Source organism: Cetorhinus maximus, chromosome 28 (assembly GCF_964194155.1).
Source record: "Cetorhinus maximus chromosome 28, sCetMax3.hap1.1, whole genome shotgun sequence".
Classification (NCBI taxonomy): Eukaryota; Metazoa; Chordata; class Chondrichthyes; order Lamniformes; family Cetorhinidae; genus Cetorhinus; species Cetorhinus maximus.
Window position 1 is genome coordinate 22,918,139 of NC_135906.1, and position 72,089 is coordinate 22,990,227.

At 42.9% G+C, this 72,089-nt stretch overlaps 1 protein-coding gene across 1 annotated transcript; it reads right to left on the reverse strand.

Annotated features, from left to right (window-relative positions):
- Positions 1-520: 520 nt before the first annotated feature.
- On the reverse strand, positions 521-22,853 carry LOC144668770 (tetraspanin-1-like). The gene is made up of 6 exons (XM_078531100.1): positions 22,797-22,853; positions 17,334-17,540; positions 12,408-12,482; positions 9,480-9,587; positions 6,904-7,038; positions 521-631 (listed from the first exon to the last, which is right to left on the reverse strand). Exons 1-6 carry the CDS (start codon positions 22,851-22,853, stop codon positions 521-523), a joined length of 693 nt encoding a protein of 230 aa, XP_078387226.1.
- Between the last annotated feature and the right edge of the window lie 49,236 nt (positions 22,854-72,089).

Below are 72,089 nucleotides of genomic sequence, written 5' to 3' on the forward strand. Positions count from 1 at the left end.
TTCCCAGACTAATCTCCACTAAGGCAACAGCAACCCAGAGACTTTGAGCAGACACCAGGCAAAGCATTTTCATCTTACATTTTCAAAATGAAGTTCCTTTCATTTTAGTTCCCTTGCAAACACAGTGGTAGGATTACAGGCTTTGATTTTACATTGCCTCTGCCCTGCACATACAAAACTGCTGTCTGTTATACCTAGCACAGCTCATTGAATATAAATTCTCATTGTATCTCCAGCCCCTTTGAACTCCACCTCTTCTAACTATAAAACCCCTTTCATAGTATCAATTTTATTAGTAATATAAATATATTGCTTGGTCTCTGCTAGCTAGGTGCCAGATTTCACCCCCTTCTTGAATACTCTATTTAACAAAATGCAAATGTACATCCACCTCTCTTTACATCTCAAAACTAGTATACATCAAAGCATCCAGACTAGCTGGCTTTGATCCAATTAAGACACACCCAAAGACTAAACCTCTATTTTAAAAGAAAAATAATTTCCAATAATATTAATAGTTTCATGACAATCCTATGTAATACATTACCTCTAGTATAGCAATTCCCAAAGCTACAATACCAAGAATCTTGGTGTTTCTCTTCAGAAAGATGGAAAGTGTCAAGGAGCAACCCTGAAAACAATGAAGAAAATTATATTCAATCCTTTGTCTTCATTTTCTTTCTGTTTTTTTGCCTTTCTCCTCTCTTAGAAATATGAGCACAGAAATCCTGCAGAAACATTACAGCTCATGCAGGTAAATTTGTTCCAAGTCCCAGGATCATTTAAATAATTGGGGTTGGCCTGTGGCGCTTATAGAAGCACCAGGCCCATCAAGGCAGCAGAAACTCAGAGCTACTGGGAGCCAACTGTTGGAATTTGCAATGTTGCCCCTTTCAGTTGGCCAGAACAGGACCTACTTCTGCTCTTTAGAGAAGTAGGTTATGCTGAATTTTCTAGGAGCGCATTTGGCAAGTTTTCTGGAATAGCTGAACATTTTCAGGTATTTCCCCAAACTGCTGCCGACACTTTTTTTTTTGGAGGTGGGGGGGAGCAGATGGTCATGTGTGGGTGTGTGGGACAGGCAGCAGAAGCCTCCCTACCATTAGGGTTTCTTGGGTAGTTAAAGTAGAACAGAAATTAAGCAGACCCTGGTTCCATCCCAAATAGTGACTCACCACCACAGCTTTGCCACAGTTCCCGCACCCTTATGAGTAGAATTTCTAGGCATGTGGCTCTTGTTGAGTTTTGAGTTTGATTCCATGGGTGTCAGTCATGGTTCTTTACCTCACTCAACTAACTATTTATCATGTGTAAAGACTGACAGTGAGCAGAACCGTCCCAAAATTGCACTAAGTGTGGTAGCAGATGTGAAAAAATAATTTTACCCAGTGGCTGCAATGGCAGGTTTTCATGTCTATTGTCCGCTTCTCAATGCATCCCATCTCATTAATAATACATTCATGTGAAACGGCCCAGATCGCTGGCCCCACTGTCACCTCAGGCTTTCAGTAATCTGGGCACTATATTTAAAGGGTGCCCCTGCAAAGAGCTAGCTCTCTCTAAGGGACCGAAAGCTACTGGAAAGTTATGACTGCCAAAGGAAGGAAACACACTGCCCCCAAATTTAGCGATACCTCCCTCAAGCGCCTACTGATGGAGTGGAGGCCGGCGGTGAAGTCCTCTACCCCTACTCTGGGCGAAGACCACCAAACAAGGTGGCAAATCCAGCATGGGAGGCGATGGCAGTCGTGGTCAGCACCAACACCTTGCAAAAGAGGATAGCCACCCAGTGCCGAAAGAGGATGAATGATCTCCTCCGTTCCACCAGGGTAAGCCACTCTTCTCATCACCCTCAACTCACACACTCACCAGCTCATCATACATCCACAGAGATCTCACTCACTACCAGTTCAAGGGACATCACCATTCACTCTCTTTCACATACCTTCATTTGCCCTGCAGATTGTGTCCTCATCCCGTCCATGGCACACCCACACATGCCAGGCACACTTCTCATCTGGCCTGACATCTTGCTTACACTCTCTCCATCTGTATTCATGCAGGACAAGCTGGCACACAACAAAAGGGAGAGGTCACAGACTGGTGGAGGAATGCCTGACATCAAGGTCCTCACAGACTTTGAAAATAGAGTCATCCAGCTGGCCAGCGACGATCTGGACTGTTCCTGTGCCAGCAGTGAGGGTGGTGGTGCCATCCACACAGGTGACTCTGGGAATATCCAGCCAATCCAAATCCCCTCTTTCTGTGACCCCTGCAGCTTCAGCTCAACAGGCTGAGGAGGCCGCAGCTGGCCCACAGTAAGCTACCCAAAGCAGGCTGGGGCCCTCCAGGTCTCAGTCCTTCAGAGGACGCCTGCCAAGGTCATCACAAACAGGGTGTAGTAGTCAGAGGCTGTCTCCACCTTCGCTGTGGGTGTCGGAGAAGCACCAAGATGTAACAGCAGGGTTAGGAAGGCTAAGAAGATGTAGTTACACAGCCTGGACATGGGTGTTAATCACTTGCACATAATGTTCACTATTGTAAATAAACTCCCAAGAATGTCTCCTTGTCTATGGCTCCTTGTTATGATGAGCAGTGTTCATGTCACGTGAAACCTTGGTTCCTGCACAAAATGAAGGCAGGTGTCTCAGTCCAGGGCCTCTTCCCTGTGCAGTGTGTAACCTTCAGAGCAAGGTATTGGTCCGGCTTCACATACACTGGACACATTAGTGATGCCTGCACCTCGATGGTGCTTGACATTGCTCCCAGAATGTTGTGGGCAGGCATCACAGAGTTCTGTCATTCTCTCTGTGTGCTCCCAGCACCACTGAGGCGGGGCTGCCCCCCCGCCATCTCTTCAACATTTGTGACCGGTGACAGTGTGCTCCTGAAGGGGTCAGGTGCTGGAGGCTGACAAAAGGATCAGATGCATTTAAAGTTTCACATCTGCGTCTCCATGATATGACATAGTGCAAGCGAGCTGCCCTCAGCCAGACAGGAGTCAGACTTTAACAGAGGCTATGTGAAGATCTATGGAGTGTTGTCACTGCATGTCATTATCATCCTCCTGGAATCTAATGACTATTAGGGCCTCTGCCATGTTTCCATGACATGAGTCTGAGCACTGGGCTGCCATCAGCCACACAGGAGTCAAACGTTCACAGATTCAAGGTGAGGATGTCAGGACCATCCTCAGTGCATTTCCTCATCATCCTTCACGAATCTTGAAGCTAAGAGGACCTCTCGAGCCTGCCTGCCTCATCTGGCCAGTGCGATGGCCTCATTGCCAGCATCCTTGCCTTCGAGAGCCTCATCACCTCCACCCCCTTCGAAGTCCTCCTCATCAGAGAAGGTGTGCAGCTCTTCCATCTCTTCCTCAGCCAGGTCCTCCCCCCATTGCAGCCCCAGGTTGTGTAGCGCGCAGCAAGCCACAATGATGTGCAACGCCATCAGTGGACTGTTTTGCAGTGCTCCACCAGACCTGTCGAGTAACCAGAACCTCATTTTTAAAATGCCTATCGTTGCTTCACCAAAGTTTGGGCCGCAGCATGAGCCTCGTTATACCATCACTCTGCTGCATGGGCATCATCAGCCACGTCCTCTGTGGGTAGGCCTTGTCTCCGAGGAGCCAACCCTGCAGCCTTTCTGAACCCTGAAAGATGTCAGGGATCTGAGACCTGCTGAGGACATAGGAGTTGTGGATGCTCCCTAAGAATCGTGCGCAGATCTGTAGGATGTGTTTATGGTGGTTGCAGACCAGCTGAACATGCAGCGAGTGGAAGCCTCTTGCGATTGACATAGTTGATTGCTTGTTGCCACAGAGATCTAAGCACCATGTGAGTGCAGTCAATGGCACCCTGCAGCTGTGGAAAATCAGAGATCTGCACAAATCCCAGCGCTCACGCTTTCTGGTTTTCCTGATCCTGGTCGATATGCACAAGATGGTTCCCATGACCTCCTGGATACACTTGTGCGTGGAAGCTTGCAAGATCTTGCACAGGTCATCTGTGGAGCCCTGGAAGGAGCTACTGGCGTAAAAATTGAGTGTTGCAGTCACTTTCAAGGCCACGGGCAGTGGATGCCCTCCATGTCCCCATGGCACCAAATCCTGCAGCAGGTGGAATATGCGACCCTCTTCATGCACAGTCTTCGGTGACACTGGTTCTCAGTCATCTGCAGGAAAGACAGGCGCCGTCTATAGACCCTGGGTCTAGCGAAGTGCCTATGAGCAACGACAAACTGTGGGTCTTCAGCTGCATGCGCAGCAGGCCCTGCCACCCCTTTATCTTGAGGGAGATGCTCCTCCCTTTGCCGAGCAAGGTGCCTCCGCCGCACTCTTTTTCTTTTTCTTTGCTCCCTGTAAGCCATGAGGCAAACTGCTAAATCATCAGGCTCCATGATCCTGATGTTCTCCTCCTGCAGAATCAAAGAGAGAGACGCATGGGTGAGCATATGTGTCCTAAGAACTTGTCTTGGCTAAGCTTGAAGGCCCTTCACACATGCCAGAGAGTGCTGGATATCACTTGGATGGGCAGCGTGTAGTGCGCTTCATGGCTGTCCGAAACCCCACCCACCTCCAGCCAGCTCCACTTGACCGATTGGCAGCAGCTTCGGCCAATGGACTGCATGCTGTGCTCTCATCTCAGGCGCAGGTATTCTCCTAACCCACACTGCAAGGCTGTGCTGCTAGCTTGAACCATGAGGGATACTGGTCCAAACCTTAATAAAGACATTGCAAGGGCTGTGAGCGCCTCCACCAGTGACTGTGCCATGGACACCTTTCGCAAGGGGATTCTACAACTTGCCCAGCTTGCCAATTGTTCTGCTGCCCCCTAAAACGCACATTAATTTGGTCTGTACCCGAGGGGTGATAAATTCTGAAGCATTTTGTGGCATTTTCATGCTTTTGCTTTGCTTGAGTGGGCAGAAAAGTTTCAGAGGCCCGACTCCTAGCATATCAAGAGGCTGCAGCTGAACAGTCTCAGCTGCAGAAGAATGCTCGCTTTTGATAAATCTTTCCAAGTACGTGACCTCAAACCAATCCCCCACCCCCAGCATGTGTTTGTGTACTTCCTTCAGTCTGTGCTGCCTTGCACCCTATCCCCCTGACCTCACCCACACTGGAGCCCTTGCCCCATCACTGCAATGAAAGCCAGCTGGGAAAAAGCGACTTGCCTGTGCCTCCTGCAAATGCACAATACCTCTTCCTTGATGTCCTACAGGCAATTCTCACTAGCACAGTGCAAGTTTGTGTGCACTCACCTCTGAGTTCCCCTCAAAGTTCAGGTCACCAGGTGCACACCTTTTAAGGGCAGTCATGAAACATGCCGTTCTGAAGTCAAGCCGACATGGGGAGTAAATTTGACGTGAAAGTTGGTATTTTAGAGACTATCACAGTTGAGCTCAATTCTTCTCCCAATATCCAAAAAAAAGCACATTTCCCATGAGGCTCATTGGATAGTAATCAGCAGTGACAATATTAGCCAGTTGCTCCCTCCCTAACGCTAAACATTACCTTATTGTAGCACGTCTTCTAGCCTCTCAGAGATAGCACTCTCTCCTCTGAGTCAGATACAGGTTCTAGCCTCATCACAGGACTTGAGTGCGTGACCTGTAAGGTGAGACTTCAGTGCAGTATTCAGGGGCTGCTGCACTGTCATAGGTGACATCTTTTGGACAAGACCTGCCCTGTCTGCCTGTCCAGATAGATGTAAAAGGTCCCATTGCACTGTTTGAGCAGGGAAGGTCATGCGGTGTCCTGGCTAACAGTTTTCCTTTGCCAGCACCAAAGCAAAGTTAACTGATCTGTATTTCATTGGAGTTTGTGGGAACTTGCTGTGTGCAAACTGTGTGTTGTTTCTCTACTTACTAACAGTGACTACATCTCAATTATTAATTCATTGGCTGTGAAGCACTTTGCAACAGCATTTAACCGTGAAAGGGCCTATGAAAGGATCCATGCCTATTTCTTTCTGTCTTTCCATTACTATGGTTGAACTCAGCTGATTTAGCAAATAGTGGAACCAAACCTAAAACTTTGAAGATTGAGTTACATTCTGCTGAACCTAGAACCTTCCTGGCTCTGCTTGATTTTTTCATTCATTTATGGGATGTGGGCGTTGCTGGCTAGGCCAGTATTTATTGCCTATCCCTAATTACCCTTGAGAAGGTGGTGGTGAGCTGCCTTCTTGAACCACTGCAGTCCATGTGGTGTAGGTACACCCACAGTGCTGTTAGGGAGGGAGTTCCAGGATTTTGACCCAGTGACATTGAAGGAACGGCGATATATTTCCAAGTCAGGATGGTGAGTGGTTTCAAAGGGAACTTCCACGTAGTGGTGTTCCCATGCGTCTGCTGCCCTTGTCCTTCTAGATGGTAGTGGTTGTGGGTTTGGAAGGGCCAAGGAGTCTTGGTGAGTTGCTCCAGTGCACCTTATAGATGGTACGCATTGCTGCTACTGTGAGTTGTTGGTGGAGGGAGTTTGTGGATGGGGTGCCAATCAAGCGGGCTGCTTTGTCCTGGATGGCGTCGAGCTTCTTGAGCATTGTGGGAGCTGCACTCATCCAGGCAAGTGGGGAGTATTCCATCACACTCCCGACTTGTGCCTTGTAGATGGTGGACACATTTCACGGAGTCAGAAGGTGAGTTACTCGCTGCAGGATTCCTAGCCTCTGACCTGCTCTTGTAGTCACAGTATTTATATGGCTATTCCAGTTCAGTTTCTGTTAAATGGTAACCCCCAGGATGTTGATAGTGGGGGATTCAGTGATGGTAATGCCATTGAATGTCATATTCTCTACTTTAGTTAGCTGAGTCTTTAGAAAGCTGTAGCTGATTATATACAGGTATAATATCTAAAAAATGAGATGTTGATGTAAAAGTGTTTATCAATGCATACATTACCGGTTTAGACTTGTTAACACCACTAAGTGGGCAAGCATGTGGAGTGGTGCAGCATTCCTTAGGATACTTTGATGTTAAGTGATGGGAAGAAGAGTTTGTAAAATCGTCGTAGCTTTTGAACCCACAACACTTGAACTGGAAAAGAAAAAAAGCAAGAAGAGATCCATTAAAAGATGATCATGGTTTCAGAATTTTCTCTTTCCTAATATCCAAGATTGCTAAAGAAACACCAAAATGCTGATGAGAAATTTGAATGGGTTTCTGTGTCTTTAACTTAAAAATTATATAGCATATTTGGATTTCTTTGTATTGTTATCTGGACATCCTGGCTGTTAACTACAGTTGTGCGTCCAGTGTGCATCTGTATAACTATGCCTTTCAAAACCATATAGATGTAACACCTCAGGGCACTAAGTCCCCATAGGTTTCACTTCCAGACTGCAAAGAAAAAAGTGATAGGCTAAAAGAAGCATTTATCTGTTAAAAGTTCACAATTTCAAGTCCCATTCCAGTGGCGGAATTTTCCATAGCTGCCCGATCTTCCGGTCCAGCCGCAAGTCAATGGACTTCTGGCTGGGACGCTGCCTCGCCCGCAGCGGGTCCCACCCACGACAGGGTCGGAAAATCCCGGCCTAGGGCTTGAACACAAAATCAAGGCTGACACTTCAGTGCAGTACTGAGGGAGTGCTGCACTGTCAGAGATGCCATCTTTTGGATGAGACATTAAACTGAGGCCCCATCTGCCTGCTTGGGTGGATCCCATGACACTATTCTGTAGAAGAGTAGGGGATTTATCCCTGGTGTCCTGAACAATATTTATCCCTCGACCAACATCACAAAAACAGATGATCTGGTCATTATCGTATTGTTGTTTTTGGGAGCTTGCTGTGTACAGATTGGTTGCTGTATTTCCTACATTACAACAATGAATACACTTCGAAAATACTTCTTTGGCTGTAATGTGCTTTGATATGTCTGGTGATCGTGAAGAGGGCTATATAAATGCAAGACTTTCTTTCTTTTAAATTCTTAATCAATCCATTTTACCAAATAGGAACAAATCACAAAATAACCAACAGAAAACAGGCCAACAAAATCCATCAGCCTTTTCAAAGGTGCAAGCCACTGATGTAAATCAATCAAGTTCCTCAAATAATCTCTTCATGCTGTTTTCCTTTCACATGAAGCTGCTGTTCTTCGTGCAACCTTGGTCAGGTTTGAAATTTCACTTGGTCATAAGTGTTGGGAATTTCCGGTAGCCAGTAACAAATGCTGCCCCTATCTCTTCTGCCCTATCTCTGTTGCTCACCCATGCCTTTATTACTTCTGGACTCGACTATTCCAGCACTTCCTGGCTGGTCTCCCACAATCTACACCCCGCAAATTTGAAGTCATTCAAAACTCTGCTGCCTGTGTCATATCATCCCTGGGCTCACTGACCTACACTGGCTCCCTGTCATGCAACATCTTGATTTTAAAATTCTCATCCTAGTTTCCAAATCCCTCCAATGCCTTGTCTCCTCCAGCCCCACAATTCTGTCAGATATCTGCGCTCCTTTAATTCTAGCCTCTTATGCATCCCTGATTTTAATTGCTTCGCCATTGGTGGCTGTGCCTTCAGTTGCCTAGGCCCCAAGCTCTGGGATTCCCTTCCTACATCTCTCCACCTCTCTAACTCTCTTTCCTGCATTAAGACACTCCTTAAAATCCACCTCTTTGACCAAGTTTTTGATTATTTGTCCTAATACAGTATCTCCATATGTCGCTCGGTATAGTACTTTGTTTTATAATGTTCCTGTGAAACACCCTGTAATGTTTTATTATGTTAAAGGTGCAGTATAAATATAAATTGTATTGAATATGTGTATGAGAGAAAAGTTTTGTGGGTGTAGCTTTTCAACTGCTCATGGAAGTACAGTGCCAGAATTTCACCATAACAACCTGAACTATGTGACAATGGGTTAAAAAAAAAGTATAAGTCCCTGCTGAAAACTTCTGCAAGGAGCAATTATTCGTGGATTGCAACTTTTAGCTTGCTTTTGTGGAACAATGATACCTAGAGTGTATTGTGATAAACCAGGCAAAACATTAACATAACAACTGGGAGGTGTGAATAGTGGAAAGTTGAAAGAAGGGCACCATTTTACACAGCTTGACCCATCAAATAAAATCTTGACCTAACAAGCTTATTTGAGAGAAAGAGGTGATTGACAGTAACTCCAACTGGCAGGAACAGGACAGAATGAGGAAGATTCATATGGACCCCAAAACGTTAACTCTGTCTTTCTCTCCACAGATGCTGTCAGACCTGCTGAGTTTTTCCAGCATTTTTTGTTTTTGTTTCAGATTTCCAGCATCCGCAGTATTTTGCCTTTATACCTTTGCATTACTATTGTGTGATGCACTTGTTCATTATCCTGTGTTATTGTAGATAGGACAATGAATAGATCGTTTCTCAAAAGTCGCCTTAAACAAAATAAATTTTTAATTAAAAAATTCAATCTAAATGAGTCTTAACTCTATATTAGATTCCACACTTATCAATTTTAAGCATTTATATCTTATACATTGATTACCTCTTTCATTGCTGAATCCCATATTGTGGTTATGTCTGATATTTTGCCATAATCGTTTTTGATTGAATTCACTGCCCAAACTTGAATGTAACCAATAAAAATGTTAGCCTGGAAAAAAAGCAAAAATATTTGTTTAAGAAATAATTTTGAAATAAAGAGTCATAGCTGTTTCCATACACAATGTTGTAATGTCTAAAGTATTAAAATAGACTATCTAAGCTATCTTTATTATGCTGATTTTAGAGGCTGGAGTTAACTACAGCATTCAGCTTAGTAAGCATTCAGTTGGAGCATATTCCTTTAGTTGATATGGGCTGTTCAATCTGCAATATCTACTTTTGCACCTAATTTACTGATTATACTTATTTTTGTACAAACTAAACAACTACTTATATTTATATAGCGCCTTTAACGTAATAAAACATTTAAAGGACAAAAGAATCCCAGTTAATTGTGCTATATTTTAGTCCCCGTCATCGTCTGAACTATCTTACAAAGCATCCTAACAAATCAAATTTGAGGTGATCCAAAACTTTGCTGCTTGTGTCTTAACACGCAGCAAATTTTGTTCCACTATCACTCCTGTGTTCACTGATTTACATTGGCTGCTGGACTTCATTATAAAACAAAGTATGACACTGAATCACATAAGAAGATATTGGCCTGAATCTTCTGGTTGGCGTGCGGGGGTGGGCCCCGCTCACCGACGTTTAAAGTGACACACGGTGACGTCGGGCATGCGTCCCGACGTCACCGCATGTCATTCCAATCTTCAGTTCGGCAGGCATGCACCGGAGTCAGCTGCGCGCCCGCCAAACTGTCAAAGGCCTATTAAGGCCATTTAAAAACTAATTAAAAGAATTAATGGAGCTGCCCATCCAACCTTAAGGTTGGCGGGCAGGCAAAGAGCCTAGGCAGCCTTTGCATTTTTCATGAAACCTCATCCGCGGGTAGGATGAGGTTTCATGAAGGATTTATAAATCAAATACATTTTTTAATTAAAATTCATTGATAGGTCCCAGCTCATGTGATACTGTCACATGTGGGGACATGTATGAAAATTTTTTTCTTCATTTAAATTTTTCATAATGAAATTAAACTTCCTAAGGCAGCTCCGTGCCTCAGGAAGATTTCTGCGCTCTTTCGCGTGCATGTACGAAAGAGCGCAGGCTCCAACTCAGCTTCCTTCCCCCGCCCACACAGGGAGCACTCAGTGCTTCCAGGTGCGCATCACGCTGGGCGGGCCTTAGCTGGCCCACCCAAGTAAAATGCCCGCCCACGCCCACTCCGCCCCCCCCCCCCCAAACGGGGAGAAAATTCTCCCCATCAGGTCAGATGACCAAAAACTTGGTCAAAGAGGTAAGTTTTAAGGAGTGTCTTAAAGGAGGAAAATGAGTAGAGAGAGATGTAGAGGTGTAGGGAGGGAGTTCCAGAGCTTAGGTCCTAGGTAACTGAAGGCACGGCCACCAATGGTGCAGCAATTATAGTTGGAAATTCTCAAGAGGCCAGCTGTGGGGCTGGAGGAGATTACAGAGATAGGGAGGGGCAAGGCCATGGAGGGATTTGAAAATAAAGGATGAAAATTTTAAAATCAAGATATTATTTGACCGGGAGCCAATGTAGGTCAGCGAGCACAGGGCTGAATGGGGAATGGGGACTTGGTGTGAGTTAAGACAAGGGCAGCAGATTTTTGGATGACTTCAAGTTTGATTTGTTAGGATACTTTGTAAGGCAATTTGATGATGACAGATACAAAAATATGGCATATTTAACTGGAATTCTCTTGTCCTTCTAGTTGTCTTGTTTCTATCCAGTTCTAGAAATGTACTTTAATGGGTCCACAAATTCTAAATATTCATACTAAATCATGAAAAATACTCACTATTCCAGAAAATTATTGTAGCTGAAGACAAATTAAAACTGAGAAATAACTTGAACATGTAACACATTCTAGATTGCTACTAGAGTGTATAAATCAAATATTAAAAATATGTGGAGATGGCAATAAAGATTTTTTTTATCTCCTTCCTTCCTCTTCCAAAAGCATTTATTTCTGCAAGATTGTAGTCTCTAGGCATCTCCAATTCCAATGCCCAATTGGTCATTCTCCACACGAGTCTTGACAGTCACTATTGCCAGACTAGTCCATCACAGAGGTAATTATAGGTAATCTTGTCCTCAGCCACCATCTATGGAAGTGCACTTTCCAGCTCATTTCATAAGACGAAACCCTGACTGATTGACCATCCCACACCCGGGGTACTGAGGGCAATTTTAGCGGCTCAACAATCCTGGGTAAGATTGGCTAATGCAGAAGATTTATGAAGATGTTGCCAGGATAGGAGATTTTAGCTATGAGAATAAGCTGGGTTTGTATTGCTAGGAACAGAGAGGTTGAGGTGAGATTTAATTGAGGTGTATCAAATTATGGGGGGCCTTCAGAGGATGGAGAAGGCCTATTTTCTCAGCAGAGAGGTCAATAACCAACGGGATTTAAAGTAATTGGTTGAAGGATTAGAGGGGAGTTGGGAATTTTTTTCACCCAGAGGGTGGTGGTGGTCTGGAATTCATTGTTTGAATGGCAGGCAGAAACCCTGATCACATTTAAAAAAAAAAACACTTGAATCTGTAGTTGAAATGCTATGATGTTCAGGGCTATGGGCCAAGATTTGGGAAGTGGGATTAAGCTGGATATCTCATTTTTTGACCGACACAAATACGATGGGCCAAATGGCCTCTTTCTGTGCCGTAAATTCGTATGACTCTATGATCTGATCAATATGCTTCGTTAAATGCGGCCTTCAGCTCCTGAGCTATATTTCTTGCTGCCTTATTGTGCAATCTATACGTGCATCTCCTAAATGTTTTTTCTTCCCTGGATGACTTTGCTCTAATATCATTGAACCATTTTATTTCAAAGATACTTACCAAGCTAGAAAATGCAAGGATAATCACAGCACCCACAACCTGAGCGACGAAGATCAGCAGTATTATGATGAAAAACTAAAAGGAGAAATAGCAAAAATCAACACTTCTGCCTTTTAATTTACTGGTACCTTGGGAAATCAAGGTACTTTAAAAACATTCTTGTTTGTACATTTGGCAAGATAACAACAGATGAGAGCAGTGGGCCGATGCATTAACCCTACTTGTCACCATGCACACAGAAAAACCTAAGGGAGCTTGCCAGAAGACTGGGCCAGAAGTTCTCTATTGTTGAATTTGTGATCCAAAGTTCAACAAGTAAAGGTTAATTTTTTTCTTTATTCGTTCATGGGATGTGGGTGTTGGCTAGGCCAGCATTTATTGCCCATCCCTAATTACCCTTGAACTGAGTGGCTTGCTAGGTATTTCAGAGGGCAGTTAAGAGTCAACCGCATTGCTGTGGGTCTGGAGTCACTTGTAGGCCAGAACAGTTAAGGACAGCAGATTTCATCCCCTAAATAAAGATGGCAGGTTTCCTTCCCTAAAGGATATTGATGAACCAGGTGGTTTTTTACGACAATCAATGATGGTTTCGCAGTCACCATAATTGAGACTAGCGGCAGAATTTTCTGGTTGGCATGTGGGGACAGGCCTGACACGCCGACGCATAAAATGATGCGCGATGACATCAAGCATGCGTCCCGACATCATCACGCGCCATCGCGATATTTCGTTTGGCGGGCGTGTGCCGGAGTCAGCTGCGCGCCTGATGAAATGTAAACGGCCTATTAAGGCCATTAAGAAATTAATTGAACCACTTGTGAACGCTGCCCGTCCAACCTTAAGGTTGGCGGGCAGGCGAAAAGCCCAAGTGGCCTTCACGTTTTTCAGGAAACCTCATCCACGAGCAGAATGAGGTTTCCTGAAGCTTTTATTAAATAAATAAATAAATGTTCAAAAATATAAAAACATGTCCCCACGGGCGACATGTTTAATAATTTTTAAAATCATTTCTTTAATTATTTTAATAATGCCTCAGGGAGATTGCTGCACTCTTTCACATGCATGCGCGAAAGAGCGCTGGCCCTGACTCTCTCTCCTCCCCCCACCCGCACAGGTAGTGCTGAGCGCTACTGGTCACGTATTATGCTGGGCGGGCCTTTATTGGCCCGCCTGTGTAAAATGGCAGCGCGGAGCTGATCGCGGGCAGTGAGCGGCTCCATGCTCGCCCCTGCCCAGCCCGCCCACCAAGGGAAAGATCCTTCCCCAGCTTTTTATTCCAGATTTATTAATTTAATTCAAATTCCACCAGCTGCCATAGTGGGATTTGAACCCATGTCTCCAGACCATTAGCCTGGGCCTCTGGATGACAAGGCCAGTGACATTACCACCAGGCCATCATCTCCCCGTTATATTGTGAATTATTATGAATTTGACTAAGTTCCAAGTAATCACTTTGTAGCAAAGAGATTCCACACACACATGAAATGGTATGGATATTAGTCTCTGCTAAAAGGCAATCTTCAATTGTAAACCAGACAATGAGTGTCAGTGCGTTAATTGATTATAAAGACATTGGGCGGGATTTTACGCACCCGCCTGCTGCTGAGATCTTCCGGTCCCGCCGCAAGTCAATGGGCTTCTGGCTGGGGCGCCACCTCGCCCACGGTGGGTCCCACCCACAATGGGGCCAGAAAATCCCGGCCATAAAAACTGAGACTGATTCTTCTCTCATATGACATCCACATTTGCTCATTTGCCAAGCTGTTATCATTGAGATCAGTGCTGACAAGGGATTGAATCTACAACTTTCCTGTCACTACCACACCAACATACATATCTCGTATAGGTAGGAGTATGACTTTTACACCTGCAGAACTTGACTTTTTGTAGATGCAATGTTAATCATAAATTAGTGGTTTAGGTCTTGTTGGGAAGTAAGCACTGTCAGCAGTCACAATTTCAATCTCAAAACATTTCTTGCTCTTGTGATGTTTCCATTCATTGCCTTAGCTGTTCTTGTGTCCTTTCTAATTGAGATTGCCAAATTATAAGTAGGAGTAGGCCATTCAGCCCATTGAGCCTGTTCTGCCATTCAATTAGATCATAGCTGCTCATCTACCTCAACGCCACTTTCCTGCGCTATCTCCATATCCCTTGATGTCATTGGTCTCCAGAAATCTATTGATTTTTGTCTTGAACATGCTCAATGACTGAGCTTCAACAGCTCTCTGGGGTAGAGAATTCCAAAAATTCACCACCCACTGAGTGAAGAAATTCCCCCTCACCTCAGTCTTAAATGGCCTACCTCTTATCCTGAGATTACGTCCCCTGATTTTAGACTTACCAGCAAGGGGAAACATCTTATCTACATCTACATTTGCTACTTTCCAGTCAGCAGGAACTTTTCCAGAATCTATAGAATTTTGAAAGATAACCACCAAAGCATCCATTATCTCTCTAGCCACCTCATTCAACACTCTGGGATGAAGCTCATCTGGATTTATCAACCTTCAATCCAGTTAAAGTAGGAAATATAACCCACTATTTAAGATGGGAGAATGGAGAACTACAGACCTGTTAGTTTGATGTCAGTAGTGGGGAAAACATTAGAATCTATTACAAAGGATGTGATAACTGGACATTTAGAAGACAATGGTAAAATTGGACAGAGGCAACATGGATTTGTGAAAGGGAAATCATATTTGTCAAACTTCTTGGAGGTTTTTGAGGATTAATTGTAGCATTGATAAAGGAGAACCAGTGGATGTGATGTTTTTCAGAAGGCTTTTGATAAGGTCCAGCACAGGAGGTTAATAAATAAAATTTGAGCACATGGGATTGAGGGAAATATGCTAGTATGGATAGAGAATTGGTTAACAGACAGAAAGCAGAGAGAAGGAATAAATGGATCATTCTTAGAATGGCAGGCTGTTACTAGTGGGGTACTGAAAGGATCAATGCTAGGTCCACAGCTGTTCACAATCTATGTAAATGATTTGGATGTTGGGATGAATTGTAATATTTCAAAATTTGCTGATGATACCAAACTGGGCAGGAGCGTAAGCCATGAGGAGGATGCAAGGGAGGCTTTAAGAGAACTTGGACAGCCTAAATGAATGAGCTAGAGCATGGCAGATGGAAGTGAAATGAAGTTATTCACTTTGGTATAAAAAACAGAAAGACAGAATATTTCTTAAATGGTGAGAGGTTGGGATGTGCAGGTGTCCAAAGGGACCTGGGTGTCTGTGTTCATGAGTCACTCAAAGTTAGCATGCAGGTGCAGCAAGCAATTAGGAAGGCAAATGGTATGTTGGCTTTCATCACAAGGAAATTTGAATACAGGAGTAAAGATGTCTTGCTGCAGTTATATAGACTCTTGGTGAGACCTCATTGTGTACAGTTTCGGTCCCCTTATTTATCAATCACAATCCAATTAACTTTTCAGGTACTACTTCTTTATTTATACCAATTTCTTTTGGTTCCTCTGTTTCACAAGTCCTTGGTCACCTAGTATTTCTGGGAGATTTTCTGTATCTTCTTCCATGAAGATAGATGCAAAGTAACTGTTTACTTTCTCTGACATTTCCCTGTTCTCTTGTCCCCACCTGTAATGGGCCCACATTTGTCCTAGTTAATCTTTTCCTTTTCACGCACCTAAAGAAGGTTTTACAGTCCGCATTTATATTCTTCGCTTGTTTGTATTCATATTCTGTTTTCCCTTTCTTAATCAGATTCTTGGTCCTCCTTTGCTGAGTTCTAAATTGCTCCCAATCCTCAGACTTACCACTTTTTCTGGCATCCTTATAAGCCACTTCCTTTGATCTAATGCAATCTTTAACTTATTTTGTTAACCGTTGTTGATTTACCTTTCCTTTTGGGTGTTTATGCCTTAGAGGTATGTACATCTGTTGTAGAATGTGTAGTATTTCTTTAGTATTAGTTATTGCCTGTCTCCCGTCAAATCTTTTAGTGTATTTTTCCAATCCAACATAGCCAACTTGCCTTAGTTAGTTATCATTCTCTGGATCCATGCCCTAGTCAGATCTGCACTAATATCTCCTCTTTGTCAGATTTCCCATGCTTCCCCCCCATTCCATGCAACATTTAACCTCCTCCCAACCCATCTTTTGTTTCTTTGCTTGTCCTGTTGCCACCAACTTTTTGTCTTGCACCATTATCACTTTTGTCATTTAATCACTCCTGCCCTTCACCCCATCACTAAACATTCCCCTTTCTTCTCTAATCTCGACCCCTCTTTTACCTGGTTCTATATTTGCTTAAAACTGTTAAATCTCTAACATGTTCCAGTTTTGATAAAACGTCACCGACTTGAAATATGAACTCTGTTTCTCTCACCATAGACGCTGCTGACTGTTTTCCAGCATTTACTGTTTTTATTTCCCATTTCCAACATTTGCAGTATTTTGGTTTTGATATCGCTTTTTGGCCCTCTCAGCTACAAAGAGAGGTGACTTTCATTCTGATAGGGCTGAATTTGAAACCAGAGATGAAAGGACAGAGTACTAAATCATTCAGTCAGGTCTGAATATTGAATTGGAAATAAATATACTAATAATAACATTTTATTTTATTCAAGAAACACATTTGCAGCCTGAACAGTGTGTTGGAACTTGCAGGGAAAATCTGTTGGAATTACTGGGGTGCAGTCCAGTGGGAAGTCCACTAACCAACAACCAGCTCTCTCTTCTCATGCAGTATAAATTGTTGTTCCCTTTACAATTTGATGTTCTTGTGACAACATGTGTCTTTTTTCAGCAATACACAGAACGTTGACTGAGCCTGAGATTTTACTGATCTGTGGGATTCGGCCACTAGGTTTTATAACCAGCGAAGCCATCAAATGATCCTATTACCTTTGTTCCTTAAAGCAGAACCCTGAGGTAAATGAAATAAGTTTTTACTCACTATCATCAGCATGCACTTGTTTTCCTTCACTGCTCCGCAGCATCCCAGGAACCCAATCACTACTAAGAAGCTCCCTATAGCGATGCAGAGATACCCCACATTCACTATTTGCTTCAGTTGTGGCGCCGCTTTTGACAGGATATCAATGAAAGATCCACCATCCACTTTCACCCAGATTCCAACTCCCAATATAGCAGCACCTCCAAGCTAGAAAAGACAAAAAAAAGTGACATCCTTGTTAGTGAATTGATTTGGAAAGAGTTGGTGCATTGAAGGATCTTAGTTCCAGATCAATCAATGGTAAATATAACTTTTGATTGAATATTTAAATATATATTAAATAATGTACAACATTAAATATGCTATACACTTCAAAAAGACAATCTTTGCATTATGCACAATTTATACCTACTTCATACCAATTATACAGGCAATGATGAGGGACACATCAAGAGTACTGTTTGTAGTTTTGGTCTCCTTACCCAAGGAAGGACGTACTTGCCCGACAGGGAGTGCAACAAAGATTTGCTGAACTGTTTCCTGGGATGAAGAGATTATCCTCGTTGAAGGGATAGACTAGGCCTGCATCCAGGCAGTTTTGAAGAATGAAAGATGATCTAATTGAAACATATGACATTCTTAAGGGGCTTGACAGACTAGATGCTGAGAGGTTATTTCTCTCAGCTGGGGAATCTAGAACACGGGGTCACAGTTTCAGGATAAGGGGTCAGCCATTTAGGGCTGAGATGAGGAAAAATTTCTTCACTCAAAGGGTTGTGAATCTTTGGAATTCTCTACTCTAGAGGGCTGCATAGATTTTTGGGTACGAAAGAAATGAAGGGATATGGGGATAATGCAGAAAGGTGGAGTTGAGATAGAAAATCAGCCAAGATTTTGTTGAATTGCAGAGCAGGCTCAAAGGGCCTAATCACTCCAAGTCCTACTTCTTACATACACACAGCTGATATATAATTATATTTCTTTAATTATACCATAAAATCATCATGATGCAGTCATAGTCTGTACTATACATAAAATAAATGTTATCAATATTTTAAGTACAATGTGCATTATTTTTCCTTCTCCATAAGAAGTGCTGAGATTACCTATGGTTCAATAAATGAGGGCATCACTATGCTTGGTCAAACAAGTTTTACCTCCTCTACACTTAGTATAGGCTTTTGCAGAGAAGGGATGTTTGTTGTTCCAATTAGATAATGGTTTAAGGAGCTTCCCAGAAAATATAATATACTGTAACATCTCCAGTCTGAAATGCTTGGGACCAAGTCATTTCTGGATTCCAGTATTTTCTGGATTATAGAATGATGTTAGAATGCCTAACCACAAGTTTGTGAACCAGAAAACACAATAGGTATACCTAAAGCATAAAACAAATATAAAGCATTATAAAGCAGCAATAAAAATTATTTTACCTATCCAATACTGTACCTTCCATGTTTCCACTTCCAAAGTACTGTACTAAAATGATGTTGTGAGTTGTTTGGGTTTGCTCAAATAATTTCTGGATAACTGGTGTTTCTGAACAATAGATTTCCGGACTGGAGAGGGTACAGTGTAAATAAATTTAACTTATATATTCTGAATTTGTCGTCTATCGTAACTGGTTCCTACAGTCAATTTTAAATTTGATGACCCCATTGTTATTGGGGAGTCACATTTACTTCGAGTTCACTAATGTCCTTTAGAGAAGGAAATCTGCCGACCTTACCTGGTCTGGCCTACATGTGACTCCCGATCCACAACAATGTGGTTGACTCTTAAATTCCCTCTGAAATGGCCTAACAAGCCACTCAGTTGTATCAAACCGCAACAAAGTCACAAATAAGGAATGAAACCAGACGGACCACCCGGCATCAACCTAGGTGCCGGAATCGACAATGGCAATCTCAGCCCTGTCGACCCTGCAAAGTCCTCCTTACTAACATCTGGGGGCTAGTGCCAAAATTGGGAGAGCTGTCTCACAGACTAGTCAAGTAACAGACTGACATAGTCATAAACACAGAATCCTACCTTACAGATCATGTCCCAGACACCACCGTCACCATCCCTGAGTATGCCCTGTCCCCAGCAGGACAGACCCAGCAGAGGTGGTGGCACAGTGGTATACAGTCAGGAGGGAGATGCCCATGGAGTCCTCAACATTGACTTCGGACTGCACGAAGTCTCATGGCATCAGGTCAAGCATGGGCAAGGTAACTTCTTGCTGATTACCATGTACCACCCTCCCTCAGCTGATGAATCAGTGCTCCTCCATGTTGAACACCACTTGGAGGAAGCACTGAGGGTGGTAAAGACACAGAATGTACTCTGGGTGGGGGATGTCAATGTCCATCACCAAGAGTGGCTCAGTAGCACCACTACAGGCTGAGCTGGCTGAGTCCTAAAGGACATAGAGCTGTTGGACTGGGTCTGCGGCAGTTGGTGAGGGAACCAACAGGAGGGGAAAAACGTACTTGACCTCATCCTCACCAACCTGCCTGCCGCAGATGCATCTGTTCCATGACAGTATCAGTAGGAGTGACCACTGCACAGTCATTGTGGAGACAAAGTCCCGCTTTCACATTGAGGACACCCTCCATTGTGCACTGTGGCACTATCACTGTGCTAAATGGGATAGATTTCAAATAGATCCAGCAACTCGAGACTGGGCATCCCTAAGGCGTTGTGGGCCATTAGCAACAGCAGAATTGTACTCGAACACAGTCTGTAACCTCTTGGCCTGGCATATCCCCACTCTCCCAGCACCATCAAGCCAGGGGATCAACCCTGGTTCAGTGAAGAGTGCAGGAGGGCATACCAGGAGCAGCACCAGGCGTACCTAAAAATGAGGTGTCAACCTGGTGAAGCTATAACACAGGACTACTTGTGTGCCAATAAGCAGCAAGTGATAGACAGAGCTAAGTGATCCCACAACCTAATGGCCTAACAAGCCACTCAGTTGTATCAAACCGCAACAAAGTCACAAAAAAGGAATGAAACCAGATGGACCACCCGGCATCAACCTAGGTGCCGGAATTCACAACGGCAATCTCAGCCCTGTCAACCCTGCAAAGTCCTCCTTACTAACATCTGGGGGCTAGTGCCAAAATTCAGAGAGCTGTCTCACAGACTAGTCAAGTAACAGCCTGACAAGTTCATAAACACAGAATCCTACCTTACAGATCATGTCCCAGACACCACCATCACCATCCCTGAGTATGCTACAATGGATCAGATCTAAGCTCTGCAGTCCTGCCACATCCAGTCTTGAATGGTGGTGGACAATTAAACAACTCACTGGAGGAGGAGGCTCCACAAATATCCCCATCCTCAATGATGGAGGAGCCCAGCACATCAGTGCCAAGTGGATTATCAAACTCGGCCTCCTCCGGAGAACCCCAGCATTACAGATGCCAGTCTTCAGCCAATTCGATTCACTCCACTTGATATCAGTAAAAGGCTGAAGGCACTAGATATTGCAAAGGCTATGGGCCCCTGACAATATTCCGGCAATGGTACTGAAGACTTGTGCTCCAGAACTTGCCACGCCCCTAGCCAAGCTGTTCCAGTACAGCTACAACACTAGCATTTATCCGGCTATGTGGAAAATTGCCCAGGTATGTCCCGTACACAAAAAGCAGGACAAGTCCAAACCGGCCAATTACCACCCCATCAGTCTACTCTCGATCATCATCAAAGTCATGGAAGGGGTCATCAACAGTGCTATCAAGTGGCACTTGCTTAGCAATAACCTGCTCACTGACGCCCAGTTTGGGTTCCGCCAGGGCCACTCAGCTCTTGACCTCATTACAGCCTTGGTTCAAACACGGACAAAAGAGCTGAACTCCCGAGGTGAGGTGAGAGTGACTGCTCTTGTCATCAAGGCTGCTTTTGACCAAGTGTGGAATCAGGGAGCCCTAGCAAAACTGGAATCAATGGGAACTGGGGGGAAACTCTCCCCTGGTTGGAGTCATACCTAGCAGAAAGGAAGATGGTTGTGGTTTTTGGAAGTCAGTCATCTCAGCTCCAGGATATCACTGCAGGAGTTCCTCAGGGTAGTATCCTAGGCCCAATTATCTTCAGCTGCTTCATCAATGACCTTCCTTCTGTCATAAAGTCAGAAGTGGGGATGTTTGCTGATGATTGCACAATGTTCAGCACCATTTGTGACTCCTCAGATACTGAAGCAGTCCATGTCCAAATGAAGCAAGACCTGGACAATTTCCATGCTTGGGCTGACGAGTGGCAAGTAACATTCGCACTACGCAAGTGTCAGGCAATGACCATCTCCAACAAGAGAGAATCCAGCCATTGCCCTTTGATGTGTGATGGAATACTCTCCACTTACCTGGATGAATGCAGCTCCCACAACACTCAAGAAGGTGACACCATCCAGGACAAAGCAGCCCGCTTGATTGGCACCACATCCACAAACATTCACTCCCTCCACCACTGACGCACAGTAGCAGCAGTGTGTACCATCTACAAGATGCGCTGTAGGAATTCACCAAGCCTCCTTAAACAGCACATTCCAAACCCATGACCACTACCATCTAGAACGATAAGAGCAGCAGATAGATGGGAACACCACCACCTAGAAATTCCCCTCCAAGTCACTCACCATCCTGACTTGGAAAAATATCTGTTGCTAGGTCAAAATCCTGGAACTCCCTTCCTAACAGCACTGTCGGTGTACCTACACCACATGGACCGCAGCAGTTCGAGAAGGCAGCTCACGCCACCTTCTCAAGGGCAACTAGGGATGGGCAATAAATACTGGCCCAGCCAGCGAAGCCCACATCCTGTGAATGAAATTTTAAAAAAACTTCCAGGAATATTTGGGCCACAGACTTCTGCATCTTTTAAGAATAAAGTGGATAAATGATAGGAGCAGAGGAAGATGCAAGGGCAAGAAAAAGGCACCCAGATTAGTTTTGGATTGCTCTAGCAAGTTCTCAGCACAGACATGACGGGCTGAATGGATTTATTCTATGCTGTAAATATCTATGATTCCTTCCTAACAACAAAACAAATCAGGAAACTGGAGCAAAAAAAGATCTCTGCCTGAATGCAGGCAGATAATGTTTTCTCTCTAGCAAGTTCTCCAGTTCAATTTGGTGACATAGATTTGGGTCAATAAAAGATATGGGAAATTAGGAAAACAAAGCGAAATTTGAAGAAAATTAAGAAGAATAAACTAAATTGTAACAGAACTGAAAAGAAACTATGTTGAATGAAGTATTGAGAGAATGGTCTTTCTATAATACTCGAACTTCTAAGAGTCTTCCCTATAATGTTCTCTCTTGCCTTTGGGAGCCTCTAGGGTCTCCATTTGGTAATGGCACATTTCAGATGGGTCTGGACACCAAACCTGTGTTTGACCCTGTATGATTCTACACATTAGTGTTCCCAACAGTCAGCTGCACCAAAAATTTGCATTGAAATAATCATTAGGCTACTTACAAAGATGATGCCATTGAAGCAGAACATCGTTATCTTTAAAAATTTGAAACAACCCATCTTCTGTTTATCTTCTGTTATCTGGAAATCAAAAAGACCAGTATTTTCCATACTTTTCATAAATATAAGCAACAACGGGTATCGAACAATTCCCTTCAGACATTTCATCTTTAGAATGCCCTTTAGTAGCCTCATACAGCCAGACCCATTGGGCATTTACTAGTTGTGACTAAGTCCCTGTGAGTAATTTCTAATTATCAAATGGCTTATGTGATAACAATTAAACAATTAGCATCAATGATAAACATGTATGATAAACCAAGTAAAGGAAGGACACACAAAGTGGCATCTGAATTTTAATTCATTCAAACCAGATCACAGATACCTCTCTTAATGCTGACAACATTATGTCCCATGTACAAGGTTTGCTATTAATCATATACAGTACAAGAAATAGAACCTGAATCCTCCAGGCACAATTCAGCATCATATAGAAACAAGTGGTAATATTAGGACACCATTCTTGATGGAGGAGGTAAGCTGTGAAGATACAAACTTCTTCACAGGGAAGATGGAGAAAATCAGGGAGAAGCAATGGTCAGCTGAAAAAGCACTGGTCATAGGCCATCTTTCCCAGGCAATCCTTAAGTAGAATTAAATTTCACAATAAATGTAACCCAAAATTGATGAATAGTGATCACGATGTGGTTATAATACCTCGGATAAATAACAAAATGACTGATTCTGAAGTGGTCCACACATCTGTCATCTTCCTTTGCCTCTGAATAAATTAGGCACTGTTTTAGTAGCACTAGTTGTTATTGAAAATACAATTATCTACAATGAAAATAAGCCTCCTGCTGACTTTGTAAAGTGCAACACAATATAATTTGAACGAAAAACTCACCAAAATAAGAATACACTTTTCCTTTCATTTAAAAACATTTAGTTCAAGGCAAGCATTGTCTGCAATTTACAGAACATAATTGGTAAATTGCAAGAGATTTCAGGCATTATTGTACAACTCAACCCTTTAAATCTCAGGTCGATACTTACTGTTGCCAAGTTAAGCCACTTAGCAGGTAATACTAGTAGCTGTTTGTATAGCAGTCCCTGCATTAAGATGCACCTAGACTAGGCTGAAAAGCACATTGTTGTACTTTGATTATCAAGGAGCTTCTTATTAAAAGAAAATGGACTAAAAACACCCATTCAAAAACTCAGCATTGGGTTGGCAATGGGCATTTTTAAATTGCCACTGAAGCTAATGGTTGGTTTGTGCTAACAAGTGGGTAGCGTCAAAACAGGCGCTTTGCTGGAACACAACCATCACAATACTTTCTATGCTGGTGGGAATGAAACAATCAAGAGATGAGCCTTTTCTGTTACATTTCTTTTTCCTTCCATTCGTTTTTTTCTTCGTTCTTGGGAGGTGAGCATCATTGGCTTAGCCAGTATTTATTGTCCATCCCTAATTGCCCTTGAGAAGTTGGTGATGAGCCATCTTATGGAACTGCTGCAGTCTATGTGGTGTAGGTACACCCACAGTGCTTTTAGCGGGTTTGACCCAGCGACAACAAAGGAACACGATTATATTTCCAAATCAGGACAGTGTGTGACTTGGAGGGGAACTTGCAGGTGGCGGTGTTCCAATGCTGTTCTTGTCCTTCTAGGTGGTAGCGATCACAGGTTTGGAAGGTGGTGTCGAAGGAGTCTTGGCGTGTTGCTGCAGTGCATCTTATAGATGGTACACACTGCTGCCAATGTGGACCGGTGGTGGAGGAAGTGAATGTTTAAGGTGGTGGATGGGGTGCCAATCATGTTTTTTTCCTGGATGGTGTTGAGCTTCTTGATTGTTGTTGAAGATGCACTCATCCAGGACTGCGCAGTCATCACAGTCCAGACTTGTAGATGGTGGACAGATTTGGCGATTCAGGAGGTGAGCTACTTGCCACAGAATGTCCAGCTTCTGACCTGCTATTGTAGCCATACTATTTATATGGCTGGTCCAGTTCAGTTTCTGGTCAGTGGTAACTCCCCAGGATGTTGGATTGGAGGATTCAGTAGTGGTAATGCCATTGAATGTCAAGGGAATGGTTAGATTCTCTGCTTGTTGGAGATGGTCATTGGCTGGTGCTTATGTGGCACAAATGATACATGCCATTTATCAGCCCAAAGCCTGAATGTTGTGCAAGTCTTGCTGCATTGTGGACAGGGATGGCTTCAGTATCAGAGAAATTGCAATTATCAATGAACATCCCACTTCTGACCTTATATTGCATTGATAAAGCAGCTGAAGATGGTTGAGCCTAGGACACTACCCAGAGGAACTCCTGCCGCAGTGTCCTGGGACTGAGATGATCGGCCTCCAACAACCGCAACCATTTATCTCCTTTGTGCTAAGTATGACTCCAACCATTGTGGAATTTTCCCCGATTCCCATTGACTTCAATTTTGCTAGGGCTCTTTGATGCCTCACTTGGTCAAATGCTGCCTTGATGTCAAGGGCAGTCACTCTCACCTCACCTCTTGAGTTCAGCTCTTTTGTCCATATTTGGATCAAAGCTGCAATGAGGTCTAGAGTCAAGAGGCCCTGGTGGAACAAAAGCATCGGTGAACAGATTGTTGCTGAGTGATTTTTGACAGTACTGTCGATTCACCTTCCATCACATTGCTGATGATTGAGAGTAAGCTGATGGAGGCATAATTGGCCAAATTGGATTTGTCTTGCTTTTTGTGGACATATCTGGGAAAACTTTGTTGGATAGATGCCAATGTTGTAGCTGTACTGGAACAGATTGGCTAGGGGTGCAACTAGTTCTGAAGCACAAGCCTTCAGTACTACTGCTGGGATGTTGTCAGGGCCCATAGCCTTTGCTGTATCTGGTGCCATCAGCCATTTCTTGATATCACATGTCATAAATTGAATAATCTGAAGACTAGCACCTATGATGGTGGAGGCCATGGGAGGAGGCCGAGATGGATCATCCACTGGGCACTTCTGGCTGAAGATGGTTGCAAAAGCTTCAACCTTGTCTTTTGCACTGACATGCTGGGCTCCACCATCATTGAGAATGGGGATGTTTTTGGAGCCTCCTACAAAACTATCCACCACCATTCATGACTGGATTTGGCAGGACTAGAAAACTTTAATCTAATCTGTTGGCTCTGTCTGTCACATGATGCTTCCGCTTTTAGGCATGCATAAAGTCCTGTGTTGTAGCTTCATCAGGCTGGCAAATCATTTTTTGATAGCCTGCTTTTGCTCCTGGAATGTCCTCCTACACTCTTCATTGAACCATTGTTGGTCCCTGGCTTAATGGTAATGGTAGAGTGAGGGACATGTCAGGCCATAAGATTACAGATTGTGGTAGAATACAATTCTGCTGCTGCTGATGGCCCATAGCACCTCATGGATGGCCAGTTTTGAGCAGCCAAATTTGTTCTAACTCTATCCCATTTTAGCATGATGTCACTTTCACACAGCATGATGAGGGGTGTCCTTGTGTGAAGATGTGACTTCACCTTCATAAGGATTGTGCGGTGGTCACTCTTACCAGTATTGCCATGGGCAGATGTATCTGCGACAGGTAAATTGGTAAGGATGAAGTCAAATAGGTTTTTCCCTTTTGTTGGTTCACTCACCATCTGCCGCAGGCGCAGTCTGGCAGATATGTTCTTCGGGACTCAGCCAGCTTAGTCAGTAGTGGTGCTACCACACTCCTGGTGTTGGACACTTAAGTCTCCTGCTCATCTTCTCTTGGATAAAATGTGGTAGAAACACACTCACTGTCTAACTGGTTACCACCAACCCACAGGAAAGTTGAATCATTAATGTTTAGAAGATGGATGTCTTGAATCTAAATCTTACTGGCAAAATCCCCAATGGAACCAATTTAAGCAAAACATTGATCATTTGACTGAAATATTAGTGAATTCTCAGTGAAGATTCAAAGAGCACAAGATGCAGCATATGCAAGATTAGGAAACAGAAATTTCTACAATATGTATATAATAATCTACTCCATAGCTAGGATGAGATACAAGACTCCACAAAGAACCCTGTAAACCATAACAATTAGAAATCTAATACTTGGGGCTTAGCAGCATATAGAAGGTAATTTGTTAACTATGAAATAGGATTGATCTATACCAAAGCAGGCTTGAGGATCGCATTGATTCAGTCCTTGGATGATATAGATGTGGAACCAATGTGGGAGAGAGAAAATTAATCAACTAGGATTTTTTGACTGCCATCCAGTTACCTCTGCTTTAGTATCTGTATATTGATGTTGGATGAGCACAGAATGGAGCTGAGCTCTGATGAGCCTGTGGCAGCATTTTCTGCCACCATTCACTGGGGTTGGGGTCAATGACAAATGTACACTAGGACAAGGTGGTGCAGAGTTGTTGGTGCTCATGTAATCAGACCCTTGCAATATTCAGCATCTTCAAGTGGGGAGAACAGAGAATGTTAACTTCTCAGCAGCACTGATGAGCTGCTATTTCACTCGAGGCTGATCTTGATCTGTTACAGTTACCTCTCATTTACTGATCTGCCTGGCTAAAGAGAATTGCATTCAACATCGAATTCTGATCATTGAATTATTACAGTGGAACAAGTATAATTTTCAAAACAATGCAATACAATGAACTATGACTGCACAGATGTAAATATTCAGCATGGTTCATTTGCCAAAGATTGTGTAGTTTTGAGTTCTGACCTCTTGTGAAAACAGGCGTGAAGTCAGGAGAGCGATTGATTACACTATCTCCCCAGCGCCAGTGCTGGGAGGACCGTAAGCCTTCATGTGAATGGAGCCAGTGAGCTGTGGGCACCATAGACAGGTGCTCTGTCTCTGCTCATCCAGTGTAGGAAGAAAAGCTGTGGAGACATTTTGCAGAGGAGCCAACCAGGAGTCTATTTAAGAACCAAATGTTAGAGAGCTCATCGCCTAGCACTTCAAATTGCAATCAGTCCTACAACAGGGTAGGATACTGATTTGCACATTTGGATGGCCTCCTACCTGAAACAGGCAAGCATTTTGTTTGCCCATCCAAATTGTGAAGTATTCCTGGTTTTTAAAAAAACGATGAGTTTTTTTATGCTTATAGAAATGAGGAGTGTCAACATTCAAGAATGGAACCTGCCGTTTTTACATCCAATATCATACGTGCACATAGTTTGAGCTGGAAATGCGATGTCCACAATATTGGTAGGTTATTAATTAAAAGAGGCCACCATGGCCGGAAAAAGGCCCTGGGTGGTTTACATATGCAAATACGGGACCTAACGCCTGTTTGATGCCTCCTTTACCAAGTTGTATCTCGTCCTTCTCCACTTGATGACACTAAAGTGATTAATGGCAACATTGGGAGTAAAAACTGTGTGCTCAATCCAATATTGACATTCATTTCCATAAGCACAAAAACTTATCTTTTGAATCAGGTCAACATGGGGTCTAACAAACAATCCTTAAATGCTGCCACCAAAATGGGATGTTTTCAAAAACAGCTAACTTAATTACCAAGTTAAAAATTATGGACACCTGCTATCCCTTATGCTCTCCCTCCTCAATCGCTACCTCAACATCCTTCCCATCTATTCCTGTTAAATTGTGAAATGCTTGTTGGTATTCATTTCATTTAATAACCTACTTAAAAATGTAGATGCTGTCTATAACATGCAGCTTTGTTATCCATCCATAAATGTTTTAGCCAAGTGAAATATTGTAGAGTTCTTTGAGGATGTAACAAACAGGGTGGATAAAGGGCTGTTGCCAGTAAATATAGTGTATTTGGAATTCCCAAAGGCATTCGCAAAGGTATCACACAAAAAGTCACTACACAAGATAAAGCATATGGTGTTGGGGGGTGATATATTAGCATGGATAGAGGACCGGCTAACTAAGAGGAAACAGAGTCAGGATAAATGGGTCATTTTAAGTTCACAAACTGTAACCTGAAGAGTGCTGCAGGGATCAGCGCTGGGGCCTCAACTATTTATGATCTATGTTAATGACTTGGATGGAGGGACAAAAATTGTGGGCAATTTGCTCATGATACAAAGATAGGTAAGAAATGTATGAGGGGGATACAAAGAGTCTGCAGAGGGATATAGCTAGGTTAATAGAGTGGGCAAAAATTTGGCAGGTGGAATGTAATGTGGGAAAATGTAAGGTCGTCCACTTTGGCAGGAAGAATAGTAAAGCAGAATATTATTTAAATAGAGAGAGACTGCAGAATGCTGTAGTGCAGAGGGACCTGGGTGTCCTTGTACATGAATCACAAAAAGCGTGCAGGTACAGCAAGTAATTAAGATGGCAAATGAATGTCGACCTTTATTGCAAGGGGGATGGAGTATGAAGGTAGGTAAATCTTGCTACAACTGTACATGGCATTGGTGAGATCACCTAGAAGAATCGGTGCAGTTTTGGTCACCTTACTTATGGAGTGACAACATTGGAGGCAGTTCAGAGAAGCTTCACTAGGTTGATTCTTGGGAGGAAGGGTTTGTCATATGAGGAAAGGTTGAGCTGGATGGGTCTATACTCATTGGAGTTTAGAAGAATGAGAGGTGATCTTAATGAAATATGTAAGATTCTGAGCAGCTTTGACAGGGTAGATGCTGAGAGGATGTTTCCCCTCGCAGGGGAATCTAAAGCCGGGGGCACAGTTTCAAATAAGCGGTCTCCCATTTACGATAGAGATGAAGTGGAATTTGTTCTCTCAGAGGGTCATTATGTTTGGAATTCTCTCCCCCAACGATCAGTGGGGGCTGGGTCATTGAATGTATTTAAGGCTGAGTTAGATAGATTTTTGATTGACAAGGGTGTCAAGGATTATGGGGGAACAGGTAGGAAATTGGAGTTAAAGCCACCTCAGATCAGCCATGATCTTATTGACTGATGGGTAGACTCGAGGGGCCGAATGGCCTATTCCTGCTCCTATTTCTTTTATAGAGGTTTTTTATCATCTGTATTCTTGAACAACTATTTTAATTTCAATAACATGGTTGCGTTGACTTTAAAATTATTCATAATTCCATATTGACATTGAGACCAAGAAGGCCGCCAAACTGTGCCAAATCTATGGAGTCACTCACGGACAGACTTGCTACGAACATCTGCTGAGAGGCTCCTCTCCGGTTTACTGAGTATAATGGTAGGTGTCGAGCTGAAAATGGGAGGTTGAAATAAAAACTCATTAATCATGAGGAGAGCATTTTACCGGCTGATTCTGGACGCAATGTCCAAAATTAGGAGCAAATGCCTCAAAAACATCTCCCTCTGGCCCCAGCGCAAACACACAAAAATCCTCATCCCAAACAAACGGAGTAAATGAGTTTTTTTAAAAAAGGTCTAGTTCCTTGAAGAAGAAGAATGTTAAAGTGCCTGCAGAAAAAGCAAGGACTGAGATTAGAATAAGTGGTTTATGGAGAAAAACAGGTGCTGGGTTAATGATAAAAGGGCCATTTCTGATCTCTAAACGTTCTGTGAATCAACATTGGATGCAAGCTATCTTGAGCTACTAATCTAGGCTGACACTCAAGTGCAATGTTAAAGGAGTGCTGCATTGTTGGAGATGCTATTTTTTTTTATTCATTCACGGGATGTGGGCTTCGCTGGCTGGGCCAGCCTTTATTGCCCATCCCTAGTTACCCTTGAGAAGATGGTGGTAAGCTGCCTTCTTGAACCACTGCAGTCCATGTGATGTAGGTACACCGACAGTGCTGTTAGGGAGTTCCAGGATTTTGACCCAGCGACAGTGAAGGAACGGCGATATATTTCCAAATCAGGATGGTGACTGACTTGGAGGGGAATTTCCAGGTGGTGGTATTCCCATCTATCTGCTGCTCTTGTCCTTCTAGGTGATAGTGTTCGTGGGTTTGGAAGGTGCTGTCGAAGGAGCTTTGGCGAATTCCTGCAGTGCATCTTGTAGATGGTACACGCTGCTGCTACTGTGCATCAGTGGTAGAGGGAGTGAATGTTTGTGGATGTGGTGGCAAGATGTTAAACTGATGTTACAGAACATTTCAAAGAAGAGGAGGGAGTTCTCCTTATGCACTGGCCAACATTTATTTCTCATCCAAAACCACCATAACTGATTAATTCACCATTTATCTCATTATTGTCTGTGGGACCCCACTTGGTGGAAACTGGCTGTTGCATTTGACTACTTAACAGTGGCTACACATCAAAAGTAATTCACTGGCAGTGAAACACTTTGGTACATCCTGAAGCTGTCAACAGTGATATACAAATACAACTTATTTTGTGTCTATTAACACTGCCATAAAAATGTAAACAAACACAAATATTATGTATAAAATAATGAAAATACCCCTATGCAGTGTTGGAAGGGTGCTGCACCATCAGAGGTGCCATGTTTTGAAGGAGATGTTCTGCCCTCTCAGGAAGCTGTAAAAGATTCTGTGCACTATTTGAAGAAGAGTAAGGAAGTTTCTTTAGCGTCCTGGAAAATGTTTAATTCTCAAACCAACATCATTAAAACAGATTATTTAGTCACTTATCTCAGGGCTGTTGGTGGGATCTTACTGGTTACTTCTCTGTTGTTTGTGAGACCACACTGGACACTTATCTCAATGTTGTTTGTGGGACCTCTCTGGACACATCTCTGCTGTTTGTGGGACCTCTCTGGACACATCTCTGCTGTTTGTGGGACCTCTCTGGACACATCTCTGCTGTTTGTGGGACCTCTCTGGACACATCTCTGCTGTTTGTGGGACCTCTCTGGACACATCTCTGCTGTTTGTGGGACCTCTCTGGACACATCTCTGCTGTCTGTGGGACCTCTCTGGACACATCTCTGCTGTTTGTGGGACCTCTCTGGACACATCTCTGCTGTTTGTGGGACCTCTCTGGACACATCTCTGCTGTTTGTGGGACCTCTCTGGACACATCTCTGCTGTTTGTGGGACATCTCTGGACACATCTCTGCTGTTTGTGGGACATCTCTGGACACATCTCTGCTGTTTGTGGGACATCTCTGGACACACCTCTGCTGTTTGTGGGACATCTCTGGACGTTTATCTCTCTGCTGTTTGTGGGAGGGTGCAAACACACTGCTGTGTTACGAGAATGACCACATTTCAAAAATACTTTATTGGCTGTGAGGCATTTTGGACATTCTGAAGATGTACACATAAACGTTTTTTTTAAAAATGGGCAAAACAAGAGATTTATTAAAAACTGGAGAAATGGAAACACCAGATTAATTTATCCAAATACCTGATTGTGAACAGACTTTGAATGGAGATTGAAATACAAAGGAAGATTTGTATTATTAAGTAAATAACACATAATCAGTTTTGTCAATTTTGATCCACAAAAGATGGCAACATCTCAATGGGTATAATGCATAGGGTGGGGTATTCTGGCCCCGACATCAGTGGGTATTGTCACAGACTGGATGGAAAAATTTGGAGAGCCACAACAGCTCTCCAAATTTTCCTGTCCCACCTGTGATGATGCCCTCCTGTGGGGGGGAGGCCAGGGTTGGGGCGGAGGGGGGTGGTGTTGCACGGCAGGAGGGAGGTGGCGGAGGACCGGAAAATCCCAGCCTAATGTTAGAGGACACCGTTTCAAATTAAGTTGACTACTATTTAAGGAGAGATTAGGCGGAATTTCCGATCTCAGAAGGCCATCAATCTTAGAATTCTCTACCCCAGAGAGCAGTGCAAGCTGGGTCATTGAATGTATTCAAGGCCAAGTCAGGCAGATTTTTGATCAAGAGAGTCAGGGGTTATGGGAAACAAGCAGGAAAGTAGAGTTAAGGCCACAATGAGATCAGCCTTGATCTTACTGAATGGTGGAGCAGGCTTGGGGGGCGTCAAATGGCCTACTCCTGCTGCTATTTCTTGCTTTCTAACAAAGGTAAGAACATAAGTTAAAAACTTGAGATTTAATTAGGCTAGTAAATGGGGTATTCATCCTTCAAAAATAATAAATTCTGTATTCCATAATTAGTGAACATTATGGTTTTATATTCTGATAGATAAGTAACAAGTTAAAGAGTCAGACTCAAAGGCAAGGAACAATGCTGCGTATTTTTTGACAGGATGGCATTGAGTAAATATTGCATGTGACAGGACTACATCATTAATTTCTTAGTATTTGGCAAACACAGAAAAATATTTGTCATGGCTTCTTATTTGTCTCTTGCAAAAAGCTCCATGAGTCCCATTTAATTGGAGGAGTTGCTTTGAATTATAGATTTGATTTAATGGCACGTAACTCCTTTAATCACAGGGGTATCTGGGTCCGATTTAAACTGCACAAACAGTACAGTTTTGTTATTTACAGGCATAATGTTGATGTAATGTTATGGAAAAAGACTGACTTGATCCCAGAGGGTTCAGTATAACATTCAACTTCCTGGTGCAGCAATCATTTTACTGTAAGGTGAATAGAAGGCAAATCACATGTTATTCAATAACATCCATTGTTCCACTTTTAAATAATTCAGTTTGTTAGATTGGTAAGTCATTTTTAACTTTTCCGTGAATTTTGTTCACCTTTGAGATTACTATGTCAATTAAAGGACAGCTATCTAATAACTCAACATGCTCCGACATATGGGACTCATTAGATAATGCACTTCATGGAGTGAGTCATTGAGCTGCTGTGCATTAAAGGGCTCAGTCCTACGAATTATGTCCTTGAGACAGACACTTACCTATACTTTTCTCCCCCAGTTTTCTTTCCTTTTTTTACATTCTCCCCTGAGCTGGTGACTCAGGCTGCGACATAGTTTCAAAAGTGGTGGCTACCCTTAGTAACTCCCTTTAAGTGGACCGCTTAAAGGTGTGTGCTCGGATGGTGATTATTAGTAAACTGCTTGGCCTTAATTGGGACTAGGTCTATCTGCATCCAGGATCTACACAGGTACACTGAGCAGGAGCAACCACTTAACAATTACTTTCCTCTCATAAGGTCAATTGTTAATGTTGGAATCATGCTGCAATGGAGTGCATGTTTTAAGTATACAATTAAGAGCAGCTGTCACCAATTGGGTAAAGATTAGGGATTTATTACAAGTGTACAAAAACCAGTTCACATTGGGTAGGGGGAAGGAGGTGTCAGCTGTGGCTCAGTTCATAGCACCCTCGCCTTTGAATCAGAGGGTTGTGGGTTCATGTCCCACTCCTGGAAAACCAAGAACTGTGATTGTACTTGAAAGAGTTGCAATCTGTGACTGTTGATAACTCGAAAGAGTTTGGGTAGGGGGAAGAAGAGGAATTTGTGCCAGTATGTTGTAGTCTTTAAAATAAACCTGGATTAAGGAAAAGATGGGCTTCAGATTCATCCTTTTCTCAATTTGTGAACAGTGAGATTAACATAGATGAGGATCAGAAAGTTCACCCTACTCATTCTAGCTCCTAGAGAAAGAATCTACCATCCCCAATCACAGGATCAAACTGTCTCTTAAGATCCCAAAATTTGCTTCAATTAATCCACTCTGAAAGCTATTATAAGTGTTGGCCCCTCTTTGCGTGAGTAAAAACTTTCTTGGAAACAGTCCTAAATTTGCCTTATGCCATTTTGAATCTGTGCCATCCTGTGTGTAACTGTTTCATTTGAAGTCTGCATTCTCGATTTAGATTTTCTATCCCATTTGCTACCTGTCATATGTTCATAAGATCCCATCTTAGTTACTTCTTTAATTCAAATCACAATCCTACTTTGCCTCAGCGTCCTTTCTGGATTCTCCCCAACAGGAGTGTTATGGCTCATGGGACACCATGCTGAAATGAGTTTGTTTATCAGCAACCGAACCAAGCTTCTTCCTGATTTTCTGCCTGAAAAGTTCACGGAAGCAGATTCAATGGTAAATTTCAAAAAGGAAAGAGGAAAAAGTTGCATAGCTATGAAGAAAAAGCAGAGTGGAACTAATTGGATGCCTCTTTCAAAGAGCCAGCACAGGCACGATGGGCCGAATGACCTTTTTAAGAACATACAAAATGGGAGCTGGAGTAGGTCTTTTGGTCCTGTGAGCTGCTCTATCAATCAAAAAGATCCACTACTTCAACTCCATCTTCCCGCACTATCCCCATATCCTTTAAATCACAGAATCGTTACGGTGTAGAAGGAGGCCATTTGGCCCATCATGTTGGCACTGGCTCTCTGAGCATTTTAACTTCGTGCCAATCTCTTGCCTTTTCCCTGTAACCCTGCACGTTGTTTCTATTTAAATAATCATCCAGTGCCCTCTTGAATGCCTCAATTGAACCTGCCTCCATTACACCTCCAGGCATTACATTTCAAACCCTAACTCCTTGCTATGTGAAAAAGATTTTTCTCATCTTGCATTTGCTTCTTTTGCAAAACACTTTAAAACTGTGCCCTCTGGTTCTCGATCCATTTATGAACGGGAACAGTTTCTCCCTATCTACTCTGTCCAGACCCCGCATGATTTTGAAAACTTCTATCAAGTATCCTCTTAACCTTCTCCTCTCCAAGGAAAACAGTCCCAACTTCTCCAAACTTTCCTCATAACTGAAGTGCTTCATCCCTGGAACCATTCTTGTAAACCTCTTCTGCACTCCAATGTGTTTTCATCCTTCCTATAGTTTAGCACCCAGAGCTGTACACAATACTCCAGCTGAGGTCTAACCAGTGCCTTATAAAAGTTCATCATAACCTCCCTGCTCTTGTACTCTATGCCCCTATTAATGAAGCCTAGAATACTGTATGCTTTAGAAACATCTCTCTCTACCTGTCCTTCCACCTTTAATGACTTATGTACATTTACACCCAGTATCTCTGCTCCTGCACACCCTTTAGAATAGTACTCTTTATTTCATACTGCCTCTCCATGTTCTTTGTGCCAAAGTGTATCACCTCACACTTCTCCACATGGAACTTCATCTGTCACTTTTTTGCTCACTGCACCAATGTCCTTTTGAAGTTCTACACTGTCCTCCTCACAGTTTACAATTCTCCCAACTTTTATGTTGTCCGCAAACTTTGAAATTGTCCCCTGCACACCAAGATCTAGATCATTTATATATATCAGGAAAAGCAAGGGTCCCAATATCGACCCCTGGGGAGCTCCATTACAAATCTTCTTCCTGCCCGAAAAATACCCATTAACCATTACTCTCTGTTTCCTATCACTCAGCCAATTTTGTATCCACGTTGCTACTGTCCCTTTTATTCCATGACCTATAACTTTCCTCACAAGTCTGTTGTGTGGCACTGTATCGAGTGCCTTTTGGAAGTCCATATACACCACATCAATGGCCTTGCCCTCATCAACTATCTCTGTTACCTCTTCAAAAAATTTCAGCAAGTTAGTTAAGCATAATTTTCCTTTAATAAATCCATGCCGACTCTTCCGAATCAACCCACATTTTTCCAAGTGACTATTAATTCTATCCCGAATAATTGTTTCTAGAAGTTTCCCCACCACCGAAAACTGACTGGTCTGTAATTGCAGGGCAGATCTTTACAACCTTTTTTAAACAAGGGTGCAATTTTTTGCAATTCTTCAGTCCTCCGACACCTCCCCCGAATAGAGGAAACATTGAAAGATTATTGCCAGTGCCTCTGCAATTTCCACTCTCACTTCCTTTGATATTCTTGGATGCATCTCATCCGGTCCCGGTGCCTTATCAACTTTAAGTACCGACAGGTCATCCAATATCTCCTCCTTAACAATTTTAAACCCTTCTAGTGACTGAGTTTCCTCCTCTGTCACCATGGCCTGGGCAGCATCTGCCTTGTAGGTAAAGACAGATGCAAAGTATTCATTTAACACCTCAACTATGCATCTTGCCTTTATGTGTAAAATCCCCATTTTGGTCCATAATTGGCCCTACTCCTCCTTTCACCGCCCTTTTACTATTGATGTGCTTATAGAATACTTTGGGATTTCCTTTTACGTTAGCTGCCAGTCTTTTCTCATAATCCCTCTTTGCTTCTCGTATTTGCTTTTTTCACATCCCTTCTGAACCTTCTGTTTCAGCTTGGTTCTCAATTGTTTTTGCTGTCTGACACCTGTTGTAAGCACACATTTTCCTCTTTAACTTAATTTCTATCTCCTTTGTCATCTCCTTACTACCCAATATCTGTTGACTTCTATCTTAAATATACCCAGTGACTGATTATCCACACCTTTCTGGGGTAGAGAATTCCTAAGATTTGCAACCTTTTAAGTGAAGAGTTTCTCCTCATCTCAGTCCTAAATGGCTGAAATTCTTATAAGTTCTAAATTCTTTTGTGCCTTATCTTTATTTGATTCTTCCTGATTAGTATGGCTCAACTATACACCTTGGATCCAGTTACCCAACCAATGCTATATATAAACTTGGCCTTTTTGGGGCCTTTTAGCCCCTCACACCTGTTCTGTAATGACATTTTGATGGTATCACATAATGGACTGGACAGTAATGAAGTTGGGTTTACCTTCTCTCCAAATTTGATGGACACAGCACATCCAATAAATATAAATTATCTTCCAGAAACATATTCAACAGCAACCCAATTTGTTAAGCCTACTTTAGCATTTCTTTAAGCAATGGAACCAAGGTATCTGTTGCATCTCAATTGTTAATAATTGTTGAAAAGAGCTCACAAATTCTCAATTAAAGTTTGAATACTGGGAGAAACAAACAAACTCAAAATTAAGGACTTTAATGCTTAACAATAATTAATCATTCACTCAATGAAAGATTGCTGAAGACTCAAAATTAAGGACTTTAATGCTTAACAATAATTAATCATTCACTCAACAAAAGATTGCTGAATCCAACTAAGCTTTCTGAAGTTATGAGGAGCTGGAATGAAACATCCATGTACTGTATCTTAATTATTCCTCTGCATAAGTGAAAAATGCATTTAGAATAGGCAACATTAATAATAATGTCAGCTGTGGCTCAGTTAGTAGCACTCTCGTGCCTTGTTGTGGTTAAGTCCCACTCCAGGACCTGAGCACAAAAATCAAAGGTGGCACTTCAGTGCGGTACTGAGGAATGTTGCGCTGTCAGAGGTGCCGTCTTTCAGATGAGACATTAAACCAAGAACCTGTCTGCCCTCTCAGGTAGATGTTAAAAATCCCATGCATTATTTCAAAGAAGAACAGGGAAGTGATTCTGGTCAATATTTATCCCTTAGTTGACATCACATAAAAACGGATTATCTGGTCATTATCACATTGCTGTTTGTGGGAGCTTGTTGTGTGCAAATTGGCTGCCACGTTTCCTAAATTACAACAGTGACTACACTTCCAAAATACTTCATTGGAGTCTGGTGGTTGTGGAAGGAGCTATATAAACACAGCTTTTTTTAAAGCAAAAAACAATCATTTATCATTTCAAGATTTCTTGTATGATACTACATTTGGAGGTTGTAAAAATGTTTACATTATTTAAAAAGTTATTGCTAATGACTTATTAATTTAAACTTTTAAAATTTTTTAAAGAAAAATGCTACAATATATTGATGATTAGAAATGTGTAGATACCTGAACACCAGTGTTGTGAGCCCTCGGGTTGATAAAGTGTATATGCTCTCTCTCTCTCTGCTGTTCAGAGGATGCCTGCAAACAGCCATTTTATATATATATAAATCCGTTTTCCAAAATAGGATTAATTAAAATAAATTAAAGTTTAAATTAATCGTTATTTTGCTTTTCGTTGGTACACCTAGGCTGTGGATTTAGTAAAGAAGTGTAGTAGTAGCTGTGGGAACATCACGTAATGTGGACTGAAATTACGACAAATATAGGCAACTTATTTTTTTTACATAAAGCAAAGGCCTCAAAATAATTTTTAAAAAAGGGAATTTTCAAACAGTTAGACAATATAAAAACAAATATTCTGATGCTGGCTCAGTAATTACATGATATGCTGTTCCTCACTAAATGTAATTTGGAATCCTATAGAAGGGATACTCTGGTATTGTATAAAATGTTCTTTTCATTTTTTAAATTTTTGATGTAATTTAATCTGAGATTAGATGAATGCACAGCAACACCATCCATATTTTCCCCTGTTTCCAATATTGATTTCTTCCTACCTCATGCCACTGGGTCAGGAGACTGGGGATTAAATACTTATTCTTCAACCTAATGTACAGCTCCTGTTTCTGGACGTACTTAAAATTACGCTTAAAACCTGTTTGTTCGGTTTCATTTAAAATTGAAATAAACATTATAAAGTGGAATTAAATATGACATCTCACAGGGCAAATATTTTATAAATAAAAAAACATAAAAATCTCTATCAAATCACGCCATTGAAATGTGTTTACACAATCAGACTTCAGCAGTAATAGAAAACTGAAGTTCACTATTGCATCAACAAATATCAGTTCCTGGGGAAACAGGATAACTATTTCAAACAGAATCAATTTATTTGCTTACCGTAAGTAATAGCCCTGATGTATTCTCCCCTAATCTGAAGCTGTCTGTCTCAGTCTAAGAGTTTTGTCTATAATCCTGTTTGAAGTCTCCTTTTCAAAGCAGGAGCACTGTTGTTTTAAATGCTTGAATGAAAGCTGCCTCACGTCCTTGCACACACATACACCCACTGAAGCCCTGATCTCTCCTACTCTCTCTTTCTCCCACTGGGAGAAAAAAATAGAGTGAGCTTTGTGTGTTCATCTCACTGAGTGCATAATACGTAACTTTTATGTGTCGCATTATACTTAAAAGGGCATCACTGACACAGCAAAGTGTTTGGCAAAGCTATTACCAATAGTTCTTGGGGATAAAAATTACCTTTGCGCTCTTGCAAATACTGCCTGGAGAAATGTGCTTCTTGGTGGTTCAGTTGCTAAAGGCTTCAGACTAAAAAGGTGCCAGATTTGCCCCTGGTTTGTACTGAGTTAGCTGCTCTCAGCTGGTGGCTGTTGACCCGCAACTGGTGTCAGTGTTTCTGAACTTAGTAGTGGAAATAAGAGCAAATTTCTTACAAATCCAGCTATGTCTACTGTAAAGAATTGTGTTGATGCCTGAGATGCTGTGGTGATTCCCACAGCCAAGTAGCTCGCTGAACTTCAGTATCTAACATCAAACAAGGAGGCCTGTGCCGCAGTGGTAGTGTCCCTGGCTCTGGGTTTAAGTCCCACTTCAGGACTTGATGGCCACGGAAGCGTGTTAATAATTTGGAACATTATGTTCCATAATGTATAATCAACCTGGCCAAACAGGTTGATTATCAGCCTGTAAATCCTTCACATATACCTGATAGCAGGAGAGTTTCCTGGTCAGCCATACTGCAGAAGACAATGGCAAACAATGACAGTACTTTGCCAAGCATCATCATGGACCAATTCAATGGAAATCCATGGTTGCCAATGTCCACTTAGGGCATGGAACCTGAAGGAGGAGGAGAAGGAGGAATGTCACCCAGGAAAAATGGCCATTTGTACCTCACTGTTTATTAAGGCATCAAATCCTAATCAGTGACATCAAAGAGAAAATTGAGAAAGCTCTTTCTTTGATTTGGCTTTTAAAGGCAATGCACCACAAAGCCTTACAGAACAGGAAGGCCCCACTGTAACAAATGTTGCAGCAACTTTGGCAAGCAATTTCCCAGTTGCCAACACGACAGCTCCAAAATAAGAGTTTTTGGAACAAGGATGTTTCAAAAGTGATGAGTCATTTACAACATAATAGGAGGCCATTCAGTCCATTGAGTGTATGCTGGTTCTCTGTACAGCAATCCAGTCAGGCCCATACCTGCACTCTATTCCCCATTATCCTGCATGTTTATTTACTTCAAGTACAAATCCATTTTCCTTTTGAAATCATTGGTTGTCTTTGCTTCTATCGCTCTTGTGGGCAGTGAGTACCGCTCGCTGCACAAAAAAGTTCTTCCTCACATTTCCCCATATGTCTGTGTTGCCTAGTCGAGAGCTGTGACTATTCTGAAAACTCCCTGATGGCTCACTAAACTATTCCATACATTTCTAATTCTAAAGTTGCTCTCTTTTTAAAACCATACATAATATATTGCAAGTATAATTTTTGTATTTTTCTGAAACTAAATATTATGAGGAGAAAAGCATAAAGTACATTGGTCAGAGCACAGGCAAGCTGTGGAAAATGAACTATATGTGTCAACTTGACTTTGGTACAACTGAGCTCTGATTACAACTTGTTTATTTTTTTTTACAAACCAACAGGAGTATAGGAACAGGAATAGACCATTCAGCCCATCAAGCTTGTTACACTATTCATTTATTTCATGATCTGAATCTCAACTCCATTTGCCCATCATGGCTCTGTATCCCTAAAACACCTGCCTAACAAAAATCTATCAGTCGCAATTCTCAGATTTTCAATTGACCCTCAGCCTCAACTGGGGGAGACAGCTCCAGATTTAATAGTCTGTGATATACATTCTATTTCTAAAATGACACTTATTAGTCAAAAAATGCATCAAAGTTCAGTATTACTTATTTTCTATCTGCATGGACTTTTGACTGCGGACTTAGTGAAAGTTTAAGGTGCGATAGGCATGGGGACAGAAAGTAATACAAATTAGCATAAATTATAAATATTTAAACTCTTAATTGAAATGCCATGTAACTTCCAACCATGTTATTTCAAAAATAACAACATCATAGATTATATAGTAGCTCTTGTGTCGAAGGATTTCTCTGAACAGTTTATAAATTGGGAGAGGAAAAAAATGATTGTGGGGGCAAGCAGGCTAAAATATGGCTAAAGGGACAGATTTTTAACAAGCTTCTGAAGGAAAGGGAGTGCTTTTTGGAGGGAGCTTACGGAATAGAGATAGGAATTAACAGCTGGCAAGCCCTGATTGCCTGAAAATATTTGAGTGGTGGTTAAAAATGAATGGTCACCTACTGCCTTTCTTCAGCCTGACCCCTGAATTCTGGCTACTAAAACTCTTTGCCTAAACCAGACTGTACTGGACAAAAGTATTTGGCAAACCTTTTTTTTTCTAGGAAGGAAGAAGGAATGTTACATTTTATACAACAATGGCAGTGTGCAAGTGGCGTGATGATACAATACAATGCAATTTATGTACAAGTCTTTTTAAATCTATCATTGCTCAGAAAACCTGATTTTACTTATTTTAGACACTTCTTCATGGAGTCTGCTTTAACATTTAGGTTTCAGGAGTGAATAATATTAAGATAAAGGAAATGTCAAAAATCAGAGGGATAAGATAAGGGGAAAGAAAGAACATCTCTGGTAAATGGTTGTTCTGCTTTTGGCACTATCTGCCCCCCTGTGGCAAAACAGTGTTACTTACATATTTAAAACTTAAGGCTCCCATGGGATTTTTCAGTATGCTAGAACAAATCATTTTATTTATTAATGGAATTAAGTACTTTCCAACATTCTGATTGAGCCAGTACTTTTATTTGCCAAGAATGACTTTTGTGTCCCTTTACAATATTTGTTGGTTGACAGTGAGATTGTCTCTTTTTCACTGAGTAAAACAGTAAAAATTTTGATATGCTGATTTGCATGTTGTTGTAGCTGCACATTCTGGTTAGATATTATTTATAGGAGCACGCATTAGTACAGAGTCTGTTAGCATTACTAACACATTGTTAGAAGTATTGGACACTTCAGGTTGTCAATCCTCCCTGCAGTCCTGGAAACTTCCTCAAGACCACTTCGAGAACCTGTGCCCAACAGAGTGCCACTCCCAGATCACTGCTCACCTGGAAATTGTGGAACACTGACCACAAACTACCTCAGACCGCTGACCTGTTCTATTGCCTGATGCTCTCACACCACTGACTTCCAGATCACAATGACCGGAACAACCTCAGGATCCGAATCAATCGACCTTCCTAGATCATCAGATCTGTTTTTCTTCAGCTTTTCAAACCGATTTGGACTCTTAGGCACCAGCTGATCTTTTGACAATCCTCCTGTTCCTATAGTCTCTGTCTCTCCCTCCCTCCTGAGCCCCCATCAGCTCAGCACCAACATTTCTAAAGCATCCCCTGGGCCAGCACTCAATGGTTTTGATAGAATGAGAGAAATTACAGGACAGGAAGAGGCCATTCGGCCCCTCAGTGCTGGGGCACACTCCTGTAACTACATTCCCCAGTTCCCTTCCTATTGCTTCTTTTCCAATATTTACCCCATTCCCGTATTTTAAGTGATGTTCCCAGTCTCTACTTCAATGGCCATGATGGGGAAGCACCCCATGGATTAACAACCCTCTTGTTCCTCCATTGGAAAGTAGTTTACATTGTTTACCTGCAGTCAGGTGCCCTGAGGGAAGGGGGTAAGGTGGGTATTGAGGGGGATGGTGTTACTCACCCCCCAGCCGCCCTCCGGCTCTGACAGGGAGGGGGGAGGGGCCCGGCTAGATCACGGGACTGCGCCTTTAAGACGGAAATGTGTTTAAAGTCGGCGGACATTAAAATGTCGCAGGAGCAACGGCGGCGCCGAAGATCCCGGGATTCCCTCCTGTAGTACCTCAGGAAGGCTCCAAACAGTGACGGTATCGGCCCTCCCAGAGCAGCTCCACAGACCACTGGCCCTCCCTGAGCAACCTCACTGACTCTCACAAAACATCAGCACTGGCCACTGGCTCTCCCAGAGCGACAGCACTGGCCCTCCCAGAGCAACTCCACAGGCCGCTGGTTCACCAGCGTGACAGCATTGGCCACTGGCTCTCCCAGAGCGACAGCACTGGCCATCCCAGAGCAACTGCAGAGGCTCTCTCAGAACAACTGCACTGGCCTCTGGCTCTCTCAGAGCGACTGCACTGGACCTCCCAGAGCAACCACACAGACCACTGGCTCTTCCAGAGCAACAGCACTGACCACTGGCTCCCCCAGAGCGACAGCACTGGCCCTCCCTGAGCAACCTCACTGACTCTCACAAAACATCAGCACTGGCCACTGGCTCTCCCAGAGCAACAACACTGACCACTGGCTCTCCCATAGCAGCAGCACTGGCCACTGGCTCTTCTTCCTGCCCACTCACTCCATCAGAACAGCACCAGTGCTTTCCTAGAGCAACAGCTCTGGCTCTCCCAGATCAATAGCACCTGCCCCCTCCCATTTAAGCAGCACCACTGGCTCCCAAGAGCAGCAACAGCACTGGCTCACTGGATTTCCTCCATCAAGATGAGAACTGACCACTGGTTCTGCAAGGGCAGCAACATCACTGGCTACTGGCTCTCCCAAAGCAGCACCAGCACTGGCTCTCTTGGAACTGCAACAGCAATTGCTATTGGTTTTCCCAGAGCAGCAACAGTGCAGGCCACTGCTTTCCTCCAGCTAGGTAAGCACTGGCCACTGGAAGTCCCAGTGCAGCAACAGCACTGGCCACTGGCAATTCGAATTGCCTTATCTGTTTTCTCTCAGGCACCATTCCATTTCCTTCACTCCCGAGATTTCCAACTCCACTGCCCTCATTCCCTGCCCCGAGAGGTGAACATACTCTCTGATTCTTGGCAGGTGTTGGAGCACAAATGGGAGACAACATTGAAAGAGTATAAACTCTTCAGACAAGTGATAAACAGATGTAGGGGAGGAGGTGTCACATTACATATAAATATCCTCCACCAAATCCTTGATGTTCTAACTCAGAATTCTACATAATTAAAACAGAAATTGAATTATTCAGATACTGTAAACAGTGAGCTTGGTTCTGGTACAAAGCATACACATTACTTCTTTCCTGTGTTGATGTTAAAGCTGTACCTTGGAGTACTATCTGACAATCCATTCCATCTCCGATGTCTCAAAATTACCCTCTTGTTTCCATATTAGTCCATTTACAAAATTTCCATTTTTCACATTTAACTAATATACACGTTTCCTCCTGTTACGTTCACAAATTTCCCATGCAGAATTTTAATAATGTACTAATATTCATGGCATGTAAGTAGATGGGTAAATAGATCTTTTCGTGTCCACCTGAGAGGTTAGATGTTGCCTGGTTTAGTGTCTTATCTGAAAGGTGGCATCTCTGACAGTGCAGCACCCCCTCAGTACCACACCAGAGTCAGCCTAGATTATACGCTGAAACCTCTGGAGTGGAACTTGAACCCATCATGACTGACTCAGAGGCGAGTGTGCCACAAACTGAGCCAAAATGTGCGACCAGTGTAGACTATTTGCCAGATCCTCAGATTACATGTTCTGTCTTGGGTTAAAAGGCCCAAAGTTAGGTTTAAAATGGATGATTGTCATATCAGGCTCCTGTTTGAGGGAGCAGAATACCATACGAACATACAAGATAGGAGCAGAAGTAGGCCATTCGACCCCTCGAGCCTGATCCGCCATTCAATAAGATCATGGCTGATCTGTTTGTGTTTCGAGTTTTCCATTCCCATCTACCCCCAGCTAACTTTTGATTCTCTTGCCTAACAAGAATCTATCTACCTCTGCCTTAAAAATGTTCAGTGGCCCCGCCTCCACCACCTTCTGAGGCAGAAAGTTCCAAAGTTGCACAACCCTCGGAGAGAAAAAAATTCTCCTCATCTCTGTCCTATAACAGCGACCGCTAATTTTAAGACAGTGCCCTCTAGTTGTGGACTCACCCACAAGAGGAAACATGCTTTCTACCTCCACCTTGTCAAGATCATTCAGGATCTTATATACTTCAATCAAGTCACCCCTCATTCTTCTAAACTCCAGTGGAAACAAGCCCAGTCTGTCCAACCTTTCCTCATAAGACAACCCACGCATCCCAGGTATCAATCTAGTGAACCTCCCCTGAACTGCCTCCAACGCATTTACATCCTTCCTTAAATAAGGAGACCAAAACTGTGCCCAGCACTTAAGATGCAGTCTCACCAATGCCCTGTATAACTGAAGCATAACATCCTTACTTTTATGTTCAATTCCTCTCATAATAAAGGATAGCATTCCATTAGCCTTCTTAATACATGCTGTACCTGCATAACTAACTTTTTGTGACTCATACACTAGAACACCCAGATCCCTCTGCACCTCGGAATTGAATTGAAATGCCATCCATCATTGGTCCACTAGCATGGTGCATACAATCTCACTGAAAGGGTGCTGCTCTCAATTTGGTTAATTTCAAACTCTGAATACTGTGCACACCCTGATATTCCCTACATTTAGAGCTTCATTAAATAGAACTTTGCTGCACGTGCTTTACTGGAAGCACTTTCTATGTATGAATAAATTCTATGACCATTTTAGTGGAAAAACAATTTTGCCCAGTCACAGAATGATTTTCCTTTTCAAGTATTTATCCAATTTCCTTTTGCAAATTATTAGTGAATCTAGTTCCACTGCCTTTTCAGGCAGCTAAGGCATAACCACTTGCTAAGTAAAGAATTCTCATCTCAACCCTAGTTCTATTGTAGATATTCTAAATCTGTGTCCGCTGGTTACTGACTCTTCTGCTACTGGAAGCAATTTCTCCTTATTTGGTCTATCAAAACCTGCCATGATTTTAAAAACCTCCATTAACAATTGCATAAAATATACAGTGTAGAAACAGGCCATTCTGCACATCCCGTTTATACCAGCATTTATGCTCCACTTCAGCCTCTTTCTGTCTTGCTCATCCAATTCAATAAGGGTAGTTCCAGTGTCAGTTGTGGCTCCAGTTAGTAGCACTCATCGCTAAATCAGAAGTTTCCAGGTTCAAGTCTTTCTCCAGGATTGATGCTCCAGTGTGCACTGAGGGTGTTCCTCTACTGCTGGATGAGTTGCTAAGGTGAGGCCCCATCTGCTCTCTCAGGTGGACATAAAAAATTATGGTACTATTTTGAAGAAGTACAGGCAAATTATCCCTGATGTGCAGGCCAATATTTATCCCTCTATCAACATTGCAAAAACAGATTATCTGGTCATTACCATATTGCTGTTTGTTGGAGTTTGCTGTGCTTGAATTACATTGATTACACATCAGAAATACTTCATTGGCTGTGAAATGCTTTCAGATGCCCATTGGTTGTGAAAAGTACTATATAAATGCACGTCTTGCTTTTTATAATGCTTTATCTCTCCTTCACATGGTTGTCTAACTTCCCCGTAAATGAATGAATGTTATGTGCCTCAACTAGTGATGGTGAGTCCAACATTCTCACTGCTCTCTGGGTAAAGAAATTTCTTCTAAATTCCCCGCTTAACTCTTGGTGACTATTTTGTATTAATGGCCTCTAAATACCCTCTTCTCCACCAGTGAAAAATCTCTCTATGTCTACTCTGTCCAAACCTTTCAGAATTTTAAAGGCTTCTATTAGATCACCCCTTAGCCTTCTCTTTTCTAGTCTGTTTAACCTTTCCTGATATTGCGATTCTGGTATCATCCTTGTAAATCTTTTTTTGTACCCTCTTCAGAGCCTACTCGTCATTTTTATAGTATGACAGCCATAACTGTACATAGCACAGAAATAGCCACTAAACCTTCCTGGCTCTAAGGAGAACAAAGCCAGTTTCTCTGGTCTCATTTCTTTTAATTACAGAATTAAAATAGCAAAGTATTAATGTGAAATATATTTATTTACTCATTCTTGAGATGCAGGCATCTCTGGCAAGGCTAACATTTATTGCCCATCCCTAATTGCCCTTGAGAAACCCTTGAGCTAACCCACATTAGTTTAGGGAAGTGAAATTGCTAGCTATCATTTAATGTATCATTTGACATGTGCAAGTGACACGATAATGCAATGAAGTTATGTCATCACTTCTAGTGTTTGTAAATGAATGAAGTGAGATTTTGGCATGTACATTTTAATGAAGGCATTATCTCCTTAAAGAATGTTAGCCTTAAATTATATGAAGCACCAACTATCTTGAATGCAGAACCAGTATTGAGCCAATGCTGGGAGCTATCTGCTGTTGCCGGCTTGAATTATCTCAATTATTCTGTGTAATTAAATTACTTCCATTCAGTTTATGAATAGGACAGGGAGGGAATTTAATCTTCCAGCCTTTCTATAATCTCTGCAGCACTCATTGTATTTATGTAAGCTCTTTGTGTAAAATTAGATTGCATTCTATGATATATTCCTTTATGGAACATTACAGAGCCTACATTATGTGAGTTAATATAGTAAAAATATTACATTAACATAACACAGGTGTTACATTCTTAGTAATACAATACTAACATAAAAAGGCTTTATGATAGCTTAAACAATAAAGTTATTCATTGTAGCCAAATTCATTAACATAACTGTCAAGTTAGGTTGGGTTGTAGATTATTATCAGTCTGAAAGGACTAAGTACTATTAAGTTTTTCCAGTACTTTTAAAATGACTATTTGCCCAATTATTGGCCAATAATTGTGCAATGCCTGTGCGAGGCTGTAGGAGTGAGAAGCGCCAACCAAATGCTTAAGCTGTTTCCCTTGTATATCCACTGATGGCCAGTTACCAAGCAACCTAGATAGTGAAGTGGAAGCACATTGCTTTCCATCCACTTGGTTGAATGAAAGCACGCAGCTGTGGGGTGCCCTGAATTTTAAAACGTGCAACGAATAAAAAGGTGTTAAAGCGGACTGCACAGTTACAGGAATGTTTTCCCTTTGATTTACGAATACACCACATCTTCACTGGTGAGAAATCATCAAAGTAATGAACAACATTATCATCTTGCTTCTACACAATTGATTAATGATGAAAAATATGCTGAGCTTTGTTCTTTCCTTATTTTAAGTTGAGACATTTGCACCCAAGAGTGTTACTCAATCAGAGTGGCGTAGCAGATGAAAATTTTATTGCTTTTTGGTAATAGAAAAACATTTATTTTTTAAACTGAAAAGAACATTGAATGCTTAAAGAATAAATGTACTGTATGTACTTCAAGTATATAGGACTGGATTTTACAAGAGGAAGGAGGACAGGAGGGAAAGTTGGCCAGCAGCCGATATATGGGAAAGAAGCCTGCCCTGCAGCCATAACACGCTCAGGGCGGACTAAAGTAGGTGAGAGTGGGACTGCCGCCACTCAGTGAAAGGAAGTTCCACTCTAGCAGCTCCAGCAGTGCCAGAGCTCAGTGGTAGGTGCTGCCGAGATTGCAGGAATGAGCACGAAGGAGAGCGATGACTGCCGTAAAAATATAAGTCCCAGGCTTTTAAGGAGGGGAGGGATCAAAAAGCCCAGGGAATGGCCATGACTTATCTTTCAGTCTCAATTATTCTAAATGACTGGAAAAGAAGATTGAGGGGTGTATACACAAGGGTAAATTTTGCAATGGCCTGTGTCACCAGCAGAGCCTTGTACACAGTCAGCACATGTTAGAAAATTGCAGGCTTGCAGAACTTCACAAGAGTTACCCTCTTTTACCCCAGATCCAAACCCAGTCCAGATGGATGGGGTAAAGACCTACTTACTCTCTTTGCTGGTGAAATGGGTCTGACTAGTGTTGCCAATTCTGGTTGGCTGCATTCTTGGAGCTTTCATCACATGACCTCTCACCTTGCACCCTTCCACCCTCATCCTTCCACCATTGGTCCATCTTACAGTTGCACCACTGTTTTTAGCCAATTGGAAAGCGTAGAGATTCTTGCTACCCAAACGGTTTAACCTTGACTATAAGTGAAGCAGTCTTTTTTTACCTATCTCCAATAGTTTTATAACCATTAAAGTGTTGAAAGAAAATGAAAAAAAATCTCCAGAATTTATTTAATTCTCCTTTAGCTTGTTCTCTCCAGTTACTTGTGGCAGACTCCTGGAGATTAATCTTTAGTTTCTGAACACTCCGGGACAATCCTGGATGGTTGGCAACCCTTTGGCCCGACAAGAATTCAAAATGGGCAGTAAAGCCAGTGGATGTGGGTTTGCAGAGGTGCAAAAGTTTGTCTGATATTGGCAACCACAATAGGCAATTGCTGGTGTGGGAAATGGAATTGTCACACTGGTGCAGTAGAAGGTACCTTTCTGCATTTTGTTATGATCCCAGCTGATGTTACTACTGGACAAGTCAGCTCCCAGGGCGGAACCCGGCTTGATAGATCCTAACTTTTATTTTTGTTTAGAAACATGAAGGGCAGCTACTGAACAGAGCCACAAGAGTCAGCTGATGAGCTTTTAACAAAAGAATATAACATTTATTAAACAAGAAAAGATGAACTATGTTACAAACCTCCTTCATCCACAACTATACATTTACAGATATATACAAATTTGTAAGGATAACACAAGTTACAAAAGCTATCTTATACTCTAATGTTCACAGTAAGTACACAGTCCATGTAAACCAATAGTCAACCTGTGGTCAGACCCACCACACTCTGAAACAAGGTGACAGCTGCCATCCCGAACAGATGCTATGGATTTCTCATCAACTACTCCCAGACTCTTGTCACACTGTGAGCTAACCAGTCTCACTGAACTACGTTTTCACACGAGGGTTTCAATCTCTACTCTCAAAGAATTCACTTTGGAATCTTCTCCCAAATGATGTTTTCTCTCGGATGCCTTCCACAAGGGTCCACCTCCAAGGTTTTGAACTCTCTGATGTTCCTCTCCCTGGATCGCCACGTGCATTCAAGTTTCACCTTCCATGCACTGTCTCTCAGATACTCAACAGTGCCAACAGAACGCCACTGCTTCACATGTCCATAGTAGGGAGTCACCAACCTTTGCTTTTTTCTCAGATCTCCTGGCTTCTCGCGAGCCCGCTTTGCCTTGAGTCTGCTTCCTGCAGTTTTCTCTCTTTAGTTCAGAGCCTTTTCCTCTGCTCCTTGCTTTCACTTCGACTGAACAGGACCTGTTCCTGATTAGTGTTCTTGTTCCTTGACTTAACTGTCTTTCTGGGACTTTCATTTGTCCCCACTCCCTGGTTTCTGGGGCTTTCTGCTTCTCTTTAGGGACTGCTCCCTGCATCTCCCTTCCTGCCTACTCTTGCAGTTGCTGTGGAATGATCCTACCAACTGAACTCAAACTGCTTTTTCTGTTTCTCACTGTCTCTGTGGGCCCCCTGTTGCTATGCAACAACACAGTGTTCCCTACTTTGTTTTAACTTCCCTAAAACACTTCAAGGGTTGTAAAATCTCATTAAAATGCAGGTATTCAAACAAACCCACAGACTTGCAGGCAGCATTCTTTCAGAGAAAATCTCTAAATGAAGCTAGACCCAGGCTGCACCCTTTTAACCCACAAATAAAACATGTAAGTTAAACTTAAAATAAAAGCTAAAACTCAAACTTAAAGCTACAGCTTATTCCTAACACACATAAGTACACATATATCATACTTAAACTATCTCTAGTTCCTAACAATTTGGAGTTACAGTGCATTAGATGAAGCTTTCATCACTATAGGCAAATCTAAAGCAAGCAACAAAGGGCAAAATTGTCTGGTCCTGTTTGTCGTGGGCATCATGGGGGGTGGGGGCAGGCGAACAATTCGGCAGGAGGGGCAGAAATCACTTTCACGCTGGCATGAAATCACAGTGGGATCATCCAATGGGAATGTGAATCCCGCTCAAGGCTGGCATGAATCCGCTTTTCATTCTGGCAATGGGATGCAAAGTAAGGCCCAACTGGAATCATCCCCCCACCCCATGCCTGATTTACCGTTACGCTGGTGGGGAAAAACGCCGGCCAGAACAAGCCTGCAGAAGTGTGATGTGCAAAAGCCTGGACTCACCTTTAGGGCCTTGCTCAGATTACAGACATCCAAAGAGCAGAAGATGCTGGAACCCTACAGCTACCGGACCCTGGAGGAACATGTGCATCGCATGCTGGATGGATCCTTATGGACATGGCTCTACTGCTAAGCAGCTCACGGAAGGTAGGAGGTCTTTGGAAGGTGGGAGGCTTCGGAACATCAAGGTCTTGGCCATGGGCTGCTATGGATGATCGGCAAAGGGGTGGGAGAGGAATGTTTAGCTGTGAGTGGAAAAGGAAGGTGTACTGGGGTGGGGGAGGGGTGGGAGAGGAAGGTGTATAGGGGAGTGTGGTGGGTGGGATGGGAGAGGAAGGTGTACCGGCAAGGTGGGGGGGAGGGGACGGGATGTGTGTGAGGTTGGGAGGGGGGGACAAAGTTGTCAGGGTAGGGATGAGGTTGGTGGGGGGGAATGAAGGTGTCAGGGGGTGAGATTGGGGGTGGGAGTAGTGGGGAAGCAGTGTGTAATGGGGGAGAATGCTGCAACTGGGATGGTAGGTGTAAAAGGGGAGGAAGGTGTAAGGAAGGGAGTCCGGAGGGGGGGGAATGGTGTTCAAGGGAGGAGGGAGTGTGGAGAGGTGAAGGTGTTCAGAGGAGGAGGGAGTGTGGAGGGGGTTGGTGTTCAGGGGAGGAAGGAGTGCGGAGAGGGGAAGTGCTAGGTGGGGGAGGGAGTGCAGAAAGGGAAAGATGTTTGGGAGGAGGAGGGAGTTTGGAGAAGGGAAAGTGTTTGGGGGAGGAGGGGGTGTGGAGAGAGGAAGTTGTTTGGGGGAGAAGGGAGTGTGGATAGAGAAGGTGTTCAGGGAGGCGGGAGTGGAGAGAGGGAAAGGTGTTTGGGGGAGGAGGGAGTGTGGAGTGGAGGAAGGTGTTCGGGGGAGGAGGGAGTGTGGAGTGGAGGAAGGTGTTCGGGGGAGGAGGGTGTGGAAAGGGGAAGGAGTTCGGGGACAGGAGGAAGTAAGGGTGGAGGAGAGAGTAAGGGTGGACGAGGGAGTAAGTAGGGGGATGTCAAAGTGAAGTTGCAAGGGAGGGGTCTGTAGAGTCAATGACTGCCCCTTGGGAAGCGAACTGAGGGTGGGCATTGTAGGAGAGAATGGTGAGTGTGAGAGGGGTCAGAGGGAGCCTGTAGGATGAGGGTGCGTCGGTAACGGTAGAAGGGACAGCCAGGGTGGTTGGCGGGGACTCAGAGGCAGACATGGACCCTGAGGATGGGAGGGAGGAAGTCAGGGAGGCCAATGTAGATGAGGGTGGGATTCTCCTCTCCCAAAGCCACCACCCACCACCCCCGCTGCCTGTTACGCCCGAGAATGTGCAGGTTCACCTGGACATCCTGGAACGACAAGGGTTCAGGAAGGTAGGTGCAAGTGGAGGGGGTGTCAATGGTGCTGGGGGGAAAGGACATGGGGAGAGGAAAGGACAGGGGAGCTGATGATACACTTGACCATGGTTGTCGAAATCAAAAGTGAGTAGAGCCTCGTGTTGGATGGGTACAGGTGCCACATGGGAGTGCAGTCAGTGGGTGGGCAGAAATACAGGTCAGATCAGATGGACAGCTGAAAGAGAACCCCAGCAGGCAGCATTGAAAATGCATGGGACAGCAAGATGAGTGTGATGGATGAAGGCTCCACGTGCGTGGGAGAGTGCTTGCACGAGCTTCCAAAAGGCACTGCCACATACACTTCTCCCTCCAGAATCACTCGTGGTCCGGCTGCATGCAGCTGAAACTGCTAGTCGGGGTGGGGAGGACTCACGAAGCCTGTCAATGAAGCTGAAAGACAACATTACACAATATTCGGTGAAAATGAATATATTTTCAGATTATAAAGTGACAAGATGTGTTCGCCCATGCAACCACTTGTGATCAGAATTTCTTAACTTCTTCCGGAGACATCCATGACATGCGGAGCAGGGGTGGAGATAGCCTGTGCAATGGTTGGCCCTGTCACCTCTGATGACTTCACCGTGGGTCCTCTGGGGAGCCAAAGCCTTGAGGGCCCCAGCTTGCTTTGGCTGTCTTCCTGTGGGCCGGCTGCTCCCTCTGAGGTGACAGAGGACGAGGTTGAGGAGAACAGGCAAAGGGAAACTTAGAGGGAGTGGATAGCCCCCGATATCCCTGAGTGGAGATGCAGGGGTGTCCAGCTGCTGCTGTTCCTCCCTTTGGGTGCCCGAGGGCCCCGACCTGACTTCTTCAAGGGAAGGAGCACCAGGAGGGACGTTGAAGTGCCCTGTTTCCCTCTCGCATTGTCACTGCAGGAGCTCACCAATGGAGTGCAGGTCTGCATGCATCTCCGCGTTTTGCTGGACCAGGGTCTCCATGGCATCCACCATCCTTCGCATGGAGACCTTCATACCCGCACATCTGGGCACTACTTCATCAGAGAGAAGGCGGATGCACTCCTCCAACTCGCGTGCCACTCTGTTGAGGGCTTCTAACACCTCTGTGTGATGTTCCCCCGCCTTTCAACTCATCTGTTCTCCAGGATGAGTTGGAAGGATGGATCCAGAGGCTCACCACCTGACTCATATCTCTCAGATGCCTCTTCCCCAGCAGTCCTTCGAGTGTCGGGGAGCTCAGCTGAACCTGCCTCCTACTGTTGCAAACACGTATCTGCGCGGTGACCACCAGGTTGTGAACCTGATCCTGCTATAGATCTAGGTCCCACCAAGGTGTGTGTCTCTGTGCTGGCGGAGGGTGTGGGTAAGTGCTGTGACAGGTCTTCCAGGCTGCTTATTTCCAGCTCTTCAATGGAGGAGGTGTCCTCTTGGCTGGAGGTGAGGACCTGGATGGAGCTGAGGGACTGGCTGGCTGAGGGCATCGGTTGCTTGGCAGAGCTCCCTGTGAACCAAAGTAGAGATAATTAGTGCATGGCAGCAGTCAAAAGGAGGAGAGAGAGCACTCACAGCAGCGCTGAGAGAGGGATAATGTGGTGCAGGATCCTCACATGAATGTCCGCCACTGACCTCACTGTCGCTGCAGGCTTGGTCCATGTCCTCACCAGTCAGCGTGATGGCACGCTCCTCAAAGTGAGTGAGGAGTCTAACGTGGGCCACTCCCCCGCGGGTCTGGGACCTCTCCTTGCTGTTGTGATCCAGCTTCTCCCACATGAAAAGAGACGGAGGGAGTGTGAGCAGGATGAATGGCACTGTGTGGAATATTTGTGTGGTGAGCAGAGCCATGGACGGGTTGAGGACAGGAGCTCCAGAGGATATGAGCCTGATGGAGATGTGAGGGTGTGTGTGTGGCTTCATGGTGTTGTCCCTTGAGGTGTGAAATCCCTGTGGATGTGTGATGGGTTTGGGAGTGTGCGAGTTGAGAGTGATGAGGTGGTTGACATACCCTGGTGGAACGGATGAGAGCATTCATCCTCTTCCTGCACTGGATGGCTGACCTCCTCTGTGCTTCATTGGCACTGACTACCGCTGCCACTGCCTCCCAGGCCAGATTGGTGACTATAGTGGACCTCCTGCAGACAGTGCTAGGGTAGAGGACCCCGTGGCAGCCTTCCACTGCATCCAGTCATCACTAAATCTGGGGGCTGCTGTCTCCTTTGCTTTCATCTATCGCCTGGAACAGTCCTGGTCTATAGACTTGAAGCAGGCTGTGCTCTGGTGTGCTTTAAATATGGTGCCTGGGGCGAGGAAGCATTGAGGTCATGGCATGGCAAGCAAATCCCAACCTGCCCACCAGCGATCTGGCGTGTTTCCCATAAGTGCATTATTAATGAGGTGGAACGCACCGGGAAGTGGACGATGTGGCACAAAAACCCGCCATTGCAGCTGGCGGATAAAAGGTCGTTTTTCACTCCCACTACCACACTTAATGTAAATCTGGGACGATTCCACCCAAAGATATTACACAGAATCACTAGGTAGAATCTTAGCATAAAAATGCAATGGTATCATAGAAAAACATTAAACGAAATTGGATTGAACTATCCATGATTTTATCAATCTAATTTTCTGATGTAGGCATTAATATTTGTTCTTTAATTGACTAAAGGACACTTGTAATGTATAGCACCTTATCATCTTGGAAACGCCTCAAATCTCTTCAGGATGATTACTTTAAAGCGCAATGGTGGTTGTCATTTAAACATAACTTCTAGCCAAAAATTGATGTGTTAGCCTGATTGCTTGTGTTAACAATTGGTATCTAAAGAGAGGTTCAAAAAACCTTGGGCTGTTATCTATTACAATCTCCTAGTATCTAACACATTGAAACCAAAAAGTAATCGGCTAAAATTTTGCTTTCAGACAAAATTTGTTGATTTATTTAGCAATTAGGCAATGGGTTTAGAAGCAGCCATTGATGTCACAACTTTTAATTATTAGCCACACCTTTCAACAATTTTACCTGATCTCTTCAACAAAACATCCTTTATTACATCAACTCATACGCCAGATTTGTTTTTAAATCAACCGATTAACACACTTATTGATAGCAAATCAATTGCTACAATGATTCATATACATATGGGCATTATAAATGTAGGAGGATTATAGTAATAAGCCAATAATAATCTGCCTTGCATTTCTGTTATGTATGTTTCTATTCCAAATTTCCACAGCTCATCATATTTTTATCACACTGAATAGGAGAGAATGGATTGCAAGACTGTAACCCAATCAAGAGATTCACGTTATATTATAAAATAGTTCCTGAGATCGGATTACTTCTGCAATCTTTTCCCAACACCGAGTACTATTTTGTACCATATGGATGTCTTGACTTCTGTAATAAAACTGCATTGTTTGCAAGCGTACCAAGGCAGTGCTGAATGACATGGGCGATTATAAAGAAGGCTTGCAGCCACAATTTTTTTCTGATGCTGGTTGTGTTCATCACCATCCATTTAATATAGGAAGTGAACACTGCACAGCAGAATGCCGCATCCCACGTTTTCCCTCTCCCAAACATTTTACATTTGTGGTGTTATTGGTGCTGTTATGTACTTTTTAAATAGCCATTGAGCCTTTCTTTGCTGAAGTGTCTACCTTGACTTAGTGGTAGAGTTATTTTGTTGCCATGTCAGACAGTTGTGGTTTCAGAGGTCTTGTCCTTGAGCACATCAGCTAGGTTGTTGCTTCAGTATAGTATTGAGGAAATGTTGGACTACAGATGAAACGTAAAACCACCTGCCTGATTAGGTGGATGTAAAAGATCCCATGGCACTATTAAAGAAAAACTAGTAAGTTCTCCTAGAGTCATGCCAACATTTATTTCACTCCTATTTCTGGGTCTTTCCTATGTGCAAATTGACTGCTGTTTCCACATAGTTGCACTCGCTAACAAACAGACTATCTGCTCTTTGACACATTATTGTTTGCAGGAGCTTGCTGTGCACAGATTGGTTGCCACAGTTCCTACAGTATAACAATGACTACACTTCAAAAAGTACTTATTTGGCTGTAAAGCACTTTGAGACATCCTGAGGAGCTGTATAGATGCAAACCTTTCTTTATCTATTTATTTAACAATAGTGGTTACACTTCAAAAGTAATTCATTAGTTATAATGCTAACTTTGGGATACCCCATTGATGTGAAAGTTGCTATATGTGATGATTAGTTAATAATGATTGGTATTTGTGGTTTTGTTCCTATCTATGTGATCTCCTCCAACACCTCACCCTTCAACTCCTCACCCTAGGAGATAACCCTGTGCTCCCCTAATTCTGGTCTCTTTTGCATTCCCAATCATAATTGCTCCACCATTAGTGGCCATGCCATCAGACCCCAAGCTCTGAAATTCCCTCCCTACACTTCTTAAAACCTACCTCTTTGACCAAGCTTTTGATCATCTAACCTAATGTCTCCTTATGTGGCACGGTGCCAAACTTTGTTTTATAGCACTCCTGTGATGTGCCCTGGGATGTTTCACTATGTAAAGCTATTTAAATATGAGTTCTTGATGCTTTCTGAAAAGGGATGTCATTTTTTTTGGCCAATTAGGAACAAGTCTTCAAAGTTTGTTGAGTCACAAAATGAATAAGATCATTTGATGTGCACGTGCAGAGCACTAGTTGGTATTATCTCCATGTACGGTCCTTGGATAATGGTGTAGGTGAAACATTTCAAAATCGTGGCTAACATTCACAGCATCTAGCAGGAGACTCAAAAAACGTCACACAACTTAAGGAAGTGGGCCTGAATAAGGTTGGAAAATACAGTAAAAGAAAATTACCATTCTGCAAAAATGTGGGTCACAAGCAAAATGATAAATTTCCATGTAGGACAAGTTTTCTTGAAAGGAGTCAACTGCACTCATAATCCAAATGTCATACATCAATTTCCATTAGGATTCCTAACCTTTATGAAAGAACTGTACAATACAGAGATAAAAGCAAAAAACGGCGGATGCTGGAAATCCAAAACAAAAACAAAAATACCTGGAAAAACTGAGCAGGTCTGATAGCATCTGCGGAGAGGAACACAGTTAACGTTTCGAGTCCGAATGACTCTTCATCAGAACTAAGGAAAAATAGAAAAGAGGTGAAATATAAGCTGGTTTAAGAGGGGTGGGGGTGGGACAGGTAGAGCTGGATAGAGGGCCATTGATAGGTGGAGATTGCCAAAAGATTTCATAGACAAAAGGACAGAGAGATGTTGAAGGTGGTGATATTATCTAAGGAATGTGCTAATTAAGGGTAGAAAGCAGGACGAGCAAGGTACAGATAGCCCTAGTGGGGGTGGGGTGGGGGGAAGGGATCGAAATAGGCTAAAAGGTAGAGATAAAACAATGGATGGAAATACATTTAAAAATAATGGAAGTAGTTGGGAAAAGAAAAAAATATATATAAATTATTGGAAAAAGGGGGATCGGAAAGGGGGTGGGGATGGAGGAGAGAGTTCATGATCTAAAGTTGTTGAACTCAATATTCAGTCCGGAAGGCTGTAAAGTGCCTGGTCGGAAGATGAGGTGCTGTTCCTCCAGTTTGCGTTGAGCTTCAATGGAACATTGCAGCAGACCAAGGACGGACATGTGGACATGAGAGCAGGGTGGTGTGTTGAAATGGCAAGTGACAGGGGGGTCTGGGTCATGCTTGCAGACAGACCAAAGGTGTTCCGCAAAGCAGTCACCCAGTCTGCATTTGGTCCCTCCAATGTAGAGGAAACCGCATTGGGAGCAGCGAATGCAGTAGACTAATTTGAGGGAAGTGCAAGTGAAATGCTGCTTCACTTGAAAGGAGTGTTTAGGCCCTTGGACAGTGAGGAGGGGGGAAGTAAAGGGGCAGGTGTTGCATCTTCTGCGGTTTCATGGGAAGGTGCCGTGGGAGGGGATTGAGGTGTAGGGGGTGATGGAGGAGTAGACCAGGGTGTCCCAGAGGGAACGATCGCTGCGGAATGCCGCTAAGGGGGGTGAAGGGAAGATGTGTTTGGTGGTGGCATCATGCTGGAGTTGGCGGAAATGGCGGAGGATGATCCTTTGAATACAGAGGCTGGTGGGGTGATAAGTGAGGACAAGGGGGACACTATCATGGTTCTGGGAGGGAGAGGAAGGTGTGAGGGCGGATGCGCGGGAGATGGGCCGGACACGATTGGGGGCCCTGTCAACTACCGTGGGTGGAAAACCTCGGTTAAGGAAGAAGGAAGACATGTCAGAGGAACTGTTTTTGAAAGTGGCATCATCAGAACAGATGCGACGGAGGCGAAGAAACTGAGAGAATGGGATGGAGTCCTTACAGGAAGCGGGGTGTGAGGAGCTGTAGTCGAGGTAGCTGTGGGAGTCAGTAGGCTTGTAATGAATATTGGTGGACAGTCTATCACCAGAAATTGAGACAGAGAGGTCAAGGAAGGGAAGGGAAGTGTCAGAGATGGACCATGTGAAAATGATGGAGGGGTGGAAATTGGAAGCAAAATTAATAAATTTTTCCAGGTCCAGACGAGAGCATAAAGCAGCACCGAAACAGTCATTGATGTGCCAGAGAAAGAGTTGTGGGAGGGGGCCGGAGTAGGACTGGAACAAGGAATGTTCCACATACCCCATAAAGAGACAGGCATAACTGGGGCCCACGCCTTTTATTTGGAGGAAGTGAGAGGAGTTTAAAGAGAAATTGTTCAGTGTGAGAACAAGTTCAGCCAGACGGAGGAGAGTAGTGGTGGATGGGGATTGTTTGGGCCTCTGTTCGAGGAAGAAGTGGAGAGCCCTCAGACCATCCTGGTGGGGATACAGAATCAGTTTAAACACAAGTGCACTATCTTTAAATAGATTTTTAGGTAGAGTAAGGAAAATCAGCTTGAATAGTAAAATAAATATTCTTAGCGTCCTAGAGCCCGACTCTGCTGCAAGCAATTTAGACAATAGTTGAGGACAGGAAATTCAAGCTTGGAAGGTCAATGAATTAAGCAATTTAAGCTTTTGAAGATTAAAAAAGATTACAAACAAACCATACAGGAAGGGGGATCAGTATTATTTAGTGTGATACCAATATTTTGGCAACACTGGTTGAATATCAATTGGAAAGAATCTATGACTGCATTTACAGAAGGGACAGTTAAGGTCAATGCAGGATACATAATATATTCGGATTTCCAAAAAGCCTGTAATAAGGGACCGTATAGTTGACTCATAAGGTCAGAAATATGTGGAATCAAGGGATAAGGAGCAGAATTAATTGCAAGCTGGCTCCAAAACAGAGTATAGGGGTTAAGGGTAGTTACTCAGATTGACAAATGTGGGAAGCGGTATTCCAGTGTCAGTGCTGGAACCATTGTTATTCATCATTTACACATACAATTTGGAATCAGGAATTGATAATACAATTTCAAAGTTCATGGTTGATAACAAATTGGGGAAGGTAGTTAATACAGAGGACTGCGACAAAATTCAGGAACAAGTTAACACACTTACAGAATGGGCATGTATTTGACAAATGAACTTCATTTGGTAGGAACGATAAGGAGGTCACATACCTCTTGTGTCTAAATGGGTTGAGGAACAGAGGGATCGGGCAGAAACACAAATCACTAAAAGTAGCGACGCAGATTAATAAGGTCATTAAAAAAAGGCAAACAAAGAACTGAGATAGAACTGAAAAGCAGAGAAATTATGTTAAACTTGAATAGAACCTTGGTTATTGCAAACAATATTGGTCTCCATGTTAGGGTGTTAGAGAAAGTACAACTAAGATTTACTAGAATGATGCCAGAAATGAGAGGTATACCTATCAGGAAAGATTGAACAGGATGAGATGTTAAACTGAAGCCCCATCTGCCCTCCTAAGTGGATGTAAAAGATCTCACAATTTGGGCACTCCAGAGAGGACATCTCTTGGAGAGGATGATTCCCAATCACAAACCGCTCTTTGACTTCTGTTGGTAAGGAAGTGCCGGATCCAGTTTAATAATGTCCCCCTGATTCCATAGTGCTTCACCATCCCACATTCAAGTCCAACCAGGCAGATGGTGGCTGCGCTTTCAATAGCAGATTCCTGGAGGGAGTGGCCACAGGAGACCTAGTGGAGTCCAAATTTGGGGTAGGATCCGAGTCTCTGCCCTCAAACCTGCATCCTCCTAATAAGCACACTGGCCTTGGACATGTGTAATTTCTGTATGCAGTCATGGCTCATTATGTTCGAGGAAGCAAAAATGGAGGCGGGGAGTGGAAATCTCCATGCCAACTTCCCTACCACCTTCCGATCAGTGCCCATAATGGGGTAAGCACCTGTCTGAGAAACCAAAACTGGTGATTCCCGGATACTTTTTTTAATTCATTCATGGGACATGGGCATTGCTGGCTGGGCCAGGATTTGTTTCTCATCCCTAATTGCCCTTGAGAGCGGTTAAGAGGCAGCCACGTTGCTGTGGGTCTGGAGTCACATGTAGGCCAGAATGGGTAAGGATGGCAAATTTCCTTCCCCAAAAGAGATTAATGATCTAGGTGCGTTTTTATGACAATCAATGATAGTTTCATGGTCACCATTACTGAGAAAAGCTTTCAATTTCAGATTTATTAATTAAATTTAAATTCCACCAGCTGCCATGATGGGATTTGAACCCATGATCCCAGAGCATTAAGCCTGGGCCTTTGGACTACTAGTCCAGTAACATTATCACTACACCATAATACTCTGACAGGGTCAGCAGAAGTGCCTGCACTATGGTGCTTCCACTGGATTGGAACTGAGGATCTTTGAATCCAGAATGAAAGCTTTCTCCCTCACGTTCGTAGGAAGCCCAGTTGGTGCAGGATTCTCTAAATCCAGTTTGAGCCCAAATTTCCTTGGTCAGAAGTCAGCATGAATTGCTGGGGAGAGATACTATATGGTTGGCTGGTGTGACAAGAGGAAATTCCAGACTGGCAAAAGGCGCTGAACTGAAGTCAGAAAATGGTTCGGAGTTGGAGAATGTAGAGAATGTTTTACTCTGTATCCAGCTTGTGCTAAAGCCAGTCGTAAACTGTCTGAAACTGGTGCCAAAAGAGGAAGCATGTGCCATTATTGGCAAACACAGAACTTCCCTCCTACCAGTTACAAATTCATGCCCCCCAGCTTCAAGCTTTTATTTGTGGATCCATACAGGAGCATCATCAGACCACTTTAGTTCACTAGCGAGGCAATGGATTGGATCCAACGCTCTGTGAGCCTGTTGCCAATACTTATGGATCACACAGCAAAACCACCCACCGTGGAGATAAGACATAGCTTTCTCAGCTAACTGCTAAATGTATTTAATTCAAACCTTACAGTCAGCCAGAGCACCTCTGAGAATTGCTGGCAGTGAATGCTGCGTCTTGGGAACATAGGAGCAGGGGTAGGCCATTCAGCCCATTGAACCTCCTCCACCATTCAATACAATGATGGCTGATGGTCCGCTTCAATGGCTTTCCTCACACGTATCCCTTTATGTCATTGGTATTTAGAAATCTATTAATCTCTATTTTAAACATACTCAATGACTGACCTTCCACAGCCCTCTGAGGTAGAGAATTCCAAAGATTCACAAACTTCTGAGTAAAAAAAATTCTCCTCATCTCAGTCCTAAGTTGCATCCCCCTTATTCTGAAATTGTTTCCCTTGGTTCTAGACTCCCCAACCAGGGAAACATCATACCTGCATCTATCCTGTCTATCCCTTTATGTATTTTGGAGGTTTCAATAAGATCACCTCTCATTCTTTGAAACTCTGGAGAATACAGGCCCAGTTTCCCCAATCTCTCTTCATAGGACAGCCCCACCATCCCAGGAACAAGTATGATGAACCTTCGCTGCACTCCCCCTATGGTAATAATATCCTTCCTAAGGTAAGGGGACCAAAACTGCACACAGGTGCTGTCTAACCAAGGTTCTGTACAATTCTGTACAAATGAAGCAAGACTTCACAACTCCTGTTCTCAAATCCTCTTGCGATAAATGCTAACATACCATTGGCCTTCTTAATTGGCTGCTGCACCTGCATGTTAACTTTCACTGACTTATTGACAGGTCCCTTTGTACATTTACACTTTCTAATCTCTCACCATTTAAGAAATACTCTGCACATCTGTTCCTCCTACCAAAGTGGATAACCTCACATTTTTTCACATTTTATTCCATCTGCCACGTTCTTGCCCACTCCCTAAGTCTGTCCAAATCCTCTTGAAGCCACTTTGCATCTTCCTCACAACACACATTCCCCCCTAGTTTTGTATCATCCGCGAACTTGGAAATATTACATTTGGTCCCCACATCCAAATCATTGATATATATTGTGAACAGCTGGGGCCCAAGTACTGATCCTTGCGTTATCCTACTTGCACAGCCTGCCAACAGGAGAATGACCCATTTATTCTTACTCTCTGTTTTCCACCTGTTAACCAATCCCTATTCCATGCCAGTAGATTACCTCCTATCCCATGTGCTTTAATTTTGCTAACCAACCTCCTGTGGGGGACTTTATCAAAAGCCTTCTGAAAATCCAAGTACACTACGTCCATTTTATCAATTCTGTTAGTAACATCCTCAAAAAACTCCAACAGGTTCACCTCGATCTGTACTGCACCTTGTATGTATTTAATATTGTCTGTTTGAAAATCGTATTACATACAAACATATGAATTAGGAGCAGGAGTAGGCCACTCGGACCTTTGAGCCTGCTTCGCCATTCAATAAAATCATGGCTGATCTGATTGTAACCTCCTGCCTACCGCGATATCCTTTCACCCCATTGTTTATCAAAATCTATCTACCTCTGCCTTGAAAAACAGCATTTCAGGACTTTTATTACTTCAGAAAAGTGTTCAAAAATGCACTTTGTTGAACGTGTCGGTCTTGTCTTTCCTTGGGATCCTGTCTTAATTCCTTCATAATTGATGGGAATCTCTGACTGCTGCTGATGTTCTGTGACTTCTTGCTTTGCTATGTCATTTTCTATTCATTAAAGAGGCATATTCCCAGCTTTTGAGCAAGGGGAGGATGATGTTTCTTTTACATGCAAGTTTTACTTTAGCTTTACCTGTAAGCAATGCATTTTTGCAGTGCAAATCCATAACATCAGCCAAGCTGAGGACTTGGTCCATGTTGCCTGCCCACCCTCACAACCAAGGAATGCTGTGAGATGAAAGCATACAAAGGGAAAGGGCAGGAAATGCTTTAAAAAAACTCATGCAATATCATTTATCTCCCCCTCATCCTTGTAGTCTGTATCTATTAATGCTCTTTAATAATTACCAGCTGTTGTGTGATCATTGACGACTATAAATATATCCCTGAAAGAGTCAATCTGCTAATCTTATTTATTCCAGGGTATGAATATAGGAACGTAGGATTTATGAGCAACAGCCCTTCGAGCCTGCTTTTGCCACTTAATAAGATCATGGCTGATCTGGTTGTGGTCTCAACTCCACTTTGCTGGCTGCCCTCCATAACCCTTAATTCTGTTGTCTATCAAAAATCTGTCTAACTATGCCTTGAATAAATTTAATGACCCAGCCTCCATTGTTTTCTGGGGAAGAGAATTCCACATACTAATGACCCTTTGAGAGAAAATATTTCTCCTCATCTCCATTTCAGGCGGTAGAACTCTTATTCTTAATATCTGTCCCTTAGTTCTAGTCTCTCCCACAAGTGGAAACATCCTCTCGGTGCCTACCCTATCAAATCCACTCAGGATCTTATATGTTTCAATAAGATCACCTCCCATTCTTTGAAACTCCAAAGGGTATAGGCCCAACTTTTAAAAAAAATAATTCATGGGATGTGGGCATCGCTGGCTAGGCCATCCCTAATTGTCCTTGTTCAGATGGCATTTAAGAGTCAATCACATTGCTGTGGGTCTGGAGTCACATGTAGGCCAGACATGTTAAATTAGGTGAGCCTTTGGTCATTCTAAATCTTTGACCTACATGGGAGTCAAAGGTTATTGGGGCAGGCAGGAAAGTGTTGAGTCTTATTGAATGTTAGAACAGGCTCGAGGGGCTGAGCGGTCTATTTCTTATGTTTCTTGTGAAAATGTCCCAAATGACTAATCAGAATGACAAAATGCCCTTAACTCTTCATGAATTACCTCAACAGCACCCTGTAAAATAAACAGTTGCAATGTTTTATATAGGGAAGTGCAGCTGTGGAGCTAGCAGGGTATTTTAACTGTGAGTGGTATTTGGTTGGACGGAGGGCTGGGATGAAATATCACCAATGTCACCAATTTGAGGCCCAGGCTATTTTAACTCCTGGGCTCATTTACATCCAGCTAGCCAGCTGCTCGCCCGAAACATGATTGAAGGGGTGGCTGATTGGCTATGAACAAAGGGCAGGTGACCTTTGGGCAATGAGATATGTTGTGGGAGGGTTTCAGAAGGATCTTCTGAGTGGGAATCTGAAGCAGCTGAAGCACAGGCTTTTCTTTTGGAGTCAGGAGAAGTTACCCTACATCCCCTGACCTCACAAAGAAAAGTTTAAAATGGCAAGTGAAAAAAAAAAGGCGCGTTCCTGTATCATCTCCAGGAGAATGAGATACCTGCAGGAACATTACTTTCAGTTTGGTATATTGAACTGGCGTTCAGTATGGTACAGGTTGATAATGGGTGATGCCATGCTTAAGTTACACCTCAATAACCAGTTACCCGTGGGCCCTATTTCTGCTAACTTGTCGCATTTATCAATCACTACAGCCCTGCTTCGGTACCATGTCATCAGTGAACATTTTCCAGTGGGTTGACACAACTGCAAGGAATGTTGAACAAAAGTAGTAATGATAACATTCCTATAGTTTGGATCAAGGGTACTCCTTTCTAAAAGATCAAGGTTGCCAAACTCTTTAGACTTTGATTGACATGGATTATAATTTTTTATATAAATTGACTAAAAATTAATGACAAAATACTCCCATAGGAACCATAAAATGCTGCCTTATATTAATTTTTAAAACGTGGGGTAAATTACAAGTGAAATTCATAGATGCATGCTCTTAATGTTGGTTCTGAAAATTGATTTTCCAATTATACTTTTTCCCATAAACAGAAAATTTATTGATACTGCTCTAAATGCCTGCATCAATATAATTCATTTCATTTTCAAATGATTGTGTTTTGCTTTTACAGAATAGCTTTCTGTTTGAGTTCAGACACTTTTGCATCTGGTTACTTGCAAAAAGCCTGAAAAAAAAATCCAGAATAACCCATTGAGGGTAATAAATAATTAAAACCATCTCCAGGAAACCTGGGTGTTCTTGTACATTAGCCATTGTGAATTTGGTTCAACAGTCTGGAGTTCCAGCTGTTGTGGTCTAGCCACTGTTTAGGTCCAGTGAATGACTGAGGAAAGTTCTTTAGTATTGCTCCTGAATTATTAGGAGGGTTGAGGTTGATTGATGCTTTGAGTCCCAAAAAGCTTTTTATGCTTTTATGTGCTATAAGAAATAGGAGCAGGGGTAGGCCATATGACCCTAGAGCCTGCATTCAATAAGATTTCTCTAGCCATTTCATTCTGTTTAGGTATTATAAATGGAAGTGGAGATGGGTAGCAGGGAGCCATCAGAATTGGTTTCTTTTCTGATATTCCCCAAGCCAAGCAGGTTTCACTGGTGTAACCCAAGAAGAAACTCAGCCCTCAAGTCCAAGGTCCAAAACAGCCAGTTTTCCAACAGAAATAAAAATACCTGGAAAAGCTCTGACAGCATCTGCGGAGAGGAACACAGTTAACGTTTCGAGTCCGCATGACTCTTCAACAGAACCAAGGAAAAATAGAAAAGAGGTGAAATATAAGCTGGTTTAAGGTGGGGGGGGTGGGACAGGTAGAGCTGGATAGAGGGCCAGTGAGTTATCCAATAGTCTCACTCAGACATCCTAATAGGCTGTGGGTGTGGGAAATGAGATTGTGAGAGGTGCTTTTTTGAATGTACAGTTGAGCTATATTGTTTGGACAGAGCAGAGGCTGCTGCCCCTGATCTGCAGCTTGTGCTATACCTGACAAGTGAGTGTGCTGCCTAACTCACTGATAAGACACTTGGGCAGTGTCTGCACCAATCTGTGTGTCCATTTTAGAGAATAGTCGGATTTCCATACAATGGTGCCCCCTTCCTTTGAATTAAGGAACTGTTACATGTCTGTCTTCGCAATTAAATTAACGTAAAATGAATTGAGAGCACCACAGGAAAGTCTCCTCGCTGCAATGTGCCATTTTGGACAATCTTATTTCTTAATTTCAGGTCAGTTCTACATTCTGTGGCTGAAAATCATTAAATTGGCAATTTAGATTCGTTTGTATACTGTCCGATTAGTCATACATTTTGCACCAGAGATGAGTAACTTTGAGCATATCCCATACAAACAGTGCAGTGTTGCTTTAAGTATTGATTTAGAATCTGGAACAGAAATTCATTTTAGCTTTAGTCTTAAGAAAATAACAAGGACATAGGAACGTAGGAAGAGGAAGTAGGTTATTCTGTCCCTCAAGCCTGTTCTGCCATTCTGATCTGTACCTCTACTCCATCTACCCATCTTGACGGGGATTTTCTGGTCCTGACCATGGCGGCAATTGTCGTGGGCAGGACAGAAAATTTGACGGACCAGCCAAAGGCCTGGGGCTGGAAAATCCCGGCCTTGACTCCATATCCTTTTATACCCACAGAACCAAAGAAGAGTCATATTGGACTTGAAATGTTAATTCTGTTTCTGTCTCCACAGATGCTGACAGATGTGCTGATTTTTTTCCAGCATTTTCTTTTTTTTATTTCAGATCTTCAGCATCTGTGCTATTTTGCTTTTAATTCCTTTTATAATCATGACTGGCAAAAAATCTTTCAATCTCAGCATGACATTTTGAAATTTTTTTACTTGATCTCGAGTTTGATTCAGTGTTATCGGTAAAAGTTAGATTAATCTTTATCTAAAGTTTTGCCTTCCATCCTGAAATAAAATTGAAAATGCAGCTTTTGTTTTCAAATTTTTTAAAAAATTAATCTTACAGAAATTGTTCCAATTGCCTTTCATTTCTCACAGCTCACAGGGAATATGAGGAAATGATAAAGCAAGGGCTTCCATTTCAATTTTCAACACCTGTTTCAAAGGTTATGGACTATTGACCAATGTGTTTTAAATCCTAGAAATTGTTTTAATTTTAATTTGAGTCAATTAAAGCAACAATAGTTTATAAAGTGTACACTATATTTAGAATACATTAATTGCTAAGCAACTTAGCTCGGTTAACCTAAAGCTTTTATGTAGGGATGAAAGCAATTATAATCAGGAAAGCAGTAATAAGCAGTGCTTCCCAAACCTTTTCCCCACCAGGACATCATTTTGAGGCTTGAACATTGCTGTGGCCCCTCAGTGGGAGCTGTGCGAGGGGGCGGGAGAGAGGCAGACCTGTGGGAGTAGGGTGGGGGGTTAGGAGGGGGGATACAGAGCCTTTAATCCTTTTCAGTGCATTTTTGGAGCAGGAATCAAGCCTCAAGCATCAGTCTTTTAGGCCACACCCACTATTTAACAAAAAAGTGAGGATTTAAAGGGGCCTCACAGCTCTTAACATTCAGTCGTAGCTCCATGGCAACCATTGCTGCTGCGGAGTGCACGACCCCAGAATCTCATCTCGCAACCCCACTGGGCGTTGTGACCTCTTGTTTGGGAAGCTCTGGATTAAAGGCAGAATTTTGTGATGCTCCAGTCCATTGGTGGGGTCTTTGCGTTCTTCACAGTGAAGTTATACCATGACCCATTTTGCAAGGCAGGATTTGGGACTCTCTTAAAAAAGAACGACTTGCATTTATATAACGTTTCATGACCACTGGATGTCTTAAGGCACTGTACAGCCAATGAAGTACTTTTTTAAGTGTAGTCACTGTTATAATGTAGGAAACCTGGCTTTACACACAGTAAACTCCCACAAACAGCAATGTGATGATCTGTTTTTGTGATATTGATTGAGGGATAAATATTGGCCAAGACACCAGAAATAACTGCCCTGCTCTTCTTTGAAATTGCGCCATGGGATCTTTTACATCCACCAAAACAGGCAAATGGGGCCTTGGTTTAACATCATCTGAAAGGCAACACCTTCTGAGAGTGCAGCACTCCCTCGGTACTGCACTGGATTGACAGCCTTGATTTTTTTTTTGTGCTTAAACCTTGGGGAGGGACTTGAAACCAGAACCCTATGACTCAGAGGCAAGAGTGGTACCAACTGAACCATGGCTCTCACTTGTTTGGAGGTTCATGTTTCATTTATGCACAGGCCTCATTAACATAGAAATACCTGCATTCGCCTCTATTACATTGAGAGAGACTCTGTCCATTGACAGGTCATGCAAACTGGGCTGGTTAGTGTTGTAGCAGCAAGGTGCCTTGGAGGACAGCTTTCAGCTGTGTGCATATGAAGGTACATTTTTGATAAAAGTTTTATTTGGCAGAGGCATTTTTAAAGTTTGAGTTCTTTGTACATTTTGTGAGCTTCAAGGTACAGATATTTTGCACCGTTGGAAATTGGCCTGTGTTGCATCTCTCCTTAAACTTATAATACCTGCAGTTGAGGAAAGTATGGCAATAACTGGCAGTGTCAGCTCTGTCCACTAATGCTTGATATGGACAGCATATCCATATCTGGTGAAGAAGGGTGGGAGGAGGCTCATGTGGAGCATAAACACTGGCAGGACCAGTTGGGCTGAATGGTCGATTTCTGTGCTGTAAATATTACGTGGCAATGATCTCAATGAAGAGGAGCATTTTATGATGGGCCAGCGTGAGGTTTAAAGGTGCTATGTGCACACCTTTCGCAATCCCAGATGCAGGTCTACAGACCACCCTGATCGTACTTCCTCATACCTTCAGATGATGAAACTGACCTTCGACATCTGAACTTCAATGCAGATTCTGTTATGGATGTCTGCCATCTAATACTGTGTAACTCAACAGGCCATCTCCACAATGGCAAGTAATCTTTTTGTTGCTGCAAAGCTCAAAACTGCCTTATCACAGGATCTCCCCGAGCAACTGCAGGGGATCTCTGTCATATCTTCCAATATGCGGTTCACATGCATAAAGGCAAATCACCAGGGGCATGTTTGCCTTTGCCAATCCAATTGAACTTATTCTCATTGAAAATGAGGCACGTGGCAAGAGGTAGTCAAGAACATCTATTCCTTCTCAAATGCAGTGACAAAACAACTTTGTGTAGTCCTACAAGCACACTGGTCCCTGATTATAATGATATTCACTTACTTTTCACTGAAGACGACAATTAATGAGGAAAGTGCTTCAATTATTATTTTTTTTAAACAAGTGGTGTCCGAATTGAGTCGAGCCTGATTTGCAAACTTCTAGAAAGAACAATGATGACAAATATTTCCCACAGTCTGAATGGAGCTTATTGAACTAAATCGAAATTACAACATGGACATGTTCAGTCCAACTGTTCAAGACTGGGTTCTTCTATCTTGGACTCTAAGTTAGGACTTAGTTCTTAGACAGACTGTAGATATACTCTGGTATCTGCTAACACTTGTTTATTAGTACTACATCTAAACAGGTTACATAGCAGGCACATAGATCTTAGGCATGATTCCAACCTCTCTCTCAATTCTAACACATGACTGACCAGTGTCATCTATGTCATACATTGCCATCTGCGTCATACATTGGCGTATCCTATCTGTTAAACCTTTATATTGCACCAGCAGTCCCCATTGGCATTTGTCCAACACACGAGCAAGGTCCTAATCCCATGTGCCTGCTTTTTTCTCCGATCCCTTTATTATCCTTTCCTTCAATCACCTTAAGAAAAAAATGTTTGAATCAACTTTTCGGAACATAGTACAAGCTGCCTTTACAAATAGGCAGGTTACATTAGTGCAGGAGAGAAACACAGTTTTAGCAAGACTGAAATGAATACTTGATAAGTAGAATCATGAATATTTCATTAACTGTTTGTTATACAGCTAGAACAGTGATTAGAGAACTTTTAAAACCAGCACATTTCAAATATCAGACTCGGGAGTCAAACCCAATCCTCTGGTCTTTATTTATTGATTTTCATCAGGCTCTGTCCAGTAAATGCAGAACTCTGACAGATCATCTTTCACACTATATATTTTATGCAACTCTGAGTGCTAGGGAACATTAGAATGTCTAGACTGAATGTGGTATATTGCATTTGCTGATTATGAAAAGAAGATACATAACTCAGGAATGGCTTTTAATAAGCTTTGAGAGCCTTGCATTGCTTTTATTCATTCATGGGATGTGGGCATCGCTGGCAGGGCCAGCATTTATTGTCCATCTCTAACTGCCCTTGAGAAACTGTTGATGAACCTCCTTCTTGAACTGCTGTGGCCCATGTGCTGAAGATACAGCCATAGCGCAGTTAGGGAGAGAGTTCCAGGATTTTGACAAAGTGATGATGAAGGAATGGAAATGAGCCGTGCCCTTAGCCACACTTTTTCAGTACAGCTGGCACCTACCTGACAACGTGGAAAATTGTCCAGGTGTGTGCTATCCGCAAAAAACACGATAAATCTGATCAGGCCAATTCCCCCCTCCCTTCCCAGCTGTACCAATCAACCATCCTGACTTAGAAATATTCCTTCATCATCACTACGTCAAAATTCTGGAACTCCCTCCCTAACTGCGCTATGGCAGTACCTTCAGCACATGGGCCACAGCAGTTCAAGAAAGCAGCTCATCAAAAGCTTCTGAAGGGCAATTAGAGATGGACAATAAATGCTGGCCCTGCCAGCGATGCTCACATCCTATGAATGAATGAAAGCAATACAAGGTTCTCAAAGCTTATTAAAGACCTTTCCTGAGTTATGTACCTTCTTTTCGTAATCAGCCAACGCAATATACCACATTCACTGTAGACGTACAAATATAAAAGCAAAAAACTGCGGATGCTGGAAATCCAAAACAAGAACAAAAATACCTGGAAAAACTCAGCAGGTCTGGCAGCATCTGCGGACAGGGACACAGTTAACGTTTCAAGTCCGTATGACTCTTCAACAGAACTAAGGAAAAATAGAAAAGAGGTGAAATATAAGCTGGTTTAAGGGGTGGGGGGTGGGACAAGTAGAGCTGAATAGAGGGCCAGTGATAGGTGGAGATAACCAAAAGATGTCATAGACAAAAGGGCAAAGAGGTGTTGAAGCTGGTGATATTATCTAAGGAATGTGATAATAAAGGTACAGACAGCCCTAGTGGGGGTGGGGTTGGGGGAAAGGATCGAAATAGGCTAAAAGGCACAGATAATACAATGGATGGAAATACATTTAAAAATAATGGAAATAGGTGGGAAAAGAAAAATCTATATAAATTATTGGAAAAAAGGGGGAT

Bases quoted from the DNA above. Each gene is read 5' to 3' on its own strand.
- LOC144668770 (XM_078531100.1), bottom strand. From the start codon at position 22,853: ATGGGTTGTTTCAAATTTTTAAAGATAACGATGTTCTGCTTCAATGGC. The intron at 12,483-17,333 runs GTGAGTAAAAAC...TTCTCCTTTTAG, and splicing joins ACAAGTGCATGCTGATGATA to TTTTTCATCATAATACTGCT. The intron at 9,588-12,407 runs GTAAGTATCTTT...CTTTTTTTCCAG, and splicing joins TCCTTGCATTTTCTAGCTTG to GCTAACATTTTTATTGGTTA.